General features: G+C 37.9%; 6 protein-coding genes across 8 annotated transcripts; 2 read left to right on the top strand and 4 right to left on the bottom strand.

The window, feature by feature from the left end:
* Positions 1 to 18,866: 18,866 nt before the first annotated feature.
* Positions 18,867 to 22,513, top strand: LOC137747144 (serine acetyltransferase 5). 2 transcript variants are annotated; one of them, XM_068487172.2, is made up of 3 exons: positions 18,867 to 19,288; positions 21,273 to 21,699; positions 21,878 to 22,513. In XM_068487172.2, the coding sequence occupies exons 2-3, from the start codon at positions 21,334 to 21,336 to the stop codon at positions 22,367 to 22,369; spliced, it is 858 nt and encodes a 285-aa protein (XP_068343273.2). In that variant the 5' UTR covers positions 18,867 to 19,288; positions 21,273 to 21,333; the 3' UTR covers positions 22,370 to 22,513. The 2 variants fall into 2 exon arrangements, with proteins under 2 accessions (XP_068343273.2, XP_068343274.2); XM_068487173.2 differs by having other exon boundaries at positions 19,149 to 19,288; positions 21,276 to 21,699.
* A 167-nt stretch (positions 22,514 to 22,680) lies between these two features.
* LOC137747145 (uncharacterized) lies at positions 22,681 to 25,619 on the bottom strand. Its single transcript, XM_068487174.2, has 5 exons — positions 25,418 to 25,619; positions 25,211 to 25,260; positions 24,647 to 24,752; positions 24,503 to 24,561; positions 22,681 to 22,974 (listed from the first exon to the last, which is right to left on the bottom strand). Exons 1-5 carry the CDS (start codon positions 25,529 to 25,531, stop codon positions 22,923 to 22,925), a joined length of 381 nt encoding a protein of 126 aa, XP_068343275.2. The 5' UTR covers positions 25,532 to 25,619; the 3' UTR covers positions 22,681 to 22,922.
* Positions 25,620 to 34,993: 9,374 nt separating this feature from the next.
* On the top strand, positions 34,994 to 38,356 carry LOC137747142 (putative pentatricopeptide repeat-containing protein At5g37570). Its single transcript, XM_068487169.2, has 5 exons — positions 34,994 to 37,159; positions 37,496 to 37,572; positions 37,661 to 37,771; positions 37,866 to 38,004; positions 38,101 to 38,356. The coding sequence occupies exon 1, from the start codon at positions 35,227 to 35,229 to the stop codon at positions 36,904 to 36,906; it is 1,680 nt and encodes a 559-aa protein (XP_068343270.2). The 5' UTR covers positions 34,994 to 35,226; the 3' UTR covers positions 36,907 to 37,159; positions 37,496 to 37,572; positions 37,661 to 37,771; positions 37,866 to 38,004; positions 38,101 to 38,356.
* Positions 38,357 to 42,835: 4,479 nt separating this feature from the next.
* LOC137747143 (putative pectinesterase/pectinesterase inhibitor 51) lies at positions 42,836 to 44,784 on the bottom strand. Its single transcript, XM_068487171.2, has 2 exons — positions 43,688 to 44,784; positions 42,836 to 43,606 (listed from the first exon to the last, which is right to left on the bottom strand). The coding sequence occupies exons 1-2, from the start codon at positions 44,625 to 44,627 to the stop codon at positions 42,927 to 42,929; spliced, it is 1,620 nt and encodes a 539-aa protein (XP_068343272.2). The 5' UTR covers positions 44,628 to 44,784; the 3' UTR covers positions 42,836 to 42,926.
* A 4,847-nt stretch (positions 44,785 to 49,631) lies between these two features.
* On the bottom strand, positions 49,632 to 53,001 carry LOC137747141 (putative pectinesterase/pectinesterase inhibitor 51). Its single transcript, XM_068487168.2, has 2 exons — positions 51,459 to 53,001; positions 49,632 to 50,468 (listed from the first exon to the last, which is right to left on the bottom strand). The coding sequence occupies exons 1-2, from the start codon at positions 52,483 to 52,485 to the stop codon at positions 49,789 to 49,791; spliced, it is 1,707 nt and encodes a 568-aa protein (XP_068343269.2). The 5' UTR covers positions 52,486 to 53,001; the 3' UTR covers positions 49,632 to 49,788.
* A 2,579-nt stretch (positions 53,002 to 55,580) lies between these two features.
* LOC137747140 (signal transducer, putative (DUF3550/UPF0682)) lies at positions 55,581 to 62,698 on the bottom strand. Of its 2 annotated transcripts, none has more exons than XM_068487167.2 (10): positions 62,287 to 62,698; positions 61,808 to 62,201; positions 60,935 to 61,141; positions 60,168 to 60,389; positions 59,224 to 59,290; positions 58,957 to 59,100; positions 58,449 to 58,540; positions 57,718 to 57,897; positions 57,499 to 57,635; positions 55,581 to 56,124 (listed from the first exon to the last, which is right to left on the bottom strand). In XM_068487167.2, the coding sequence occupies exons 1-10, from the start codon at positions 62,400 to 62,402 to the stop codon at positions 55,887 to 55,889; spliced, it is 1,797 nt and encodes a 598-aa protein (XP_068343268.2). In that variant the 5' UTR covers positions 62,403 to 62,698; the 3' UTR covers positions 55,581 to 55,886. The 2 variants fall into 2 exon arrangements, with proteins under 2 accessions (XP_068343268.2, XP_088539433.1); XM_088683307.1 differs by having other exon boundaries at positions 58,957 to 59,103; positions 62,287 to 62,602.
* Between the last annotated feature and the right edge of the window lie 8,612 nt (positions 62,699 to 71,310).

The raw sequence follows: 71,310 nt of genomic DNA, 5'->3' as shown, positions 1-71,310 counted from the left end.
CTTGGCTCAGTCTATGATTTGTATTAGAGCGGCCATGTGAGTTTGAGTAATCAGAATGAGAATGGTGGGAGGGGACATTACTCGATGGGAAGCTAAAATCTTGAATCAGCTCAAGGAAAAGCCTGCAAGGATTGAGTTCATGTGGTTATTTCGGAGGAACATGATTGGGTTTTCGTAGGGACTTATGATGGGTTCAGTGGCCCTGATGCTCCTGATTACTTGTTTTCCAATTACTCTGTTGTGCACAAAGAACTCAAAGGTTGCTTTGGAATGACAAAGTTTGAAATTGAAATCAAACCCGCAAAAATAAATTCTTTTTCTTTTTGTCGTTAATATTAATGTGTATGAATCAAAATCCAACCACTAACCAGACATCCACATTTTCTCCCAGAATAAAACTAAATCTTCACTTAAAAACTTAACCAAAAAAAACAAAGAAAAATTACTATACCAAAATGAATCATTTACTTCATGATTTCCATAGATTGAAATCAAGAGAGGTGATCATAAAATCGACAACTACGACTACTTGAAACACTCGAAATAAGTTTTTCATTCATAGAAACCAAGACTTAGTTAAGCAGAAACCAAACAGACCAGCAGCATATGCAGAGATACGGTGAAGTGGAAATGACTGGTTCAACCCCTGTCCGGGCACTCCCTTGCGAAATTGCCGGACTCAGTGCACTGGTAGAAGAAGCCTCCAGAAGCACCTCTGCCTCCACCACCGTTACAACCACCACCTCCATAGCCGCCTCCGCAGCCATAGCCTCCAGTCCCTCGCCATGTGTCCAGACTCGCCACACTTGAAGAAAGAATGTGAATAGAAAGAAACAATGAGTTAAAATACATTTTTATCCTGCATTTAACTAAAAACTAACTTTTGGACTAAATTTGCTAACGAACTACACGAGGGTTTAAATCTTAATTATTTTACCATGAGGGCTATCTTCCGATTATCTTATCACCACAAGGACCATTTATCCGATCATGCCTAATTTCTTAACTTAAAGTGATATTGGAATAAGATGTGCTTGGTTGTGGTGTACCAAATTTACCCATTATTACATATATCGCTTTATTGCAATTACGGAAATCTATCATGCCTACACACCTTGGTGTGAGTTTAATCCTCATCAATGCTCCACAACAAACTATCCAACTCACTATAGTAAATTGTAGCAATGGTCCCTTAACTTTAACCCAATTAAAGCAACGGTCCCTCAATTAAAAATCCATTACCATTGGTTCCTCAACTCATCAAAACGTGCAGCTATGGTCCTTTTGGTCAACTTTGTTAGAACTTCCGTCAAAATGAGTCAAGTGCCATGCACGTGAGGCTAAATCAATGGACAAATATGAAAAATCAAATAAGAAAAATTGTATCAATGGTCCCTCAACTTTAATTCAATTGGACAAATGATCTCTCAACTTTAACCCAATTGGAGCAATGATCCCTCAATTATAACCCAATTGTAGTAATATATGGTCCTTCCAACATAACTCGTTTTGACAGAATTCTGACAGAGTTGACCAAAATGACCATAGCTACACATTTTGATGATTTGAAAGACTAAGGGTAATGGATTTTTAGTTGAGGGGTTATTGCTCTAATTTGGTTAAAGTTAACCATTGCTACAATTTACTCAACTCACTAACCTATAACTAAAATAAATAAATAAATGAATTTACCAACTACATGTCTTGTTGCTAAGTGTCGCATTGTGATAATTGATGATATACATTAAGATTAGAGTAATGCAAGGTCGACCAATTTTTTAAACCAAATAAACTAAATTATGTGTCACATGTTGATGCACAAAATTAATGAGACTTTGGAACAATGTAAAGTGTCAAGCTTGTGGCTTTCTCAAGGTTCCTCCAATCACTAAATGTAGGTGAGTATGTAGATAGATAAAGATAGGGAAGCAAACGCAAGATGTAAGTGGTTCACCCTAAATTGGGCTTTGTTCCACGAGAGTAGAAGAGTTCTTGTTAATAGTGAAGAATTTACACAATACATAGGTTCAAGCATAATCACCATGAGTGGGTTCTAATGATGAGTTAAAATACAATAATGATATTAGCGATTAATTGTAGGAGAATGATCTCCTTTTATAGTTGACGAGAGTCTCTAGCTTTCGTTCGCGGTCAATGTGGGACTCTAGGAGTTTTATTTTGACGTTGACACGTGTCATGTTGGGATTGGCATCCTGATTGAGAGAAGCCTTGTGCTTCGGCATGGGTGCCTCAACACAAATCCTTCAGTGGTCCCTGAAGTTATCAACTTGACTAATGCTCAATAGTTTTGGGACTGGTGAAGTATGGTATAAACAGTATTCCCCCAAGTTTTCGAGTGAGGAAAACTTCTCGGTTGGGGACTTGAAAAACTCAAGTCATTGAGTAATCACGAAACTTTCGATTACCAAGTCTAGGTTATGGAGCTGGATTTACACATGTTCACACATTTTGGACTGCTCATTATTCTAATCTATTCTAAAAGGTATGGTTCTTGGATAACTATCCATCATCAAGGAAAACGCCCTTTCAAAAGCATAGTTAGAGGCATTTATGGGACCATGAATTTTTTAGGGTTGGAGTAAAGTGGGTCAAAATATTATCGCCTATGTAGTCCGATCACGGACTAACCGACTCTAGCTAGGCTAAGTCGTACAAATGGACCAGTAGTGCCACCACACAATTTGGATCCCATAATGGTAGCCAAGGCTCGCAAATCTTGTCAAGAATGACCATGCTTGCTCCGCAAGACATTGGATATGGTTTGACGACCTAATTTCCTATTATCTTGGAGATTCCTACAATTTAGGGATTGGCTTAAGCCTTAAGTAATCAAAATCCTACAAGGAAGGAATATCTTTCTAGATATCCTTTATGATTTTCCCAGCTTTATGAGGATTCATTATCCTAAAATGATTCATTCACGATCACTATAAATACACTCAATATAGGGTTCATCAAAGGTATTTAGATATCATGCATATCGATTTCGCTCTCTTGCCCACTATTTGAATTCCATAAACCTTGACTAACTAGACCGTTGGAGAACCTTTGGCCGGCACCACACTGGTACCTTGGGGATTTCACAGTTCATTTGTTCTCTTCTTGCAAGTTGCTGTTCAAGCACTCCTCCCTAGATGATGGTGCGCCAATTTGGTTCCAACACATGTTGTATTTGTATACCTTATCATCATGGAAAGGTTACATCAAATAAAAATCTCCACGGCCTATTTATTTCCACATTTGTTTCTTACTTGATAACTGATGCTGCTTGTTGACGCCTAACATGCAGTAACCATAGCCTCTCCAGGATTAGAAGAGGCTAGGCTACAACTTGTTCAATTCTGAACAGAATGACTCCAATTTTGTAATTTGAATATAGAAACCCAAAACTATTCCAAACTTCGTACTCCAAATTTAAACTTAGAGATTTTGCAACCCTACCCATGGTATCTAAAAATGAGGAGAAGAACCCATCTGTCATGCGGCAGAAATACTTGGTGTTTGAATTGAAAGTTGAAAGTAGGACACACACACGAGTTCTTTTTATTTTTGTTTGAAACATTGTCTGAAACAAATTAATAGTTTGATGTGGAGTTTAAGTAGAGATTGTGGGGTGCGAGGGTACTATTAAAAAGTATGTGGGGTGAATTCAACTATATGTGAGTTACTAATAAAACAACTTTTTTTTTTCTCACCACCCTATTTATCACCAATGGATAAGTTTAAATTTTGAAATCTGTATAGTGGATAGACACAAATCTCAAAATTTAAACGCATCCAATGACATTAAGTAAGGTAACAAGCATTACCATCACTTGAAAGTGGTGTGCAAAAATACACCCTTTAATAATAGATTATACGAACATGACATGCATGATTTAATGGTCTAAGAAGTTAAGAATTAAAGACCTCGTTCTAATAGCTCACCTCACGTTCCCAAAATCTCAAAACTGACCCTGCACAAAATAATACTAGCATTTGAGATCATCAACCTTGTATTTTGAGGTTTTTCTTGTTATATTAGAGGGCTGCGAACTCTTGTTGCGAATTAGAGGGTTCAAAATCTAGATGTATCATAATTCTAATCTCATATTCCACTACCGCTCACCACTAGTGTCAACCCCAAGGATTCTCACAGAGTTCATACTTATAATATACGTCAAGAATCTTATACGTCTAATATTATAATGTTGTCATACTATCACACACAAAAAGTTTCATATATATATATATATATATATATATATATATATATATATTGAGGATATTAAGTTCCTTATATTAGTATTTGGTGGGAGACATATTCCTGCTAAGATATGAAAGTGCTTTATCATCTTCAGTGTTTTGCTTCAAGTCCGCTCTAATATATCTTTTCATTTATTGATTTTGCTTGAAATTTTTTGGACTAATTAAAATAGTTTTAAAGATCCCTTTATAAATGATAATTCTTTGTCGTTAATTAAGGAACTGAATATTGAACATACATGTATGAACTAATTAAAATTGTTTTGGAAGAACTTGAAACAATTTTATTAGATACTAAATGGGCAATTGCTGATCTCTTCCTTTCCCCTGAACCCCTAAATAAAATGGTCCACCTTTGTGAAAAACTAAAGTCACTAAACGCAACACATAGTACATGTATGGCCTTACAAGTGCAATGGTTGTGATTCATGATTCTATCTAGCTTGCTTATTTTGTCTGAGTGAAAATAAAAGATGTAGAAGTCATGAAGAAAACTTGTCTGTCTCATTCTTATTATTTTGTGAGAATTAAGGTTGATAAGTTTTCTTCATGACTTCTCCAGTTTTTATCTTCAATCGGACAAAATATACAAGTTAGTGTCCATATTTTCATTCAACATTCATTGAATTAGTGAGTTATCTAACGAAACATACCGAAGCATTAAACGAGACCAAAAAGTTTTCTAGTAAGTAATAAGACAAGTTAGGGTACTTTTAAAACTCAAACCAACGCTTGATATATAGATAATTGAAATTCACTTGTTGACAAGAGATGATAAGAATTAGGGAGTGGACGGCCAAAGATTGGTAGAACCGATAATAAAAAAGGAATAAAAACACATTTGGTATATAATGTAAACACTCAATGTTTACAATATCAGCATCGATGAAAATATCGATATACAAATTTGTGGATATCGATATCGATTTTAATATCGATTGCTTTCGATATAAATGATGAAATTTAAAATGAAACTTTGAGAATGTCAAACACTGGCTTAGACAAAATATAAAACTATTTAACGATATGTCAGAAATATCAGCGAAATCTGTCACTTTTAGCTAAATTTAAGAGGATGACTATTGTTATATCTTTGACTTTCTTCCATATCTTTGTTTGATTTTTTGGATATTTCTATAAAAATATTGACATTTTCGAACAAATTTTAGACATCGTCTACACTTGGTATTTCTAATTAATAAATAAAATTTATTTTGTTTCGAAATAAGGAGGACAATTGTGATAGTGAAAGTCAAGCACTTTTGGGACGTTTTTCACTCTGATTTGAGCCACTCCCCTCGAAACCCCATTTAACTATTGACCGAAACATATCTTCTAGTTTTGGAATTTTTTTTCTGGAAAAAACATACAAAAAATCAACTAGATGTTCTACAAATCTCAATACTCAAACGGTAACATGACATCATCCTAGCACTAGTTAGCAACAGCTAGCTAACGTCAGCCGAAGTCATGTACATAGACGTTGGAATTTGAATTTTTTTTAGACGAAATTAAAAAAAAAATTAAAAATTCTAATTTTTTTTCCCCTATAAATACCTAAGTCATTTCTACACCATTTCTCACACTCTTTTCACTATTCCATACTATTTTACCTCATTTTATTTCAATTCTTCACATTCTATTCTCTTACCTCTTCCAATAATCTTTCCTTTAATTTTTTCAATAATTTTCAAATGGTCACATATTCAACCAAAGAAAGTCTTGGACCCAAAAAGAAGATGATGTTCTTTGCAGGCTAATTGTTGACCCTAAAAACTACCAAGCCTATGTGGCGCATAAGTCGAGTAACTAATGAGCTAACTACGTCCCTTGGTTATGTGTGGGGCGTGCCAACTCGACGGCCAAGCTCGGCTAGGAAGTAAAATGTGTTGATGTTGCGTTGAGTGCGCTGCTCACTTCTTGATCTTGCGACTGTGCCCGAGGAAGGAACACGTCTTGGCGTTCGGGTTCTAGAGCCTGAAGACAAGGCTGCTAGTTTTGCGAAGTTCAATATTAGATTTGACTTTTAATGTGCCAAATGTAGTAACCTGGTAACACCTCACTTCGTCGAGAAGGCTGATGAAATGACCTCTACCAACAAGGACTTGTAAATCCTTGTCGACTGAGACTTGGATAGGTAATCAGTCGACTTCGAAGCAATCCTGTTTATCCAAACTAAAAGTGCTCTGCGATCAGCTGACTCTACGGCAACAGTGTTGTTTATCCAAACTGAAGATGTGTTGGCGAAAAAAAGAAAATAAAGATCTCAAGGTTGTTAAGAGGTTTCACGTAGAGCGAGAGTTTGTGCATAGCAGTTTGTGTGTTGAATTAGAGGGGGTTTGAATGTATGCTCCCTCCTCTATTTATAGTAGTGAAACTCTTCATAGCAGGGCAAAAATCATACTTGGATTAGAACTTCTCAACCTAACCTGATTAGGTTTCGACCAATCCTAACTCCGAAAAGACTTTGAACCAAGCTAATCATCAAACCAAATTTATCTCCTAAGTCTCAATCATGTCAATCTCCCTGCCACGTGGCATCTTCTTGGCACGTTTGTCCTCTAATAATGACTCATGAGGCATGTAGACACTAAAACGCTGTTTTGCCATAAAGTCACCGTCATATGCAATTGGGCAACCTTGATTCGCGAGCTTTTCGGCATCCCTAAGTCATGCGAACATTGAAACGTCCATTCGTCATAAAACTCGATGTCACATATAATCGTGCACCCTCAATTCGTGAGTTTTTCGGCCTCTTCATCTAGATTCTCTGAATATCCATCACGACTACATAATATTGCGATCGACTCTACCCCTTATTCGTTTACAATAAAACTATTGATCTTCTTCCTAAATGCCTATAAATACCCAACTCTCTTTCATTCAGATTTTCACGCTTTCAAATCTCTCGAATCTTTTGCCATTTGCTCCTAAACCTTTAAAAGAAATCATAGGTTTAAAAGAAATCATACTTTGAAACCCAAAAAACCTTCATCTTTATCAATGGATGCCAATACTTTCTTTTCCAAATTCACCGAGGAATGCGATAAGTGTCACAACATCACTGATTGGAATACTATCAAATCCATCCAATTCGAGGATGAGCCAAATGCTTCCCACCAAACCCTTGGCCCACTTTTCAAGGATGGCGTCCCAGAAGCCATCACTAAAATGCTGAAGGTTCACTGCCTGAATCCTTTGTTCTAAAGGTATGATTGGTCAAAATAAGAATCGGCCAAACCCCAAGGTGTCTGGCCTTCGACCACTACGACCTGGGCTGCCTGGATCACTCGAATGAAGCCATATTTTAGTGACGAGTGGAGATTTCTCAACATTTTTTATGCCATTAAACTCTCGACTATCAAGATGAACTTATATCAAAAGCTTGTAATGGTTGCCCTCAACTTCTAGTGCTCGACCACCAACACAATGGTCATTTCCCTCAGCCCCATTGGTCCAACGGTGCTGGACATTACAGCTATACTTGGCATCTCTCCCACCGGCCTCCCAATCGACACTTCGCTATCCGGGTACAAATTCGACCTAGACCTGAAGACAGTCTTCGAGGAACGTGTTGTTGAAACCCTGATGAAGAGAAACCAAATGCTGCTGAAAGAGGACATGCAGAAATTGCACAAGAACTTTTTCAACTACAACACCTTGATTACCCACTTCGCCAGCTCGGAATGGAAAGATCTTAAGAAAGGGGAACATGGGGCTTTCTTATTCTATTGGTATAACAAGTACATTTTTTTGTGCCAAGTCAAATAAGTGCCTAGCCGAGAACATGTCAGTCGTCGAAGCCCTGGCTAGCGGTCATGCCCTGGCCTTTAGCCTGGCCTTCCTTGCCAATCTCACCAGGTGCTTGGCCGAAGCTACCGTAAGGAAAATCGACCCCCACCAAAGCGACCTGCTCTAGGTCTTCCAACTCTGGTTGTAGGTTTATTCCCTTGCTATCAAGGTCTCGGCAATGGTGCCATGAGACTCAACAATCTCATTCATAGGCCTGTCGACTACGGCCCAACCTACCACGTAAGCTGTTGTTGTGGTTAAGCCAGTCATCAATCTGGTTGTCGAAGAGCTTGCAACTCTAGCATCGGCCGCTGCTTATGCTGACGTTGGCCTAGCAGTTGCCATTCTAGAGAAAACGACTCCTACGACCGAGAAGAAACTTCCCCCTAATCCAAAGAAAGCTCCAATGGTCATCCTAGAAGAAAAGGTATAAAATTTTATAATGTTCTTCTATTTTAACCTCTTTAACTAACGATCAATCTTCTTTTGTCTAGGAGGACGAGAGGAAATAATCCTCGCTAGTGAGACATCCTCAACCAGTTGAACTACCAACCATCAATCCTCAATCGGCTGTCGAGACGACTGGCCAAGTCAATGCTCCCACAGCCGAAGCAGGTTTGGGTCTTGAAGCAGCACTCCCTATCGAGCCAAAAGCGACAGCAGAGACACTGATTCATCCCCAAGACCAGAATCTCAACATCCCTCCTCAAGAGGTTACTTCAACCTTTGTAAGAATCATTACCATTTCCTTTCTTAATTCCCAACCTTTGAATTTTGAACACAGAAAAAACATTAACTGTCAGATGCCTAATCGCTTATTTCACTGACAATTTTACATACTGAAGGGCGTTATTTATATTTCTTAGCCACCTCAGTGGCCATCAAATGTGGATAGCCTCTATCGGCCACGTGAATTAAAAAGCACCCTTAAACACTGGGCTCGGCCATTAAGTTCTCTAGGTTCGAGCAACGAACCAGCAGACATGGTCGAAGTCTCCTCTCAACAGGTCTAGAACAAACTTCCTTTTTTGCCATTCCTTTGACTTAACTTCTTCCTAAAATTTTATTTTATTTTATTTTTTTTTGTGGAGCCTTCATGGGAAATTGAGCTCTACGTTATTCTTTCAAGTTCTTCAAGGACGGTTGGGCCTTCTGTAACTACAGTCAGACCTTCTGTATCAGTGGCCGAGTCTAGTGCCCTTGTTAAACTGCAGGAGCTTATGTCTCTCTCGGCCTTTCAGATCCTCCAACACAAAGGCCTCGACTATGTGGGATAGTGTTTGAACGACCTTGCAGTTGACAACCTATTGAGCACCGAAAATGTCGTTTGCCTGTCTTCTGTCCTAAAACGAACCCGAGAATATTTCGGTATCTTCGAGAGAGCTCTTCCTGCAAAGGACAACCTTAAGGCTGCAATGGTCACTCAAGAAACTCTCTGCCCAGAGCTCGAGGCAATAAAGGAAAAGAAGGAAAGCCGATGTTACAATAAAGGCCTAGATCGCTAAACTCCAACATCAGAGGTCGGCCGTTGCTTCTATGCTTGCAAATGATTTTGAGTCGAGCAAATCTCATTTGGCTAAATACGCAGTTGGCACAAAGCGAATCAAGCAACTGAAGATGGAGAAGAGAACACAGCAAGCTGATGTTACAATGGGTGAAGCAAGGTGGTTATAATTGAAAGTTGCCCTTGAAACTTTCCTTCCTTTATCCCCTTAGAACTTTGTCTTTAGTTGTAGGTTGGTCAATCAGTTTTGTTTATACGTCATTTTGCAAAATTAATGAAAAAACCTTTTATTCTTGGATTTCCCAAGTGATTGGATAATATTTCTTTAAGAATTTCCCATTGATTGGTATTTTATGAATTAAACCAGTCCGATCCTTAAGATGGTATGCCATTTTCCAAGAATTTTGTGGACAATGAATGGTCCTTCCCAATATGACGACCATTTTCCAAATTGAGGATCTTTAATTCCTACTGGCAACATGGTTTGCCAAACTAACTCACCTTCATCGAACATCTTTTGCCTGACTCGTCAATTATAAGCTCACTTAGCAATCTTTTTCTACACCATTAATAAATTATAGGCATCAAGCCGAACTTCCTCCAAGTCCTCTAACTCTTGCCATATGGCTTGACTGTACTCGACACTAAACAAACTTCTTTGTTTAATTACTCGCAACGAATTTATGCATAGCTAGACTAGTAGCATTACGTCGTGCCTATAAGTCAACGCATATGAGGTCGTCCTTGTTGCTGATCAGAGTGAAGTTCGAAATGCCCATGATGCCTCGTTTAACTTCAAATGCCATATACCAGGCTTTTCTTTTATCATTTTTTCAAGAATATTGATCAAAACTTTATTACTTACTTCAGCCTGTCCATTCACTTGTGGGTAATATGGCGAAGACCAATCGAGCTGAATTTTCAAACTAGTCGTATATTCCTTGAACCTGTCGAATGTAAAAATTGTACCGTTGTCTATTATGATTGTTTCCAGTACGCTGAATCTGGTCATGATGTTTTCTTCCACAAAATTACAAACTTCTTTAGACGTTAATTCGACGTATGACTTCGCTTCGACCCACTTGGTGAAGTAATCCATCACCACAAGTATCCACGCATACCTTGCTGATCTAGAAGACGGCGTGATTTTGCCGATTACATCCATAGCCCATCCTTTGAACGGTCATGGTTTGGTGACTGAGGGAAGTAATCTGGTCGAGACTTTTTACACAGGGCCATGGACTTGACATTGCACACATCCTCGTGTGTACTCGATGCAATCTTTCAACATACTTCGCCTGAAATATCCATGTCGATGAAGTAACTAGCGTGTTTTCTGTTTAGATTGATGCGCCCCGCATATTCCTTCGTGCACTTCTGTATTGCTTGGGTTGCTTATTCCGGGCAGAGACATATTAACAATAGACCGTCTTCACATTTTCGGTACAACTCATTCTGGTACATTACGCAATTTGTGGCTTGAACCCTTGTCTTGCAGTCATGTTTGCCACTGGGATTATCAAGATGTCGCATGATTGACCTTCTCCAGTCGTCTGGTAATGTTTCGACTGCGCAAACGTCTACATGATCTTTTTATTCCAACAACAAAGGTAAGGACATGACTCGTGTACAATTCACATGATCGTGTTGGAGAACTTGCTGATTAACCAGGGCAAGGTGTGATCATCGTACTACACGTATTACCCGGCCTAGCTCGCCCCCCAACAATTGTGCTCTGGAGGTTATTTGGGCCAATTCTTCCACGTCAGTGTTTCAAACTCGTGAAATATGCGTGAATGTGATACCTTCAAACGATTTGGCCAAATAGCTAGCGACCATAGGGTAGGGTGCCAGAGTACAACTCATGCAACGGAAAGTTCCATTGAGTTGATTAATCACAAGTTCTAAATAGCCAAGGACGAGTATGCAGGCTACCCTCAAGTCGTGAAAAACGTTAAGGCTAATGATAAGGGCTTCATATTAGGCTGGATTATTCGTACAATCGAAATCCAGCTTGAAAGAAAAATACCAGCAGTGGTGATTTGGGGATTGGATGACGATTCCAACACTAGTCGAGGCCGATGTACTAAAACCATCAAAATACATCGTCCAATAATTGTCACGTGTTACCACCATGCCAATTTCGACTTCGTTGCCCCAAAACTGTATAGGGAAGGATGTTGAGCTAAGAAATCGGCTAGTCCTTGTCCTTTGACGGCTTTCTGAGCCACGTATTGCAAACTAAACTCAGACAGTGCCATTGTCCATTTCCCAATTCGGTCTTTTACTATCGGCTAAGTGAGCATGTAACGAATAACATCTGTCTGGGTGACCTGAGTAACCGATGGGAGCATGTAATGCCAGAGTTTTGACGCAATGAAAAGCAAGCCCAGGTAAAGCTTCTCGACGATTAAATAATTTATCTCAGGCGAGTTGAGATTCCAGCTAAGATAAAAAAAATAGCATGTTCACGCCCGGTGTCATTATCTTACGCAAGAAGACAATTGATGGATTCCTCGGCTGTCGAAATATATAACTTGAGAGGTTTACCGCACCGAGGAGGCACAAAGATGGGTGGGGTCGTGAGGGAGACCTTGATTTATGTGAAAGCATCTTAATGCTCATCACGCCATTCGAATTTTTCAAAATCCTTGAGTCACAAGAGCATGGAGAAGGTTTTCATCTTTCTCACCGAATTGGCAATGAAGCAGTGGAGAAAATTGATCTTGCTGAGTAAAGACTCGAGTTGCTTTTTGGTCATCGGGGGTGAAGCGTCGATGATTGCTCGAGCCTTATTTTCGTCCATCTTGATACCACGATGATGTACAAGGAAACCCAAGAAGTTACCGGCTGATACGCCAAAGGCACATTTAGCATGGTTCATTTTAAGGTTATCTTGGCGTATACATAGGAAAGCTTGTCGAAAATCATCTAAATGCGTTTGGCGGTGTTTTGATTTGACTACCACATCATCGATATATACCTCTATGACCGTACCAATCAGATCATGGAAGATAGTAGTCTAGCACGTTAGTATGTGGCACCAGCGTTTTTAAGGCTGAATGGCATGACTACCCATTCGTAGGTCCCAAGTACCCCCGAGCAACAAAAAGTAGTTTTGTGGACATCGACCTCGGCAATGAATATCTGGTTATAGCTAGCATGGCTGTCTATAAAAGATAGTATCTCGTGGGTTGCAGCAACGTCAATTAGCATGTCTGAAATTGGCATTGGGTATTCATCTATAAGGGTTGCCAAATTCAGATTATGAAAATCAATGCAAATACGTAGTGCACCATTTTTCTTTAAAACTGGTATATATTTGCCAACCATTGGACGTATCGAGCAGTCCGAATAAGCCCAGCTTTTAGAAGTCGAACAAGTTCATCTTTTATACCGAGTTATACTTGGTCGAGAATCATCGAGGAGGTTGGCGAAAAGGCTTACAACCAGCCTTGATGCGCAATTCGTGCTCAACAAGCATTCGATCTAGACCAGGCATCTCATGGTAACTCCAAGCAAAACAATCTTTAAATTCATTGAGTAATTTACAAAGTTCGGTTTTCGTGGGTTGGGGTAACAAAGCACTAATAAATAACGGTCGAGGGTCATTGGCCATTCCAACATTTATTTCCTCCAAAGGGTCTTTAACATGGAGCTAATTGTCTTCGAGCTCAGCTAGGGTAGCTTGGACCATGTCGAGTGATAAGGCTAGACCGTTGTCTCCTTCAGCAAAAAATTCTACTAAGTTTACGTCTGAATTTGTTTGTTTAGAAATAGCATACCATTGGGCCAACAGTCGTTCCATGGTAGATGAAACCGCGGCCCAACGTCTGTCTTGTTTGAGATCAAACATCAAGATCGGTGATTAGGTCAGCCAACCTGAGTCTCGCCGAATCCTAGTGAACAATCTCAACGCCAACCTTGATGGCTTTCTGAACTGAGATTCGAGTCAGCCATCATTCGTCGTTGAATCCTTGTAAGGTGATGTGGCCAGCGTGTTCATCGTAATAACGAGCCTGGATCATGTTAGCTTTGAACGGCTGATTGTCAGCTAGATGAACCACGACCGATTTACCGTCCCAAATAATGAGGACTTGATATAACAACGAGGGGATGCGGCTTGTTTGATGGATCCAGTCATGACTGAGTAATGCATTATACTTGGTCTTCGAATCAATTATGAAAAACACGATCATGTGATTACGACCTATGATATTTACTTCTAGCGGAAACACTTCCTTAGTCTGGGATTTGTCACCGACAAAGCTGCTCATGGTGACCCCTGATGGAATAAGTTTGCCATTGGAGTGACGTAATGCCTTCTTGATAACCATGGGCATGATAATGACAGTTGCTTCATAGTCGATGAAAATTTTGGTAACTAGATATCCTTCAATATAAGCCATAACGTACAACGGCTTCAAATGATGGAGATTAACTGATGAAAAGCGAGGAAACAATTCGGCAAAAGCTGCTTTAAGTTTATCTTATTTCGTTGCTAGCTTGATTTCTTCGGCGGCCACAAAATTGACTTGCATAGCTTCCTCGACAATTACGTCGCCGTCCAGGAAATTTGGTTAGGACGCTGTTAGTTAAAAATCAACATATAAGATATAGACTATACTGATTTCCATGTTGTCAAGGACCGAATGACCCATAGGATCGCGATCTTCTTCCTCTGGATTTTCTAACGAAGTGTCATACACGTGGGCAGTTTCCGCTTGATCTTCTTCGATTAGCGTCGGGGTATGTTCCTACAATGTGTCCACTAGAGGCTTCTCATTCTGTACATCGACCTCGAGTTCGTCCAGAGTTAGAATTAGGTCTTGGTCTTGTGACGTTATACGAGTTTTCTCCTGATATGCGATACGAGCATCTCTCGTGTAAAAGTAAGCATCTAATCGTGCTACGAGTTCTTTTTCATCGATCGTAAGTCCAAAGAGGGAGACGATTGAAAAGACTTCAAAATGGTATCGTAAATATTAGAGGTTCTCGAGAGAGAAGGGAAGTTCGGCAACGTCAATATCAGTGTATGGATCAGCATCGGGCCAAGTTAGAATGAGATCAATAGTATCTTAACATGCTTTCGGCAAGCCATATAAGTCATTCACCGAATGCTTCTTTTGAAACTCTCGCATATATGCTAAAGCTTCGTAGAGAAACGGTGGGTGGAGATTCCGTCGGACTTTAATTAATGGCTCTTGTAAGGGTAATGGAGGAATTTTTCTTTCTGCTTCCTTCCTAAAGTGCTCGAAACGAGCTTTCATCTCCCTAGGCTAAATAAGGAGTTTGATTCACTATTCAGATTCTTTAATTGTGGTTTCAAAGTCACGATCGGTCATCTTCTTTCCTTAAAGCAGCTAGGCCATGATGGTCGAAGGTTGTCGGTCATCTTCGCTATCCGCTGTTTCTTTCAGCTGCCATTCTGTAGCTGAGGTAGTTTGGGCTGCTTGTCGGCAAGCCATACAGTCCATTCTTTAGTGCTAACGTTTTTAAGATTTGGATAATGCATTATATATGTCGGTAGGGGAATTGTAAGTATACCAACGCTTGTCGCGTGGTTTAGGTGGCTTGAAGGTTCTCTGGTTCATAAATGAACTTAAACTATTAGAGTTACGTGCGTAATAATCTTCATTATAAAACGGTGCGTTGAAATCAAGTCGCCGTCTAACTGAAGGCAGCCCGTCATTCCATGTTTGAGGGCCAAGCCTATCGAAAACTTTATGGTGTTGACCTATGCTGAGCACCTTTTGAGGTGTCATTGTCATCGTGGCAGTTGAGATATTGGAGCCTAAGGTGGCTTCTCCTTTGGCTCGGTCAGGATAACGTTCACTTTGCACCAACTACACAAAACCATCGGCCCATCAGTTTTCTCTGAGCTGGAGTCCAGTATAGACTCCATGATAGCCGTCCTAAAGAATCTTTGGGTGGCTCGTTTGAAAACAAATCAATCTTTAATAACAAATCAATCTTTAATAGTGGCTGAAAGTTCTATTTTGGGATGAATTGCATTAGAATGAACTCCACCTTTCCTTTTCCTTTGTTTTTAGGTAGATGAGCATCTACCATGCTTACCGTCGCTGTAGGGAAAAGATTGACGTTAACATCCATTTGTTTCTTAGGAAACTTGAGATTACCATTATCGATCCAGCTTTGAATGGCATCGCGAAATACGATGCAGTTGTTTGTCGTATGATTGTTTGAGTTGTGGTATTTGCAATAAGTTTTTCCTTTCATGTCTTCGGCCTTGGAAATATTATGCCTTAGTCGAAGCTTAATGATCTTCGAGAGCAGCAACTGGTCGAAGATGGCATCGACCTTGGTGATGTCGAAAGTATAAACTTCTACTATTTTGAAGGCAACTTCCTCAGAGATAGAGCGAGTTTTAGCATCTTTGAGATCAGCATGGAGAATGCTTTGCATACATATGGTTTACCAATAGGGCTAGTTCGATATGGGATCCCATACCGAAACCCAAAGTCCGAATCCCAAACCAATAATTTTCGGAACGGTATTCTACAACCTAAAACCAAACCAAAATTTTGGGATTCCCAAAAAATTTCGAGATTTTGGGACGGTTTGGGATTTGTATAAACTCAGAAAATTCAGGAATTCATACCAATTGTAGCAAAATCAAAATTCAGAATGGAAAATTTTGACGAAGTTGAATACACAGCAAGCTCAAGAAAAGGGTTTTTTTTTTCAGAAGCAGAAAATTGAGGTAGAAGAACGCATATGTTGACCAAGAAGAAAAGATCAGGTCTAATGCAAACAGAAGCAGAACAAGAAGGCAAATCGAGAGGGATCCGAGAGGTTGCAGGACTTAACTAAATCAAAAACAAAATTAAACCTAATTCCTTTACTCCTTTATTCCTCTTTCTTTATGCATACTTTTCATGTCTTCTCTCATTTTCTTGGAAACCCATCGAAAGCAAAGCTAAACAAAAAACATACTCAAAACAATCAACAAAACTCCAACAGACCTCATTAACACCTCCTACACTTTGCAGCTAACTTCGTATCACCCGATGCTTATCAAACTGCAGAGGATTTGCTGGTGAACCATTTCCTTCATACCACCCGATGCTTTCTTCTTAGTCCTCTTTCTTCCCCGGGACTTTGCCATTCACTCCTACAGTAAGTCTAGAGAGAGTCTGTGACTCACTGGTGTGATGTGGTGTAGCTTGATTTGAAGATGGCAAATAGGGAGGAGAAAGATCCAGTGAAATTGGCTGAGGATGAGAGCAGAGTGTGGTGAGGTTGAGAGAGAGTGTGAAGATTTCATTTGGATTCAATGGTTGAGATTAAATCTCAACCAAATCTAAAGGTTGTTATAATTCTAAATATATATTTAAAAGTAAATAATATATATATTTTTTATTTCGATTCGGTATGGGAATACGAAAAATTTGAGGAGACAATACCGATTCTCGTACCGAAGTTTCGGGATCGGTTCAGTATGTCATCCTGAAAATTTCAGGAATTTTGGTTTGGGATCGGGATTTTTTTTGTTTGGTTTGGGATTTTCAGGAATTTTTTTCCAGCCCTATTTATCGATTACTATTTTGGTCGCGTCAATACTGGCATATTGAGATCTTTTGCCTTCGACCAATGCATAACTGACCATAGGGTTTTTGTAAACCGTTCCTCGAGATGAGGGCTTCAAGATCTTTTCTTCTCTAAGCAAATAATCATATTGCTCGACATGTTGAGCATGTTTGTACATGTCTCGAAAGTTTGCCCCCAAGAATTTCTTTTTGTACTCCATAAGGTCGTTTAGAGCGAGCCTAACGAACTCTACTTCAGGGAGAGGTACTCGGCACCAATTACTGGCCGATTTAAACCTCATAAAGTATTCCATTGGCAATTCGTCAAAGGCTTGAGCCATCCTGGACAAGGAAGACACTGATACGTCAATCCCTTGTCGATAGAACTGCTTGTGAAACTTCTTGACTAATTCCTCCCAACTTTGGATAGAGTTGGGTGTGAGGTTGATATACCAAGCGAAGGCTGAGCCGGTTAGCGAGAAGTTGAACAATCGTAGCTTATGGAAATCGCTGTTAACGTCCCCACATTGAGCAGTAAATCGAGCTACGTGTTTTAATGATGATGGGGATGATTCTCTAGCAAAAACGCAGAAGTCCAGAATTTTGAATCCCTTAGGGTACTCAAATTTCTCCACAAAGGTTGGATATGGATGAATGAATTTTGGGAACTTCGGCCCCTCCTTTATTTATAGTAGTGAAACCCTTCATAGCCAGGCTAAAATCATACTCAAATTATAACTTCTCAACCTAACTTGATTAGGTTTCGGCCAATCTTAACTCCAAAAGGACTTTGAACTGAGCTAATCATCAATCCAGATTCATCTCCTAAGTCTCAGTATCCTTAGCCTCTTAACACTCCTCATTGCACTAGGTCTCAACTACTCCATCCTTATCTAAACCAATTCATCCTACAATAGGATTCGGCCGATCCTGAATGGACAGCCTGCAATGATTGGACAGCCCATGACAATTCTAGAAAAAAATTACTGTGTCGAGAACAACTCCTAACTCGGCCCAAAATAATATTTTGGGCCCAAACACTTATAGATGGATTTCGGAAGATAGTGTCAATGGTATTTCTCAAACAAGTGAAGGCATTAGGACTTGTACGTCCAAAAAGTACTATGAGTTCTACAAAGGCCCCACTCCACTGAGCCCTAGAAACCACAAGAGTTGTTTTCACGATGAAAAAAAATAAAAATAAAAATAAAAACCATCTTCATCCAAGTTTGAATAAATGGCATCAAGTTGTGATAAGGGCCGAAATGAGATATGACAGCGAAGCCAATCTATACAACAAAGTAAGTGTTTTCACAAGTTCTTTTAAATATTTAAATTATATTACATTTAATTTCATAAATTAATTTCCTTTAATTTTTGTAATTATATTTTCTAGGAACGCTAAGCGGAGCAATTGTGTATGGATGACATGAAAAAAACCCTTTACTCATCAAGGTTGTTGGGAAATTTGTAAAAGGTGGGTGTTATTTCAAGATTCACCACAAGAAATATTTGGTCCTATGCCGATGTTCGGTAATGTTTCCTCAAATACAGTTGGGGATGAACAAGTATCTCTTATCATTGAAGAAACAAGGCTATAAAATCCGTCTCCGGGTCTCAATCTTCCATACCTAGGCAAGAAATAAGGGTAGAAAATTGAAGGAAAAGGGCCAGGAAATGAGGAGTTAGCCTTTCAAGAGGAAATAGCCTCCTCATTGCGATTAATGGAGGAGCAAAATGTCATTGATGTGGAAGAAAGGAAGCACACGAAGAACAGGCAAAACAAACATAAGAAGAGCTACTTCTTCTCCCCCCCCCCACTCTTTTTCTCGATAGAAGAGCTACTTATCTTCTTTTATAGCTAAAACGGTCGATCGGTTCGGATTTATGGATCAATAGGCATGCGGATCTATTGTTAAGCTTATTACCTTACACTCGCGAAAAATAGTTTTGGGAAACAGACCCTCACTCTCACTCTCTTGCTTTTCTTTGTTTATCAACATAGACGATAACGTTAGTTTGCCGTCAACTCCGTCAGATAAAAATTAAAAATAAGAAGAAACTTCGGCCCTTACATGCGGTGATTACATTTTATCAATCGTCAATCCCATCAGCCTCCAACCTTCACCGGCAACCGGCGGTCGTCCCCGGCAATCTGATTATCGGCTCCTGTGAGGTAATCTCAATTCACGAACACGGTGAACACAGAATTCAGTTTGAATTTCAATTGTAGTAGAGTTAGTTGATTTATCTTTACTTTTTCTCGTCATTCGTTGAGCTTTTATTTCTACTTGTTTTTCCTTTTGAACCATTTACAACCCGAATTTGATTTTTCTAGCTTGCATAAAGCTTTTGAATTTTGAGAACTGGGTTTTATTTACTTGTAAATTTTATGTAGTTTTTGAAAGAGATGTTCTGTTGGTTGGTGTTTATAGGGGTTAATGATGATTTAAACGCCGATTGTATATTACAAGTTTTGTTTAGTAAATGGGTTTCTTGATCATATTCTACTGACTCAAGAGATTATAAGGGTATTAAAGAATCTGGTTGAAGATAAAACAAATTGACTTTCTCTAACTTTCTGTAATATCTGGCGCTGTTAAGTTAGAAAGTTTAGGTGCTCTTAGTTATGAGATACCCTGGTTGTCTGTTTAATTGACATTTTGAGAAGCTGAGAGAGACGGAGAGATTATGATAGCATAAGTTTTTCTCTGCTCTATAACATATCCTGCTACTGCAATTGCGACGTAAAGATAACATTCTGAAGCTGGCCAACTTTAGTTTGAAGTTCCGTTTGAATACTTTAAACAAGGAATGTCTTCTTGTTCCACATAATTATATTGCTGCCTCGGATCATAAAATTCAGTTAACAATGAAATCTTTTGGCATCATTTCATATGAATCTTTTTTTTTTTTTTGTGTCTTAGCAGACTTTGAGTGCCCTAAGTCACATAATGACCCAATTATGCTATCATTCTACTTCCATTTTTGCTTTTAGAGTTTCCCTATTTAGACATCGTCAAAGAAGCTGTCCTAGTTGGAGCACGGAACCTTATTGTGAATCCTCTGCATTTTTTTTCTCGCTATTTATCTGCATTCTCGGTCTTGACAGGTCTTTGTTTCTGTCCCTTTAAGGGTTTTCCATCTCACCTTCACATCTTGTCATTTCTTGTGGATGAAGTGGGTTTATTTCGATGCTCTAATAGGAAATTTCTGACACAGCCAATTTGGACAACCGGGTGTGGGCAGGAATTGATCGTCCTCATTATCTATTTTGTCTTTTCGTTCGATGTTGTTCAAATGCATAATCCTGCCTAAACAAACTTCTGTCAAGGAAACAGAAATTCTCGAACAAAGTTGATAAAAAACAATTCTAATCAAGTAACTTGTTTAAATTATCAGCAGAATGTGATTCTTAAAGTCTTTGAACTATTTTATGCAGCTCTTCAAGAAAGTGAAAAATAGCAAAGAGATGCAACATACAAAGAAAACATAATATCTTCAGTTAACCATCTAGCGAAGTGTGTATGACATGATAACTGATGCTCTTCTTTTGACGTGGATGCTAATATTGGGTTACCTTTGTCAATTTAAACACCATGGAATTGATGTTCATATATCAATGGGATTTGGTGAGGTTTACTGGGAATAGACTTAACTTTGCATTGTGTTCTTTCATTTATGGGGCTATTTATCTACAATAGGTAATTTTCACCAATTCCATCACTTTTGATTGTTGGTGTATTGGCCTAATTATGTTATGTCGGATGATTAGGTTATTTGATCATTAGGAGGTTCGGTTGTTGATATCATGTGTTTCTTGCAAATCGGTTGCCATCTGTTTTTCAATACATGGGATTCAAACTAATAGTTGCTAATGATTATCTGTTTTCTTCAATATGAGCACGTTTTTTGAAAATGGTCTAGGTATAATTCTGTAAATAATATTCCGGTTGCAGTTTTGGGTTATTTTAGGTTTGCCCCTTGCAAACATGAATTGATAGTAGTCTGTATATGTTTCGAATGGCAAGATTAACTTCCTGAAGTTAAGTTTTTTGTTTAATGTCATGATCATAGGAAAAGTAACAATATAGTGATCTGTGTTTTATTTATGATGGTAAAGTGGACTAACTTAATTTTGTGTGGTCATTTAATGATAGAAGTGGTGTCATATTCTAGCATAAGTTTTACGCCAGTTCCACCCCACCATCTGTGGTCAAGATGCCAGCAGGCGAGCTTTTGCACGAGTCATCAGAAGCCGAGGGCGAGGTGCGGGTGTGGGCCCAGATAAAAACTGAGGTAAAACGTGACGCTGAGTCTGAACCAGCACTTGCAAGCTATTTGTACTCGACAATACTCTCGCATTCATCATTGGAGCGCTCACTGTCATTTCACTTGGGGAATAAGCTGTGCTCGTCCACTCTCCTCTCGACGCTCCTCTATGATCTATTCCTCGATGCGTTTTCCTCTGATCCCTCTCTACGCGCTGCCACGGTAGCTGATCCATGCGCTGTACATGAACGTGATCCTGCTTGCGTCTCATACTCTCACTGTTTACTCAATTACAAGGGCTTCCTGGCCTGTCAGGTAAATAATCAAATTCAAATGTTGAATTCAAAGTAACTACTAGTTTTCAAATTATGAATTAGTTTAATTTTATAATTGCCTTTTGGATTAATTTTATATAATAATCATGAAAATTGCTATAGTTCGGCTCATTTTTCGGAAATTTTAAGAAAAGATAATAGTTTGTGTCATTTGTTAGGCTCAGCGAGTAGCGCATAAGTTGTGGAGTCAGTCACGTAAACCACTAGCACTAGCACTCCAGTCACGAATTGCGGATGTGTTTTCCGTGGACATTCACCCAGCTGCAAGGATCGGTAAAGGTGTTCTGCTCGACCACGCAACGGGCGTTGTGGTTGGGGAGACAGCAGTTATAGGAAACAATGTGTCAATATTGCACCACGTGACACTAGGTGGGACGGGAAAGGTGGGTGGAGACAGGCACCCAAAGATTGGTGATGGTGTACTAATTGGTGCAGGTGCAACAATTCTGGGAAACGTGAAGATCGGTGAGGGTGCAAAGATTGGGGCGGGGTCAGTGGTGCTTATCGATGTGCCACCGTGGACGACGGCAGTGGGGAATCCGGCAAGGTTGGTCGGAGGGAAGGAGCGGCCCTCTAAACATGAGGATGTGCCAGGGGAGTCTATGGACCATACCTCCTTTATGTCTGAATGGTCTGATTACATAATTTGATAAGTTTTTGCTTTGGTTATGTTAATATCATGTGAAGCGAGTCTGAGACCTATAATCTATGACGTTTACCTCTGTAATGCTACAATGCAGTCAACTGCTATTTTGTAATGTATAAATATTACAGAAGTTGTTTTCATGGGAAAAGCTCAAGGGTTTGATTCAAGGACCTGATTACGGGTCGGGCTCAGAACCGTATGTAGCGTGACTGTATACACGTTATAGTCGGAGTAATACGGTATATAAAGTTTTAGAAGCTATGAAGGGGAGAGATGGAAACAGGGGAGTTGGTTGATAAAACGGACTAACAATCATCGAAAGCAAGTTCCAGTTGCTCAGAAATTGTATGCTGTTGTTGTAATGTATTTTTACTCTGGACAGCCTGAACCTGGTGTGCATAGAACATTGCACTACATGCAAGGGGAGACAACCAAGAGATGACTGGGAAATGAAGTACGACTTCTGTGTTACCTGTTTTCTTCTTTTTCCAGTGGAGAAGAAATCCATGGCTTCATATGAACTTATTCTACAAGCATTAACATTGCCACCTGAATATTTAATAATTAAATGTACCCTTGATACCCTCAAGGCTCTCCCCCAAAGATAACCTGCAAGGCAACATGAATCGAGAGTTACAAAACAACCCAAACTAATTCGTCAATTACCATGATGCGGTTATGTATGTATGTAAACTGTCTCTTAAGTCGGTGGGAAATTGCAAGATTAACATGAAGAGGAGAAGCTAGAAACTTTTATGAAAGCACCAAAATGATCAAATGCCGCGATTAACCTGACTAAGCAGGCGGAAACTTAAAGAATAGGGCAGAGGCAAGCAATCAGCCAATAAGGCTTGAAACATCTGCAGAAAACATTCCTATGCTAAGCCTGTTTGCTTACGACGACATGCAGCTCATCCTTTTTTATCGCCAAGCACACAAACAGGCATATAGTTTTTGGATACTATATAATAAATTACACTGATATAAGTAGCCTAAAAATTTACTCGTGTATATTGTTTATTTAAGAGAAAAAAATGTGTGCTCATAATTTTTCAGTTACAAGGGAGAAAAAGAGAAAAGCAAACTACTATCCAGCTCTGGCAACACCAGAACAATTATCAACAGTAGCTTGTACTAAATCAGGAAAGGCTCCGCAAGCTCTTGAAAATCCATCTCACTTGTTAGACCCAACTTGGCTAACCCGTAGGCTGCAAAATTGTGTTCTCTATGAACATGTTGCAGCTTGCAATTCCAGTTCCCTTGAACCAAATTTCTACACTCCGAGACAAACACTGTAAAGAGGATGATTAATGCTAGCAAAACCACGAATGAAGATTGACGACCAAAGAAGAATCCACCTCCAGAATCAGATGAGAAAAGTTTCTTGTTATAGCCATCTTCAAACCATAATACATTGCCCAAAGCTCAGTATGGAGAAACTCCCCAACCCTTTTCTTAGCAATAAAACCAATAATCATTTAACATGCCAATCCCAAATTAATCCTCCGCTACCAATCACCCCGTTGGAACCAAGCCACGAAAAGTCTAAAAGGAGAAGGTTGCCAAGCTAAGAAAGCCTGGACATGGTTGGTTTATTAGAGGTATCAACATTGGCCAACAAGCCTGTTTATACCAGCAAATGTGAAACCCAACCAACACTAATCCCCTAAATTGCCCCGACACTCAACTACAAAATGCACACCAAAAACAAACTTTTCCTTCAATCAACCCTTGTAATGTTGTCTAAAAAGTACTGCAAGAAATTTCGAAGTTTTCTGTATTCATAATTTCATATACTCCTGTACAAGCAGACAACACTATATTCCAACAAAGACTAGGCTTTTCACCTTCACAGTGAACCAGTTGGCAGAAGGAAAAAAAAACAAAATAGATAAAAGCCTTTATGAAGGAATAAGAAACTCGGTGATTTGATGTTCCCGGTAATTTTTTGCATTAACACGTGTTTCCTCTGTTAAAAAATTCTATCTAAAGTATCCACAACTGAACCCTAACAGAAATCCAGCTATGTAAATAGTTTGTAACCGTGGTCTTATGAAATCCTAAAAAAATATAATCTTCACTTTGCGCAAACTGAATTAGCAATAACATTTCATATCCATAAAGACATGGAACTTACTTATGCATACAATACTTGAACTCTTGGCCCCTAATCATATCTTTTTCACCTTCTTCGAGCTACAATGAAAACACACCCCATGTAAAATAAGAAATGTAACATGTCGAATCCAATAACAGAGAATCTGAATATTATCCATCTTACCGGATCACTCTCGTAGATAAGCTCATAGCAAGTCGGAGAAAGGCATCGCAAAGCACAATTCTCTTTTGCTATCAAAGACGACTTGCAATGCCAACCCCACAATCCGCTACTCCGATCATCGAAAACAAAAAGGAGCAGTCAGAGACTACTCTTTTTCAAAAAAAAACCCGCGTCCCAGTCCATCATCACATCTTTTAAAGCATGTTGCATATGCATTGAAAGAATTTCTCTCAAGCAGTTTTAATTCAATACAGTTTGCAGGTAGGCCATATCACTCATACAACTACCAAAAGCAGAAATTCTTGTTCCATTAAGTTAAAACAATTAAAGAATTCTTGTTCCATTAAGTTAAAACAATTAAAGTAGGGAAAAATGATTTCTTTAATAAATATAATTCGAATATTTTGGTGGGGTTAAATCACATCGCACTCTAATCACAGATCCATTGCTTAAAACAGAAATTAAACTCTTTCTAATTTTCTTGTCACAGATTTTCTAATTTCCAAGGAAGAAATAGTAAATTTAAGAAAATGGAAAAAAAAGGAGAGAAGGAGGTGGATGTACCTCTCAATGTCAGCATAACACTGGCTCTTCTTCTGCCTTGTCTCCATATCCTGTCAAATATACCAAAAACAAAACCCACCATAAATTAAGAATTAGTATTCAAAAATAAAAAGGCCCAGAAACATTGAAACAGATAAGAAATTAAAAGAAAATTGACAGAAGAACAAGAAGAACAAGAACAAGAAGAACAAGAGGAATTTGGAATACAGAGATTGGGCGATGAGACTTGGCATTTGTGTTGGTGGGAGAGAAGAGCAAGAATACTAGTAGAAGAATTAGAATTCTGAGCGGGGACGAAGATGAAGAATTCTGATTTGTCATTTGTCTTCTGTTTCTTGTTTCTTCTTCTTCTGCTTCTGTTGGGAGTTTGGTTGAATTTAGGACAACGATGTAAAAACAATTATGTTATATTTGCTTATGTTTAAATAAATTATGGGTTGCCCTATTCTTTAGCGAGTTTTAATGAAAAGAATTTGGGTGAACTTTTTTTTAATAAAAAATCATCCACCACTTTTATTTAATGAAAGTAACTTAATATTTAATAAAACGAATAAAAGTGTTGTAATCTTATAAGTCATTCAATGTGTGGATGGCCAATCCACTACAACTCTACATATTTGTCCATTAATTCACTTGCTGCCTCATCATTCCATATAAAATCACACACAAAAACACAAAGCCTTACAACTGAAAAGAAGGAAGAAAGAAGAGAGGAAGAAGGGAGAAGTCACAAGGCTCATGGTAGAGAGAAGAGAAAAAGATGATAGAATAGAAATAGTTATCTTTGTAATCTTATTACTTCATATTATAAATGAAAGCATGATTGCTGCTTCGATGACGTACTCCAATCACACTGACTGTAGAGAAACCTCGTAAATTTTATGTCTTGTTTTATTTATGCCACTGCACACACCGTCATTTTTACAACACGTTATCAACAAGAGAAGCTCTCGTGTCAGTGGAAAGCACAAAATCACAAATCATGTTCACCTATGTTGCCTGGAATCTCACAGATAAATATATATGTTATTGTATGACTGTACATCATCCTTTGCAGAAACAAAAGAGTACAGACTCAACATTCGTAAAGAATCTGATAGCCATGTAAACAGCCTCGAAACTCCAAATTTCAGACCTCGGATTGAAATACTTTCTTCTTCAAGGTTATTCGTCCGCCCAGTACCTACAACATATCAAATTTTCAGAAAATTCCAACGGTGCAATCATCGCAGATGCCTGAAATACCAAACTAGTTTCCAATTTCCACAGAAAATTGGACATGCACCTTATGAGTACCAAAACTCCATTTCGGTAACTCAGATCAAAATTGTTTCTTCACGAAAGCTGTTCGGTATCCTCTTATCCATATCATACTAAAATTTGAACTAAATATAACGGTTTAATCTTCTCATAAGTTACAGACACTCTTGACTCCAAAACTTATGAGAACCGTTTTGATGTTTTTCGAAACTCACCCGAGGAGGAACACCAATTGGAAATTAGTGTTACTATTATTTCCTGGATAACTAAAATGACTTCGAATTGTGAAATAATAATAATAAAAGTAAAAGGGATGAAGTAAAAGAAAGTGGCAGACCAAGAAAAAGAAAAAAGCAAAAGATGAGGACTTAATCATTGCATTTTCTATTTTGTCATATTTATGTGCATGGTGTTGGTTTAAAACCTATCACAAGTTCTATATATTTATAGTAGGTAGAATTATTACTCTTGGCTTTAAAGCGTTGATATTTATGTGAATGGTGCTGGATCAAAACCCTTGTCACAAACTTTATTTACTTAAAAGTAATGTATTTATCATGACTGGAATTACCGCCTATTGCTTTAATTTATTTATTGTACTTTTTTTTGTTACGATGAATGCATATCGGACCCAAAGTTCCTTGATCAGATCAGAACCTGAAGTTTCTTGATCCTCATCACATAATATGATTGGACCCGAAGTTCCATCATGCAAAAAGATCAAGCATGAAGTCCCTAGATCCTCAAGATCGGACATGGAGTTTCTTGATAAGTACCTTAAGTTTGAAGAGCCAAAGTGCCACAACTTAATTGTAATAAAGGCTATGAGAGTCCCAATTCATAGGCTATTAAATAAGGACCAAAAGTTCCTTGATGTATGATACATTTTGCTGGAGAGTTTACATCTTGAAGTTTTGATGATTATTGCATGTCATTGGGCATCAATGTTGAACACCATGTTCCTCATGTTCATACTCAAAAATGATTGAGTAGAAGCATTTATTAAGCGGATGAAATTGATTACCCACGCTCTACTCATGAAAACGAGATTGCAAGTTTTTCTACATGTGGACATACCATTATACATAATTCACTATTAAGTTTGGTTGAAACCAGTTACCAACCATCAATATTTCTCAGTACAACTCGTGTTTGGACACCAGCCAAACATTACACACGTACGAGTTTTTGATTATGTTAAGACAACTTTTTTGAATGGTGGTCTCAATGAAGAGATATATCAAACAACCAACTGGATTCATTGAAAGGGGGACGGAAAACATGGTTTGTAAACTTAACAAATCAATATATGGACTCAAGCAGGCCTCTAGACAATGGTATAAAAAAGTTTGATCAAGTTGTGACAGACTTTGGTTTTGTAAAGAACAAGATTGACAACTACATTTATTTCAAAATGGTAAAGTTCACCTTTATCTTTATGGTTCTCTATGTGGATGACATTTTATTGGCAAGTTCTAATGGTCATTTGCTTAGAGAAACCAAAAACATGTTTTCCAGTAGCTTTGTCATGAAAGATTTGGGGGAAGCACACTATGTTTTAGGCTTTGAGATTGCTAGAAATCGGTCCAAAAGATGGTTAGGCTTGTCACAGAGAGCCTACATTGATAAGGTTCTCAAAAGGTTTAATATGGAGAATTGCAGTGGTGGAGATTTACCACTCGGCAAAGGTAATAAGTTGTCATTACTCAATGTCCTATTACTGATTATGAAGTGCATACCATGAAGAATAAGCCTTATGCTTCTTTAATTGGTAGTGTGATGTACAAACAAGTTTGTACCAGGTCGGATTTGGCTTTTGTGTTAGGTGTTTTAGGAAGGTTTCAATTGAATCCAAGATTGGCTCACTGTAATGCTAGCAAAAAGGTGTTGAGATAGTTTAAAATGACTCAATTGTATGTGTTGTGTTATCATCATGTTGACGATCTAGAACTAGTATGTTATACTGATGCAGACTAAGGTGGATGTATTGATGACAAAATGTCTACCAAAGGCTATATTTTTTCTGATGTGTGGTGGTGTTGTTTCATAGAGGAGCAGTATCCATTATGGAGTTTGAATACATTGGCTGTTTTGAGGTAATGAAACAATGTAACTAGATGAAAAACTTAATTTATGAGATGAAAATTATGAGAAGCATTGAAAGACCACTTAAGCTCTACTGTGATAATACAGTTGCAGTATTCTTTGCTAAAAACAACAAAAGATCAGAGGCATCAAAACTTATTGATATTAAGTATTTGAAGGTTCAAGATAAAGTAAGAGAGGGTGTGATTCACATTCAACATATCAGCACACATGGCATGGTTGCAGATCCAATGACAAAGGCTTTGAATGTTATAGTCTTCAACAAACATGTACAGAAAATGGGTTTGCAGTCAACATGTGATTTAATGCTAAAGGTTAATGTCTTCAAGATGCTTAACGATTATTCAAGTGTTTAAGGTATCAGCAGTGCCTTGTGACCAAAGAAATATGGGAGTATTTAATTTGCATGCAATTCTCTCCCAAGAATTTCTTTCTCTTGAATACAACATAGATATATTGGAGTTTGATCAATTTGTGGTTTTAGAGTTCTGACATTGTATTCAATGTTGAATAGCTTTAAAACTCAATTGGAAATTTTCAATATATAGTTGTTAAAGTCATTGAGAAAATGCAATCAGTGATCACATTTGTATGTATATTTGCAATTTAGAATAATGAATAGATTTTGCTCATGTGGGAGAATGTAAGAAACCCTAAAATGTAGTGAGCTTCATCAGTTCATATTTAGTGCAATTATATAGAACAAAATGGTTGTATTTCATTTAGGACTTATATGTGCAACTCGTACATGATTAGAGCCACAAATGAGGGAAACTTAAGTTGCAATAATTTGAATTTGGTAGCAGTTAAATAGATAAACTGCTTGTAATTGCATCCTTGATGGGATGATGAGTTGCACTACATATAAATATCACTTTGGTTTCTCTTCTTGGGTGTGTATGATCCTTCACGAAGAAACGGTCCCGTTGAGTGTTCTCGGATCAATTTCGTAACCAAGAGAAGAGAAGACAAGTGATTAATTTGATGTTAATGTCTTCTTCTACAAGTAAGTAAACCCTTACCACTTGTTATAATCAATGCATGCATAATAATGTAATAATTGCAGCAGTTGTCACTTAATGCTATATTTCTAAACTAGGGTTAGGGTTTGATTGTTAACGATCCTTATACATATATTTCCTACAGTAGCTTGATAGAGGATAAAGCCCCCATTGGGGATGCTCTGAGGGCTGAGGTGAGGGGGACAGTGCACGGAAATGGCAGAGAAAGAGATGAGAGATAGTGTAGTATGAAAGATGAGTGAGGGAGAGAATTTGTACAATTTAAAGTATAAAAAGAGAGGGACGGATAGAATCTCGAAAAAGAGAGAGAAGGGTAGGGGACACGGGACAAATATGTGGGCTCTAGTGGCTCACAAAACAAAGTTATTGAATACAAAATGGAAAAATAATTACAAATGTAAAATTACCTAAATACCCTTGACGTTCAAAATTTGTAAAAACTTCATTTTAGCTTCGAATTCAAATCCACTAGTGCCTACACGTTCGTATCGACGAGTGCAACGTGAATATGTTAAAAGAAAAATTCCTACATGTCATTACATGAGAGTCAACGTTTTCACGGGTATCTTCGTAAATTTATCAAATTAAAATGTAATATTTGAGATGGGTTGTTACACATGACCTCTAATAGTGGGTTTGCAGGTTTGAAAGGAATTAGCGATCTTGTACAAAAGATGGTTGAAACAAAGAAATATCATGCTTACCCATTATTGTACTTTCTTTTGACACTAGTACTCATCTTATCGGTTGCAACCATAAGTGTAGAGCAAGTCATTTCTACTATGAACATTGTGAAGAACACCTTACGCAATTGAATGGGTGATTTGTGGATGAATGATTGTTTGGTTGCTTATGTTGAGAATGATATTTTTAATAGTATAGAGGACGAGGCTATCATGCAACAGTTTCAAAATATGAAAACTCATTGAGAATGATTAGTGTGATTATTAGGAATATGTAATATTATCGATGCTATGTTATTTTGAATTTTGGTTACTTTTCACGTATATATTATGATGTTTTGGTTAGTAGTGTTGTAAATACTATCCGTTTAATTTTTATTTTTTTTAAACATTTGTGATAGACTCCTAACTCAAAATCATGGTTCCGCCACTTAGAAACAACAAATTAAAATTGGGTAAAATTATGATTTTGGGTTGGGTGGAGGGTCGTTAGAATTTGGGCTCCATGGGCCGATGCTTCAGAATCTTTTTTGAATTTAATTTGAAGATTGTATTTTATTCAAAATTTATTATAATTTTAATAGGTTGTTTGCCCACATGGCACAAATTTGACATTATATCAGTAAAAATGTACAGTTGACAACCAAATTAACAGATTGACTAGTTGAGTTATGAATGTATAACATTGAAACGAATTCGTAAGTTGATATGTATGATATTGCAATGTTCAAAAGACAATGCTTTGACTAAAACAAAAAAATTTATGAGTTTGTCATGTGACCCGAACTTGAAAATGATAATATAATTTAGCCTTTTTGTTTTTACTAACACTGACGGTATGTACTTTGTGTATGCCTGGCAAACGGGTCGTGTCTGTCGTGTTCGTGTCGTTTTTGTGTAACATCTATTATCTTAACGGGTCGTGTCGTGTCACACTCGTTATCTTAACGGATTTTTAACAGATCGGGTCACTTTACTCGACCCGTTATGACCCGCTATGACACGTTAAGAAAAATGTATTTTTTTTCTTAAATTTTCACTTACCACACATTGCCACATAAATATTACTTCAAAACATTAAAACACATTTGTGTTTAAGTACTACATCTACACTTGAAAATAAGAGTCTAATAAACAAACATCTATACACTACTAGTCTATTACAAAATATTAAATGTGCAAGGATATTGAAAATGAAAGAGTTTTTGTTTTAAAGGTTGTGAAGCCTTTCTCAAAAGTTTAAACCTTGCCAATGGAACTCAAAGTTTGCATATTATTCCTTTTACAAAATCCCCAATTTTCATTGATCATCATGACATAAGATTTTGTGGTATCCACTAGTGTAAATACTTTAAATTGAAGATCGAATTCATTCATTGTATTCATATAGGGTTAAGGAGTGTACCTGTAAAAAATCATCAAAATCAGAGTTAAAATAACCGTTAAATCGTGATTTTTTGTTGATAACCGTTGAAAAGTTTTGTCTTGTTACTTGATCTTTGAATGTTTGTTTTTTGCGATTTTTAGCGTATGTGATCTTGAAGCATATACAAACAAGTTTGATGGTTGGATCGTTGAAATTATTTTTGTATAATGCGTATCCCATCAAAATGATAGATTCACTAACACTTAAAATTTATTTATACTTTCATTAAGTATAACATAAGATTTTGTGGTATCCACTAGGGTAAATATTTTAATTTGAAGATCAAAGTCATTCATTGTATTCATATAAGGTCAAAGAGTGTAGCTATAAAAAAATCATCAAAATTAGAGTTAAAATAACCATTAAATCGTGATTTTTTGTTGATAACCGTCAAAAAGTTTTGTCCCATTACTTGGTCTCTGAATGTTTGTTTTTTACAATTTTTGGCGTATGCGATCTTGAAGTATATACAAACATGTTTGACGGTTGTATCATTGAAACTAGTTTCGTAGAATGTGTATCCCATCAAAACAATAGATTCACTAACACTTTAGAGTTCATTCATACTTTCATTAAGTATAACATAAGATTTTGCAGTATCCACTAGTGTAAATATTTTAATTGAAGATCGAGTTCATTCATTGTATTCATATAGGGTCAAAGAGTGTAGCTGTAAAAAATCATCAAAATCGGAGTTAAAATAACCGTTAAATTGTGATTTTTCATTGATAATCGTTGAAAAGTTTTGTCCTTTTACTTGATCTCTAAATGTTTGTTTTTTGTGATTTTTAGTGTATGCGATCTCGAAGCATATACAAACAATTTTGATGGTTGGATCGTTGAAATTAATTTCGTAGGATGCGTATCCCATCAAAACGATAGATTCACTAACATTTAAGAGTTTATTCATACTTTTATTAAGTATAACATAAGATTTTGTAGTATCCACTAGTGTAAATATTTTAAATTGAAGATCGAGTTCATTCATTGTATTCACATAGGGTCAAGGAGTGTGGTTGTAAAAAATCATCAAAATCGGAGTTAAAATAACCGTTAAATCATGATTTTTCAATGATAACTGTCGAAAACTTTTCTCCCGTTACTTGATCTCTGAATGTTCGTTTTTTGCAATTTTTGGCGTATTCGATGTCGAAGTATATACAAACATGTTTGATGGTTGGATCATTAAAATTAATTTCGTAGAATGCATATCCTATCAAAACGATAGATTCACTAACACTTAGAGTTTATTCATACTTTCATTAAGTATAATATAAGATTTTATAGAATCCACTAGTGTAAATATTTTAAATTGAAGATCAAGTTCATTCATTGTATTCACATAGGGTCAATGAGTGTACCTGTAAAAAATCATCAAAATCGGAGTTAAAATAACCGTTAAATTGTGATTTTTCGTTGATAACCGTCGAAAAGTTTTCTCCTGTTACTTGATCTCAAAATGTTTGTTTTTTGCAATTTTTGGCGTATGCGATCTCGAAGTATATACAACCATGTTTGACGGTTGGATCTTTGAAATTAGTTTCGTCGAATGCGTATCCCATCAAAATAATAGATTTACTAACACTTAAAAGTTTATTCATACTTTCATTAAGTATAACATAAGATTTTGTGGTATCCACTAGTGTAAATATGTTTAATTGAAGATCGAGTTCATTCATTGTATTCATATAGGGTCAAGGAGTGTAGCCGTAAAAAATCATCAAAATCGGAGTTAAAATAACCGTTAAATAGTGATTTTTCATTGATAACCGTCGAAAAGTTTTGTCCCGTTACTTGATCTCTAAATGTTTGTTTTTTGCAATTTGTGGCATATGAGATCTCGAAGTATATACAAACATGTTTGACAGCTGGATCGTTGAAACTAGTTTCGTAGAATGTGTATCCCATCAAAACAATTGATTCACTAACACTTAAGAGTTTGTTTATACTTTCATTAGTATAACATAAGATTTTGTGGTATCCACTAGTGTAAATATGTTAAATTGAAGATCGAATTCATTCATTGTATTCATATAGGGTCAAAGAGTGTAACTGTAAAAAATCATCAAAATCGGAGTTAAAATAACCGTTAAATCGTGATTTTTCTTTTTATAACCGTAAAAAAGTTTTGTCCCGTTACTTGATCTCAGAATATTTGTTTTTTTGCAATTTTTGGTGTATGCGATCTTGAAGTATATACAAACATGTTTGATGGTTGGATTATTGAAACTAATTTCGTAGAATGCGTATCCCATCAAAATAATAGATTCACTAACACTTAAGAGTTTATTTATACTTTCATTACGTATAACATAAGATTTTGTGGTATCCACTAGTGTAAATATTTTAAATTGAAGATCGAATTCAATCACTGTATTCATATAGGATCAAGGAGTGTACCTGTAAAAAATCATTAAAATTGGAGTTAAAATAACCGTTAAATCGTGATTTTTTTTTTATAACCGTCGAAAAGTTTTGTCCCGTTACTTGATCTTAGAAAGTTTTTTTTTTCTTTCAATTTTTGGCGTATGCGATCTCGAAGTATATACAAACATGTTTGACGGTTGGATCATTGAAACTAGTTTCGTAGAATGCGTATCCCATCAAGTTCAATGGTGTGTGTATATATATATATATATATATATATATATTTATTAAGTAGATTTAAATCTATTTATTTTGTACGTATAATTGACCGGTACACGGAATAGTACATCACGTGTCATTATAAAATAGTGGGATATGTGTGATAAAAAGTTAATAACTTTAAAAAAAAAAAAAAAAATTTCTCACCACTTCTATTAAAACACGTGGTGTACTATTTGTGTTTATGTTACAATGAAAAATTTCTCAAGATAAAAAGGAGAGAGAGAGGTAAATGACGTACACATGTCAGGAACACAGCTGTCGGATCTTATCCTAACAATAACAAGTGCACACTTGAAAGATCACGGTGGAAAAACCCACCCTACTAGTAGCAAGCAAAATTGAAAATAGGTCCCATCTTTCTCTCTCTTTTTTATTTTCTTTTCAGCTTTTCTTATAATTTTCATTTTTTCCTCGTTTTTTCTTCAAAGAGCTGCATGATGCATATTAATTATTATAATTTTAGAGGTATAAAATTTAACGAGTTATCAGACCGTGTCAGAAATTGCCAGCGTAACTTTGTGTTATGTAATTTTTAGAACCAAACATTGTGATCGCATCGCGCGCGCCCCCTCCCTCCTCTGCCACGTCACCCCTTCCTTCTCTTTGTAGTTTGTGCACAAACAACGCAGACAGCCCCGCGCGCAGTGAGACTGAGGCTTCCCCAGAAAATATTCTTTGCCTTTGTCACCATTTTCCCGGTGTTTTCTCGGCAACCAAGCAAGTTTTCCCTCCGATTTTTATCTCTCAGCTGTTACATGGCCATTAAATTGTACCATAACATCTTTAGGAAAACTGAGAATGTGTTCCTTGAAGCCGATTCCAAAAGTTGAAAGTTAACGGTGTAATTGGACTTGAAACAGAGAAAGACCCATGCCTACAATCCGCCTCTACTCATCGCTAGCTCCGCCCAACAACCGCCATCCCACTTTTCTGCTGCCGTCAATCGCAACGTTGCTCAAAGCCTGCAAAACCCAATTCCATCTCCAACAAATCCACGCCCACATTGTACACAAAGGTTTGGAGCAAGATTACTTCCTCATAACCCAGTTCATCTGCCTCTCCAACGCCCTCGCTTCCCTCTCTTACTCTGCCGCCGTCTTCGACCGCGTTCTCAGCCCCAACACCTTTCTCTGGAACTGTCTGATCAAAGGGTACTGCGAAAGGTCTGGTTTTTTGGGCATTGTTTCTCTGTTTGTTCGAATGAAGAGGGAGGAAGGCCTTCCGGATAGGTATACGTACCCGTCTCTCTTTAAGGCGTGTGCGAGTGAGGGGAGGGTAAAGGAAGGAAGGGCGATACATGGGTCGGCGGTGCGGTGCGGGGTTGATGGGGATGTGTTTGTAGGCACCAGTTTGATTGATTTGTACGGCAAGTGCAGGGAGATTGTTTGCGCTCGCAAGGTGTTTGATAGAATGTCTGAGAGAAGTGTGGTTTCTTGGACGACTATGGTTGTTGGGTATGCTAGTGTTGGGGATCTGGTGGAGGCCAACAAGCTGTTTGATCAGATGCCCCAGAAAAATGTGGTGTCGTGGAATGCGATTATTAGTGGGTTTGTGAAGATGGGGGATTTGGTTAATGCTAGGAGGATCTTTGATCATATGCCTGACAAGGATGTGGTTTCTTATACTACTATGATTGATGGATATGCCAAGTACGGAGATATGGCGTCTGCGAGATTTTTGTTTGAGCAAGCCCCGAATATAGATATCGTTGCGTGGTCAGCATTGATATCAGGGTATGCTCAAAATGGTCAACCTAACGAGGCTGTAAAGATATTTCAAGAAATGAGTACGAAGAATGTTAAGCCCGATGAGTTTATAATGGTGAGCTTGATGTCAGCTTGTTCCCAAGTGGGCTGCTTGCAGGTGGCTAAATGGGTTGATTCTTACCTGAGCCAGAGCTCCGTTGATGTTTGTCAGGCTCATGTTCTCGCAGCTCTGATCAACATGAATGCAATGTGTGGGAATATGGAAAGAGCAACACGTTTGTTTGAAGAGATGCCTAAGCGGGACTTGATTTCGTATTGTTCTATGATACAAGGGTTGTCAATTAATGGTCAAGGGGGTCAGGCTGTTGACCTCTTCAGACAGATGCTAAATGAAGGTTTGGCTCCGGATAAGGTTGCTTATACAGTCATCCTGACAGTTTGTAGTCGGTCAGGGCTTGTTGAGGAGGGTTGGCACTTCTTTGAATCATTGAGACATAAGTACGGTTTAATACCCTCTCCTGATCATTATGCATGTATCATTAGTCTTCTTAGCCGGTCAGGACGGTTAAAAGCAGCTTATGATCTTCTACAATCAATGCCTGTGGAGCCTCATGCTGGTGCTTGGGGTGCACTACTTTCAGCCTGTAAGCTAAACTGCAATGCTGAGCTAGGAGAGTTAGTTGCTAATCAACTTTTTGAGCTTGAACCTCAAAATCCTGGTAATTATGTGCTCTTGTCCAATATCTATGCAGAAACAGGCCGCTGGTTTGATGTTTCTGCAGTAAGGACCAAAATGGAAGAGCAAGGGATTAAAAAGATACCCGGTATCAGTTATTTAGTTTAAAGTGTGAGCTTCTCGGTAACTCTCTTTATGCAGTGCCTGGAGTGTATACAGATGACACACCATCTTCACTAGCGTCTACATCATGGAGTTGGAATTAATCAAAAAGATTTAGTTCTACTCCTAGCTTATTGGTGCTTGAGAAACCAAGTTGCCAAGGCTGCCTTCTACGACACTCCTTATTGCAAGCTTCAAGTGGGATTGCATCCTGAGAGGATGGTAGAGACAGAGACATAAATGTTTTCGTACAAAAGAGGTATTGCACCACTTGTATTTCAAAACTTCTGAGTTCATCTGTGGAAGTTGACCAAATTGAAGCTTATAACATCAGTTTTGTAGTTAGTCTATTCAAACTCTGATTTCCTATATTGCCAGTGCTGCTAATAAGTAGTCCTGTGTAATTAAGGACTTGTCGATTACTCACTTCCATAAAAATGGCATAATTTGATCCCTTTTATAGACAGTTGTAATAAGGAGACCATAAAGTTTTAAATATCAGCTTCAACAACTTTATTTTATTTTTTAACTGTAAATTAAGTAATTTAATTTGTTAACATGAAAGTGGAAATGTGTGCTCTGCTTTGTTTTTCAGGATCTGGAATACTATTATGGGGACTTTGAAATTTCATTTATGCATTTTAACTCGCACGAAGGCTTCAAATGCAACTGGTGTGTGCTTTCTATCCACTTTGGTTGCTTATAGATTATATTAACTCTATGATTTCCTTTTATATGTTTAACTAATGCATTGATGCAGTTTATTAAGAGAATCTGCTTCCCTTGAGAGCTTATCCGGGACCGGGATCAACTATCAGCCAAGCAACCTGAAGCTTATGAGTGGTTTATCTCTAAGCAAGTTCCGTTGGTGGTAACATCCTCTGCTTTTGAACGCAACCCGTGCTTTACTGCTAAATGGATTTGAGGATTATATAGATTTAATGCTGCATTCAATCTGCTTCCAGGCCTAGGAAGGGAACGCACTTGGGGTCTAGCAACACAAACGAACATCTCTCCTCATGCTTACACTGACTGACTGACATGCAATGCTGCAATTACAAAACTTGGCCAAGCAAAAATTTCTTGCCCTCAATTCTTTGTTAGGTAGACCGTAGACCTGGAATTTTTTGACAGATGATACTTAATTTTGACATTGCTTTGTTGGTTTGGTTGTGGATTTAGTTGTTTCCATATGTGCAGGTTCCTGATTGGGGGCAGCATCTTATACTATCCTCGGCTTTCATCAATAAGCTCTTATTGATTGTATGTAGAGGTAGCATGTAATTTCATAACCATCTTGTGGATAATGCTTTGTGGTTCAAATATGATATCTAAAGATACATAAGTTCCACATGTAGACCGTGAATAGCTGCACTGGCTTCCATTTTATCCAGGCAATTCTGGTAATCCCTTGGGCATCAAAATCAATGGGAAGGACCTCCCAATTGTGAAACAATCCCATAAGTTTTAGAAGTTTGTTTTCAATGGATATAGTCTTATCAAATACGGTGAATGGCTGGAGAGCCCTTCTAATGTTAAGGCAGTGAGATTCTCTTCTCATAGCCGTAGCGCATAATTTTGACAAAGTTCTTTTTATCATCATTTTTTAAGCACAACAAATTAGTGGACATATGGAAGAACGGGGTACATTAAAGCAGGTTAATGACCAAAGTATCTCGTAACTGCTTTTAAATAGTTTCTACTGTAATAGTAGAGCTAGGACCAAAGATTCCATCTCCCCAAGTAGTTTTTTTATCCGATCGGAACACTAATTTTGTCGCCTAATAGTTGGAGATTGTCGTATAGCAGTTGGAGGATTGCACCTTTTAAACTGTGATGCAGGATTGAAGTGATGAAAACTATACCATTAACATTGTGCACTATATTTGACGCATCTTTTGTTTGTTTTCATGGCATTATTTCTGCATATATCAAAGCAATAAAGGATATGTATAATAAAATAAGGACTGTCGTAAGAACTTACGAAGGATAAATCGAAAGCTTTCCCATAATTGTAGGGTTACATCAAGGTTGATCTTTAAGTCCTTACCTTTTTGCATTAGTAATGGATGAGTTAACGAGACATATTCAAGATGATATTCCTTAGCGTATGCTTTTCGCATACGATATAATGTTGATAGATGAAACTCAGGAAGGAGTAAATGCAAATCTTAACCTTTGCAAGTTCAGTGCAAATGGAGGCTCAAATGAGTTAGGGGTGATGATTGAAGATCAGGAAGTGCCAAAGAGTGATCGCTTTCGCTACCTAGGATCTATCTTGCAAAAGAAAGGAGAGTTGGATGAAGACCTCAACCATAGAATACAAGCTGGATGGAAGAAGTGGAAGAATGCATCCGGCATGTTGTGTGATCGTCATATGCCACTAAAGCTCAAGAAATTTTTTTTTATAGGATGACGATAAGGCCGACAATGCTTTATAGTACGGAATGTTGTGTGGTCAAGCATCAACACGTACATAAAATGGGTGTAGCAGAGATGAAAATGCTTAGTTGGATGTGTGGGCACACGAGAAAGGATAAAATTAGGAATAAGGATATTCGAGGTAAATTAGAAGCAGCCGAAATTGAAGAAAAGATAAGAGAAAATTGGTTACGGTGGTTTGGACATGTGAAATGAAGGTATGCTAACACTCCTGTTAGAAGACGCGATTACAGGACAGAGGTTCAGGGTTGAAGGGGTAGAGGAAAACCTATGAAGACTTTGGAAAAGACTCTAAGAAAAGACGTAGTACTTGGATGTAACAAAAGAAGTGACACAGAACCGAGTACAATGACGTTATAGGATTTATATAGCCGACCCCACCTAGTGAGAAAATGCTTGTTGTGTTTCTGCATATAACCTTTTAGATTAATAATTTAATCATGCGTAAATGGTCACATGGGCTCTATATTTCGTTTTAATAATTACCGGCGCAAAAGAAAGCTATTTGTTGCTTTTTTTTCTTTTTTTGTTGGGCAATATAAGGATAGTACGGGGGGTTGAATCAGGACAAGCCCTTGGAAGTGGGTGGATTTGTCACCATAGTGTACAGAAAAGAACAACTAGATTTATTTAAAGGTGCCTTTGCAAATTTGTTTTTTCTGTTGATTTATTGATATTATTAATTAGTTTATGTCGATCTTGGAATTAAAACAAATTTGCATGATGGTAAAGTTAATTGACACAGTAGTTCTGAACCCCATCGTTGCAGTGTCTTACTTTAACTGATAAGCTACATGAACAGGTTCCACATTCCATTGTACTTGTGTGCTTGTCATCCAGGAAAGTAATCGCTCTTGGTCCTCTCCTCACGAGCAGAACAGTTCCTGAAAACAGGGAGAATGAGGGCAACAGGTATGAAGCTTTAGGTCTTGTCCACGCAGGCGACCATTCTGTTAACTTTAAGATTTTAGCGTTCCATGTAACCCAACTCTTTTTTCTTTTTCCTTTTTCCTTTCTCCTTTTTGGTTGGGTTCAATACATTTTGTATGATAAGGATATCTCATTTCAAAAATTTATTTTTAGAGCTGCTCGGAGATTGTGGAGCTCCTTTATGCACCCTCCAACTGCAAAGCGCAACCTTGAGTTGATTGTGGATTGATATGTATTTTCACAATGATATGTACATTATATGCATTTGCTTTTTACCTACCTATTGCACTATCTAATTGCCAAATGTATTAGCGTTTAACTGGAACTCTCGTTATCTAAAAGAAGATTGTGTATGCTGCTGGCTCAAATTTTGATCTTTGTGACTTATTTAACAACGAGGGCATCTTCAAATGAGATATCAAAATGTCCAAATCAACAATAATGCTAACAAAAGACAGCATTAATGTTTTCTAAGCAAGAAGCCAAATCTGATGTGGCATGACATGGAATGACATATCTCTTCCTTGCTGCCAAATTTGACACCTTCAGAATTTTAATTAATTATTAAATGCTTTTTATTAATTTTTTATTGGTTTAAAGCATTATCCTTTTATTTATTTTCATTCCCAATGCAAGGAAACCAAAAAAACCAAAAAAGCATGTGTTGAGATCCTTTGTAACTGAGCTCTTGAATCTCTTATTTACGAGATTGTTCCTTGTTGCTAATTGCTAATTGCCTACTCGATTCAGGAGCACATCTACTTTGTTGTTGGAAATTGGAAATGTGCAATCACTCAAACCAAGTTGCTTGATTAATGTTTGCTTCCTTCATACAGGATAACGAACTTTGATGAGCAGACTGCTTCAAGTGTGAAATTTGAAGACTCAGAATCAAATAAGATATAGCGTTTTGATATTTATGGAATGAGCTGACAGAACTCAAAAGACGGGTGATAAGGAGTGCTGATCAATCAGAAAATGAGGAGGTATATCTCGAAACTCTGTGCAACTTGACGCCATATCTTCTGATACAATAAGAACTTCGACAATAAAAACATTCAGAACGAGTACCAAGCCTTCTTTAACCGTATCCATTTTAGCTGCCACCACCACAAAACCAATTACGGTATAGGATATCTATCAATACATGTGGCCGTCTCCATCATTATTTGTACCTAATGATGAGCAGGATGTTGACTCCTAATTTTTTTAAACAGTTGTTCTAATTTCCTTTTCATTACTTTTCATTTTCTGTTTCTTCGAAAAGTTGATTGGCAGGATGTGTCGCAAGGAACTCAATTACTAACAATTGACGTTGGCGCTGCTATGGGGTCGCTTACAAGGGTCTTGATGGGAGATGAGCTCTCACCGACTTAGCTAGCATTAGCTGTTCCTATTGGTGTTTTAATGCTTCTTACGGTGAGATTTCTGATGTGAATGATTCCGGCCAAAAAAACTTATGAAATGATCGGATTCTCATCTTCATGTTCATCGAGCTGACGTGGTTTATTACTGGAGGAGGTTTCTGGGCGGGAATATAACAAGGTCAAGGCGTGCTCCTGTTACTTTGTTTCTGTTGCATTATTTGCGATAGTGCTTGTCAATAACCTGTATAAACCGTACCTTTGTAAGACGTATGCAATGAGTTATTTGTATGTTTCAACTCTTTATAAATCAAATTTTCGGTTATAGAGATAACAGTCAATGATTTCCCAGTTGCTTGGAAAGGGGGCTACAAGGAATCCAAGGATATCCAAGCCACACAAACCCTCTTGGATACTTGATATTCATATTATCTTCATCTTGATTACACTCACTACTGGCTACTATTGGTTATAAGTTTGATTCTTATAAAATAGAAATCAAAATCAATTTTTCCAACCTACTATGAAATGCATAACTGACACAAAAATGATTTTTACGTTCTTATTCTTTTCACCCACACAATAACCCCTGTTTTTACTTTTAGTTTTTATATTAAACAAATTAAAAAGTAGACAAAAAGTAGTGTATGAGAATCCTTTCTTTTTTTAAAGGGAACTAGATAATGGTTTCGCCATAGAGTACATTCTTTCGGAGGTCACAAAGACTTATAAAGACTTTTCAGCTTTCTTCTTGCCATCATTATGCGATTCTCCAGCGTCAGAAATCAAACACAGGACGTGCCGTGTGAAATACAAGCTTGAAATTTGTCTCTAACTATTGGGCCTCCCCATATTTCTTATTAGTGACACGTAATTTGATCTGCAAATTTGGTTTGAGTAATGCTATTCATACCATGTTTTTGTACCACATTTTCATACCACCTTAGATGTCATTTGATATGGACAACCACATCATTTGAATTAATCAGATTTTTAAATTTAGTTCATTATTTAATAAACTAATAATTAAGAAAAACTAGTTAATTAAATGATGATTATGGTATACGAGGAGTCTCTCTCCTTCCTTTCCTTGGGTTTTGCAAATTTTTCAAATGATGTGGTTGTCCACATCAAATGTCATCTAAGATAATATAGAAATATGGTATAAAAATATAGTACGAATAACATTACTCATTCGATTTAGGTCTACCTGCCTTACCCATTGATATATTCATTATTAAAATGTGGCCTATAATTTTTACCAAAAAAAATGTGGCCTATAATAATTTGTCAAGTTGACATCCACTCATCTCCCTGAATAAAATTCTGCACAGAATACGTATTAACATGTTGAGATGGGATCTTGCTAGTCCAGTTCCATCTCTGGGACAAATCAGAACCCGCCCCAGAATTCCCGAACTCGCCAAAATAAAGGGTGTTGAGAGCGAAATCCCCACTCCAAGGCATCCACCCTTGGGGTGTAATAAGAGCTTCCATACTGCAGTTTATAAAAACCGTCCTCGAATACTCCTTCCACGGCCTCCCCAAGTAGTTCTTGTGCACCTGCGGCTTGCTCCGGTACAACCTCATGTACTCTTCCGTGCCGTTGATCGAGCAGTTTCGAAACACGAAACCCGTTGCCAGCGCAGGGTCTGTTCTTCCGTGGGCTGCGACGACATTGTCTTCGCCTTTCTCGGGTAGGAGTTGCCGCGGACGAACAAGGATGGTGCAGTCTTGGAAGATAGAAGCTGACTTTCCGAAGATGAAATCAACGTTGCCATGGATGGTGCACGACTTGTAGAACTGGCGGTTTCCTTGTGCGTAGAGAGTGTCCTGGTTGCCTATGAATTCGCAGTTTTCGATTACAGAGCGGTCGCTGTCGGATCTGAAAGCAACTGCTTGGCGGGCTTCGGGACCTGCTGTGTTCTGGATTGTGAGTCCTCTGGCCATGAATCCATCACCGAGAACCCCTGTCACATCACATACATCAACAAATTGACGAAAACTTCTGAAAAAACAAATAAAAGTAAAGTCTGAGGAGAAAATCTGACCGACGGTGGCAGTGTTGTAGGTGGAAATTCCGGGCTGGCCGACATTCAACGACCCTGTAATGACTGTTTTGCCGATCCCGTCACCCAAAAACATCACGTACCGCTTCTCTAAGGGCACCCTCACGGTCTCCTCATACACCCCAGCCTTTATCCCAATCACGAACCTCTCGTTTCCCGCGTTATCCGGTGCGACATTCACCGCCTCCTGCACCGTCCTGTAATCACACCATTTCTCCTTGCACACTGTCACGTTCGCCGTTAAACCCGACGGCACCCCGCCCCGAAATCCCGGGTCGGGACCTCCGTGCTCCAGCCGCTCCCAGAACCCGTCTCGCTCCGTCTTCGGCGGGGCCCACATCTTTGTGTCGTTGCCGAAGTTGTCGTACGAGGCCATCATGCCGAGCGCGTTGCTGGATTTTCCGATCAAACTGTCGAGAAATGACATCGTCTCGTTGACCATGCTGGTGTCGTTGACGTTCTTGAGGCCCGACCAGCACCCGTACTGGTAGAGCAATGCGGAGCTCATAGAAGCACGTGCATTTTTTATTTTACCACGTGAGAGACTGTCGGTCGTGAGAGAAATTCGGTACTGGGAGTTAGCGAGGATGTCGAGGCAGTTATTCGCGGCGGTCGTGCGGTTTTGGCTGCCCGGGGACGAGTCCAGGATAGTCTTGATCATTCCCTGCGCCGTCTTGACGCCGTCGCCGGAGAGTTGAACGGCGAATTGGATGGTTTGGAGTGCGGTGGTGTTGGGTTCAGTGACGAGGTTGGTCAAGGAGGTTTGACAGGCGTCGGGGAAGCGCGTGGCTTTGCAGGCTTGTTGGATGTGAGGTTGTGGGGAGGTGAGGAGGTGGTGACGGTGGTCGTGGTGGTGGTTGGCGGAGGAGAGAGAAAGGAAGAGAGTGAGGGAGAGGAGAAAGAGGAAGAGGAGGGAAGCCATGAGGACAATGAGGAGGAAGACAGCATTGCCATGGAGATGGAGGTCTAAATAAGGCGGGCATTGCCATGGACATGGAGGTCTAAATAAGGCGGGGCGGCATTGATGGGTGAAATATAGAATGGGATATGGAAAGTCATGTGATATGTGGGGATTTGATTTGTTGCTGATTTTTGTTGGTTTTATTTATTTTTGGGACGGATAAGAAAAGAATTTTCAGTTGCAGGGATTGCAGCTTCTTTGATTGGAGGGGGTAAGTGATGTATATATTCCAGTGTTAAGTCAAAGGCTTTTGTTATATATGGTAATCTTTATAGCCGACGGTCATATTTGTGAAAAAAAAAGAGAAAGCATGAGTTTATAATTATTCGGGCGAAGATTTTTCTGGAGAAGGGTCCTCGAACCTCAGCACAGCTCCTCAAATGATTGGCACTTTAGATGTGTAGTTGGGTTCTTACTTATTGATGTGCTACAAGAAGAAGATGGAGTTAATTCTGAAAGGTGCCTTTTTGGGGCCTTAGGTGTAGGCCTTCAGGCTCGCAATCAAAATTAACAAAGTGCTAGGCATGCCACTGCTATCTTAGTATAGCAGATGTAGAACAAGTTTATTTTTAGTCGATTACTTGCACCCCAAGTTACTCTCTTGTTATCAAAGGATTGTCGTGGGTGGGTTAAGTCCACATTAAGTTCTTTTTCTTGCCTTGTAAACAAGGATTTTTAGTTCATAATCTTGTATGTTCAAATGAAGGGAGTCCAGAGCCCCTTAAGTCATTTGCTTGGCCCTAGATTGCTTTTAATGAAGACATATTCATTAGACTAACCAAATCCAGATACAAATAAAGACTCTTAAAGTAGGAAAGCAGGTGGATATGACTTAAATACATACTGAAGAATGCATTAAGTAATAGATCTACAAATTTAGAAAACAAACAAAGAGCGTCAGGCAAGATTTCACCTTGTCTGTCAAGGTTGAACCTCTTGCAATCACTTCTCTTTGAATTAACAGAGGTTTATATGCTAAAAAGGGATGTATGGTAAACAAGTTTACACAAGGGAATTGATATTACGCCATTGAGGGAGACATCAGAGCTTTAAACTGAACAAGAGATAGCTTGTCACTAAAAAGGACTGAATCTGAGTTGATTTTAGCTTTTGGATGCAAATATGGCTTGAGAGCAGAGTTTGTATGTTTGTTTATTTGATTGGTTGAGTGTCCTTGTCTCTGGGACCTCTTCCTCCTTTTATAGGCAAATTAGCCCGATTGCTATAACTTTGTTTTTGCCCGAAAGCACTTGAAGGTTAGTGAGTTATCAGTTTTTTACTTGGAATGCCACTAGAAAGTATTCTTTGGTTGGTAGTAGTGTGAAATCCCGTTCTTGGATTTCATTGTTATAATCTACGTATTTATATTATTGAGATTTTATATTATTTCTCGAGAATTTATTTTAAATTGTTTGAATTTAGATTTTAACTAAACTAGTTACAAAGTTTGAAGTTTGAAAATTAATTGTTTAAAATCCGTAGACCTTTGGAGGTCACAATTTATATTTTCAAATAGACCTTGAAACCACGAACGAATAGGCGAAAGCCGTTTGTGAGTCCGAATTATAACTGTATAATTATGAACATTTAAAGTTGTTTTACTAAACTATAGATTTTAAATCGATTAAACTTCCACAAGGAAGAAGCCTTATCAAATTTAAGCAAAAATAAGAGGATCAATCAGCTTAAAGGAGAAGGACTAATCAAATAAAAGAAGGATGAGGAGGGGGAGGGGGAACCTCCCCCAAAAAAGGAAAATGGGGCTGCTGCTAATTCGTTTTGGGGCGAATTAGACCCGTTAACCCACAAACTTGGCCCGCTTGTATCTTCTTCATCCGAGCTCCGTTTTGGGTGATCTTGGTATCCATGGAAAGCTCTTGACGAGCCGTACATCTCTGTAGCGTTAGATTTCCCATTTTCTTTTCCATCTTTGCAGTTCAAAGCAACAAAGCCCACAAGTTTTCCGGCGGTTTTATCATTTTTTCCGGTGATTCTGGCAACCCTTTCCTTCGAGTGAAGTATGAAACTTCATCTATTCTTCATAATCTTCAAGTTGGTATGCTTAATTTGTGCTTTCGTATTCATTTTAGAGTTGGGTGTTTAGAACCCTAGAAATCCGGTTTTCTTCGTTGAATTTGGATGGTTTCCAGTTAGAATTTATCGTCGGCCTAGTTGTGAAAAGTGTTTACTTTGTTGAACTCTAGCTATCACGTAAATTTGAGCTCATTTAGTTAATGTTGGAAAATTCGGGCTTTCTAAACCCTCCACCTTGACTACTACCACGTGTGGCGGTGCGTGGGACCGTCCACGAGTGTTGTCTAGGTACCAAATACCTTCTAGTGACCCTGTGAACCTATGTCTAGCTCGGTTTCCCAAAATTCCATTGTTTGGTGTGGTGATCAAATTGGACCACCACTTGTTTGGGTGATTGACAATAATCCGACCGTTGGATCGTCACCAACCTTAATGCATTATAGAACATAATATTTAGTTAAAATTAGTATTAATGGAAGCCCTGTGAGGCTTTGCGGCTTATCTTTGTGATTGACTTTAACATATGTGATATGGTTATTACCTTGATTTCTTATATTGGTATCATCTGTGAATATGACTTGGTTTTATAATGTGATTTCTATTGAAATGTGATTATATATATATATATATATATATATATATATAGCCATAGACCTATGTTTATTAAACATGACTTGGCTTGTATATTGATGATGATCGTGATATGTGATTTGACGTGCATATTTGAAAGGTGGTTGATTTGCATAGGTGGTATGATATGATGAAATGTGAGTGACTTTAATATATGTAAATATGAAATGGTTTTATAATTATGTTTCCTATAAATTGTTAATTTTTATATTTAGCCATCGATGGGGTTTGTTGCTTCGAAACGTGTTTCACCCCTCGTTTCATTATTTCATTTCTTGTTTCATTGAGCTTGTATAACTTGAGTAACTTGATTATGTGTTATTTCATTGATTGGTTGTTATGCATTGTGCTCCACGATTCCGTTGAGTGATGGTCTGGAATCGTGTCCTGGTTCGGATTTCGTTGAGTGATGGTCCGGAATCGTATCTTGGTTTGGGTTTCGTTGAGTGATGGTCCGGAATCCATCCTACTCTACTCCACGATTCTGTTGAGTGATGATCTGGAATCGTATCCTGGTTTGGATTCCGTTAAGTGATGGTCCAGAATCCTTCTTACTCCACTCCACGATTTTGTTGAGTGATGGTCCGAAATTCCTCTTACTTGATGTTTTGGTTCCATTGAATGGTCTGAGGCCTGATGTTGATGGATTTCGTTGAGTGATCCGAAATCACATCATTTGACTTGTTGGTTCCTTAGATTCAAGTTCAGCTTCAGAGTTGTAGACTTCAGCCGAACTGTGTTGCACTAGGCCTGCATTTTGGTGTATTGTGTTTTATTGATGATGTGAATGTGGAATTATGTTGATTGTGATTGTGGGCACTATGAGTAGATTTGTTGATCCATATGGCTAGAAAATATGATTGTGCTTTATCGTTGTTCTTTGAAATATTGCATGATATGCATTGTAGTATATTGCTGAGATATAACGATTTATGTGATGAATATTCGAGTGTAGTGAAATAATGAACTACGAATGGCTTGATCCCTATTTAGGGTACGTAGGCAGTCTAACGAGGATGTTAGATGCAGCCATAAAGTCTACAAAGAAATATTGCGCAGTTGGATCTAAAGTTGTGTTTTGCCATTACCTGGTGGCGGGGTATGTTAGAGATACGGGTATTTGGTGACGTCACGTGTCGATCCTGGACATATGTCGAGATCGGGGCATGACAAGTAGGAGTCTCCATCACTTGTCTTTTCAATGGTAAGCACGTGGCTTGTATTTTGGTTGGGAAGGCTTCAATTTGCCTTTGGGCTCGATGCTGGGCTTTAGCCAAGTCCCCTTTTAGTTAGCATCCTTGGGCTTTCCTTTATACAAATCCAATGTTCAAATATTAACCCAAACAATAATATTACACTTTTTACGTTAGTCCATGCTTCAAAGCGGTTTTACCAGGAATAAAACAACAAAAATGAATTCATGAGAGTTTGATTACTGAACAACTTACCGATGACAAATTACTTTTAGACTAGTCTTATTTCTCTAAGTTACTCCAATTTGATGTTGAATAGCCTAAATTAGTATTTACATTATTTTTGTTAGTAGGATATTAAGCCCTAGTTTGGTATTGAGGTGATTCTGAAAAAAAGTGGCTATCAAAAAAAGCTGGGAGCTTTTTTATGTTTGGTAAACATTCAACTTCAGCTTTTTTTCACAGTTTTGAGTGAAAAAAAGCCAAAAACACAAAGCTACAAAACCCAGCTTTGAAAAACCAGTTTTTTTTTCACATCTGTTTTTACATAAAAATTTATCAAACACTATAATACTGTTTTTTTTTTTTTTTTTTCAAAAGCATTTTTACAAAAAAGTTTACCAAACACTTTGTTGCTTTATTTCATAGCTGCTTATTCTCACAGCACATTAGAAGCAGTTTTTTTTTTTAAGTACAGTAATACCAAACTAGCCCTAAGATGAAGTCTCTTGAAACTTATCACAAGAGCATCTCAAATGGGAAAACACAAATTTGAGACGTGAAAGTCATATTCACATCCCATTTTATATTCTTGGTAAATGTGAAAGAAAAATTTACTCTAATGGAAGAGATGTAAATTTGAAATCTCATTTACATCCGGATAATTTACATTCCTCTATTAGAAGAATATTGTTGCAATGGTTCAAAGCCTTTGTCAAAACTAAAGTAGGTGTGAAGCAAAATACCCGCACCTTAGCTTAAATGTCTAGATGCTTAACGTTTACTTAACATGATAAGTATCAAGGAAATGGGGAACAAAAGAAAGAGTACCGGATCAACCAGCTCCCTTGTCGATCTGCCACATGATTTTCATGTATTAAATTACGGGTTTTAAAGGAAATTCCACATTCTATATATGTAAGATAACATAGAAAAAGTTGGGGATTGAAACAATATGCTTCCACTGTTTTTGTATTGCGTTCCTACTGCACTCACTAATTAGTATTTTGTTATTAAAAAGGGGAATTTAAAAACCCGCTCATATTTCATGCTTTAATCCACTCATCTCCCTGGATAAAATTCTGCAGAGAATACGTATTAACATGCTCGGGTGGGATCTTGCTGCTCCAGGTCACTCTCTGGGACAAATCAGAACCCGCACCCGAATTCCCGAATTCGCCATAGAAAAGGGTTTTCAAAGCAAAATCTCCACTCCAAGGCATCCACCCTTGTGGTGTTAGAAGAGCTTCCATATTACAGTTTATAAACACCGTCCTCGAGTACTCCTTCCACGGCCTCCCCAAGAAGTTTTTGTGCACTTTGGGCTTGCTCCGATATAACTTCATGTACTCTTCCGTGCCGTTGATCAAGCAGTTTTGAAATACAAAACCCGTTGACTGCGCAGGGTCTGTTCTTCCTTGGGCTGTGACTGCATTGTTTTCGCCTTTCTCGGGTTTGAGTTGTCTAGGACGGACAAGGATGGTGCAGTCTTGGAAGATGGAAGCTGAGTTACCAAAGATGAAATCAACATTGCCTTGGATGGTGCACGACTTGTAGAATTGGCGGTTGCCGTGAGCATAGAGAGTGTCCTGATTGCCGATGAATTCGCAGTTCTCGATTACAGATAGATCACTGTCTGATCTGAAAGCAATTGCTTGGTGAGCATCGGGACCTGCGGTGTTCTGGATTGTGAGACCACTCGCCATGAACCCATCACCGTTAACTCCTGTGATATATGAGATAATCAAACAATCAGCATCTGAGTAAAGATGCAATCAAGGAGTCACAAGAAAACTCGACGAACAAATGATGCTTTCATAATATGTTGTTTCTTGCATTGTCCATTTGTGGAAAGTATAAAAGTAATGGCCGGATTTGTGGAAAATGTCAGCAACGACAGAAAACATATGCAGCTGCGAAGGCTAATTGCAACTTAAACCGGAAGGATTCAGGGCTGTGCACACTAGTGGTCAAGACGATTCCATGAAGATAAAGACGTTCCTCGGCAATACCATCACAACTCCAGGAGTCGTGCACAAAATACGACAAGTACTGCGGTCCTAAGCTAAATTCTGGAAATCTTCGTACCACAGACTATGCCTCTCAAATCATTCTAATTCCCTATGCCTCTCCATCCATCCTGACGAATAACGCTACCCACATCACATTTACTAACAAATAATGTTTACATGTATCACATTTACTAACGACATTGTGACATTGTGTTATGCATCGGGTCTCACATGTGAGAACGACGCAAAAAATATGGTCGCAGTTGGACAACAAGCAACCCACTAGAACTAGGAAAAGCTACCACCTACGCCTACTTCCCTATACTCTACGAATACATTCCAACCGCGTGCAATCATGGACCGCACCAAAATAATGTGCTCCAGCATGTCATCACCCACCCATCCTCTGCCATTACGTGGGTGCGGGGTCACACCATAAGAGTGTGATCCAGCATGCACTGCATTTTCAACTTACCAAATATGACGTCATATTTTAAAAATCTTAAAACTAAAATGACCTAGAATTTTTTTTTTTTTTTTTTTCAGACATACGATACCATGGTTCAAAATTGAACTTAGCGATAATCGAACGTATGACATCTTGTTTACAAATAAAAAGAACTACCACTAGATGACGGCAGACGAAAAAAAATTTAAATCAAATCAAAATACAAAAAGTGATACGTATTGCGTAGTAAACATACCGACGGTGGCAGTGTTGTAGGTGGAAATTCCGGGCTGGCCCACATTTAATGAGCCGGTAATGACGGTTTTGCCTATCCCGTCACCCAAGAACACCACGTTCCGCTTCTCTAAGGGCACCCCTACGGTCTCCTCGTACACCCCCGCCTTTATCCCAATCACGAACCTCTTATCTCCCGCGTTATCCGGCGCCGCATTCACAGCCTCCTGCACCGTCTTGTAATCGCACGATTTCTCCTTGCACACCGTCACGTCCGCCTTTAAACCTGGCGGAATCCCGCCCCGAAATCCCTGGTCGGACCCTCCGCCCGAGACCCGCTCCCAGAACCCGTCCCGCTCCGTTTTCGGCGGGCCCCACGACTTTGTGTCGTTTCCGAAGTTGTCGTATGACGCGATCATGCTGAGCGCGTTGCTGGATTTGCCGATCAGCGAGTCGAGAAACGACATCGTCTCGTTCACCATGTGGGTGTCGTTTGCGTACTTGAGAGCCGACCAGCAGTCGTACTGGTAGAGCAACGCGGCGCTCATGGAGGCACGTGCGTTCTTAACGCGACCACGTGACAATCCATCGGTGGCGAGCGAAATTCGGTAGTGGGAGTTGCCAAGGACGTCCAGGCAGTTTTTCGCGGCGGTGGAGCGGTTTATGTTCCCTGCGGACGAGTCCAGGATGGTGTGGACCATGCCCTGCGCCGTTTTGAGGCCGTCGTCGGCGACCTGGACGGCGAAATGGATGGTCTCGAGAGGGGTGGCATTTGGGTCAGTGAGGACCTTGCCCAGGGAAGCTTGACACGCTTCGGGGAAGCGCGTGGCCTTGCAGGCTAGCTGGATCTGGGGATGAGGGGAGATAGAGTGACCGGGAGGACGGTGGCGGGAAGCGGAGGATATAGAGAGGAAGAGAGTGAGGGAGAGGAGAGAAAGGAAGAGGAGGGAGGCCATGAGGAGAATGAGGATTGGGGATTTGGGTCTGGAGGAGCAGCATGGTGGTGGCTTTATAAATTTGGTGGGTTTTCTGTGGAAATTGAAGGTCATTGAATGATTGGGGTGCGGAATTAATTGGTCATATTTGGAATTCGGAAAGTAATCCGACGTCGCGATTTGATTTTTGTGGATTCTAATTGGTTCGAATTTAGGAAATTAGGAGTCACGAGGGAAAGGGGAAAGTCACGGGCGGGGGAAATTTGGAGGAATTCAGACTGATTGTTTGGGTGCTGTCTGTCTGTGTCTGTCACGGATTCACAGATTGTAGTGGGAGCAAAAACGAGAGCAGCAAAACCGCAGAGGATCCAGTAATTGCTGTGCAGTTATCCAAGTGAGATATGATCTGAGAGGATGTGTTGAGGGTGTCAGTGTAAAACTGTGCGTCCAACTGAAAAGTAAAGGGGGAAAACGACAGACAGACGGACAGACATATCCAGGAATGTAAATGACTTATTCTAATAAATTATGTTATTCAGTAAACACAGATTAACTCTTGATTTTTGGCATCTTTTTTGTTTCGAAGCATAACTAGTTTCTAAGGATTCCTTATTGTACTAGGATTCGGCCACTCACCCTCATCTAAATGAAACCATTTTTAAATAGGACTCAGCCAAATTCCACTGGGCCAGGCCCTTGGTGGGAATATTCATGATATCTCTTATTGGACTGAGGCCAAACATGGCTCACCCCAAAAATGTCATTTTGGGTCCAAACAACAACAAAGACATGTATAAACAATTTAAAAGTATATCAGCCATAGAAGTCTTACGCATATGCAGTCCAATATCCTAATAGAAAGGGTGTTGAGTTCCCCTCCATGCGTCTTAGGTTCGAAACTTCCCCTCTCTCTCCAGCTTGTCAACATCTACAAGTACTTGACAAAAGTAACTAAGTATAATTTGTACCAAAAATAAAAATACAATTGATTATACGTACGTCTCAATAGCATGAACTATGGTTTTTTTACAAACTTACTCCACACTATAAAAGAGAATGAAATACATAACTCTGAAAAAACAAGCATATGCCTAATTCCATCTAATGGATTGTTAATGTTGCCATTTTTTTCTTCAATGTACTACTTATCACCGGCGTTTCGAATGTGTTCTTCTTGCTTTTTCCCGATGTTCTTCTTCTCTCCGGGGTTTCAAATGTGTTCCTGCAACTTTTTCCGATGCAGTACTACCTGTCTCCGGCGTTTTGCATGTGACATTGCTTCTTCCTTCCAACACAGGAATCTCTGTGACGTGGTTGGGATAGAAAGGTCTAACATAATTGTGGTAAATATATGTCGACCAGCTGAAGCGTGGGCAGACCAACCACAAATACATAATCAGCTTAACATATGACTAGATTGGGATGAACTCGATGACTTTGGACAAGGTGAGCTCAAACGTTGTGATCATAGAATACAGAATCCAGTAAGTAAGCCACTGCCGATCGTCGGCAATATTAGACATGATCTCCAGTGCCCTGATTGACGCATACAGTGGATAAACAATAGAAACCACAGGCATTGCAAGAACGTCAAAGTTATGAACAAGCACCTTGATACTGTCTATTACCATCTCCGATTTCTTTCGTCTCTCGCTAGTCACTCCTCTCTTTGTGATGAATCCTGTGCCAGATTAATGAAAGGAAATTCTCCGGTCGGACACTTAATTAGTAGTTTTATGAACGATCTATATTCTAGGGATGAAGAGGCAGCTTTATATATATTGGTGTTACTTGTGTGAGTTTTGGGTGTAAAATAATGGGATTCCTGTAGTCAACTGGAGAATTATAAGGCAATAAGGGAATGTTATGTAGAGAGGTGGGACTTGTGAGCGTTTTCAGCTCCTTTATGCATCTAAGCAAAACCATCAGATTAGCCTTTCAAAAAGATTTCTACGGTCAAAGGGTATGATCCTGGTTTCCTGTTGTTTTAGATCGAATTCCTGTTTGCTTATTTCCACTTTTCCTTTTGGAAAAATTTTTCAGAACTCCACTTCCGTACAACATTTTTTTTAAATACCAAAAGTACCCTTGAGATAAACTCCAAAGTAATTTTGTAAATATGAAAACTATTCTTGAGATAAGCTCCAAGTAATTTTGTTAAAATAGATGGTACAAATCTTTGAAATTCGATGTGGGGTCACACAACTAATTTCCATTTTTTCCCCTTTATATAAATAGTCTGATGATAACTATACTCTCATTCACAATTTTTATTTTGGGAAAGTATTTGAAATGTCATATGAACTTATACATTCTATTTTAATTTGTCATATAAACTAAAAATTTAAGCGTTTTGTCATATCAATTTTCTGAAATTATTAATCTGTCATTTCACTAACTCTGATAAGTTTTACATTCAAAATAAATAATGGGCAATGCACATGACTTATGTTCAAGGTTTATTTCGAACTTTTGAGACATTTTCGCAAGGTTTTTGTTTTTTAATTTATTCTTATACATAGATATATTATGTGGGGGAATACATAGGTTCATGAATTTTAACCTCTTTTTCACAAGTTCTCTACTTTTCCTTAGTACGAACCCAACACATTTTGGTGGTAAAAAAAAATGCGAGTTTCAAAAACTTATTGTCAACAAATATAAAAGACATTTGTTCACTAACATGAATTTAATTGTAAGCTTTGACAATTCAACACAGTCATTCATATCTATTGAAAAAGGAGTTGAAATGTTCGAAATAACTTCAAAATTTTCAGAAAAATCTTGACAGGGAGCAAGGAATTGAAATGTCCAAATTAACCTTAAAAACAAGTCATGGGCAAGTCACATAACTTTTAGCTAGAAAACTTAACATAATTAGAGTAATGTGGCAAATTAATACTTTCAAAAAAATGATAGGACAAATTACTTAAAATTTTAGTTCATATAAGAAATTGAAAATAATGCATAAGTTCATACGACATTCAAAACATCCCTCTTTATTTTCTAGTTTTTGTGATTATGCAAATGGCAGAATGACGATTTTATGCAATGGGAGTCAATATACAAACCCTGTAATTAGTATTTTTATATAAAAGAATAAGAAACTCCAATCTTTCAACCACGTATTCTATGCAGAAGGATAAATGACATGACATCTCGTGGCATGCAAGTTCACGGATACAAATCCTACGTCTAAAATTCGAAGGTTGGTTTGCAAAAACTACGACTCAATTTTACTATTAAAACTGAAAAAGGGTCAACCCGAATCAATTAGGACGGGCTGCTCGGGTTGCCACCGTACATACAAGGAAGAGCTTCTCATTTAAGCAGACATCAAATTTAAAGTCCCAACTTATCTCACAAATATTACAAATTCAGGATGCCAAAAACATTTCTCATACAAAACCCACACAAGGTATCGGGAAAGTCTTGGCACCACGAGTCCAAATCACGAATAGAAATTCACCCACCAATAACTTGTCTAGCTATAATTCGCCTTACCCCTGTATGATTCATGAACATGACATTGACTCTGTATCGCCCTGTCTATTTTCGGGGAGTTCGAGTCCTTCTGAGAAGATGAACTTGCTGGTGGCTCCAAAGATGTTTGCTGTCTGTGAAATTACAGTTTGACAAGCCGTTGACATTGGCGAGACAGAAACTGGAAGACATGGCGTACACTTTGGAATAAATTCCTTCTTATTGAAGGTTGGAGCAAAGAGTGATAGCACAGCCCGACAAAATATGAACCTAAAGGGAGAAACAAAAATTATACACATTACCATGTTTCACACACAGGGAACACAAGGAACCGCTACCTAGAACATAACAATTCTAGAAAATTATTGGCAAATTAAAGGTCAACCCATTTGAGAGCATCTAATAATATTAAGCGCTGACAATTGTTAATTTCACCAAACTTTCAAAGACATGAACACGCAAACGTCTGTGTACGGGTTGAAGAAATAAAACTAAGGGTTTATCACCAATGGTCCCTGAGCTATGTGAAACACATCAAATGGGTACCTGAACTTACAAAATCAATAAATATCATCCCTACACTTTCGTACACATCAATGTGGTACTTCCATGAAATGTTTTTTTCAAATTTATCACGTGCAGCGCACATGACCTCTGTTTAAGGGGTATATTTGGTATAATCAATTCTCTCCTACCACTGTCTGCCACCACCTTATCACTGTGTTTCCCTTCCACCCTATCACTGTGTTTCCCTTCCACACAAGTAAAGGGGCTAAATTTATGAGTTTTGAATGCTTTAGGGACCATTGATAATAACAACCAAAAACAAAAGAATGAAGAATGTCCAGTTGCAAAATGGCAACTGCCCACCAGGACACCTTGCCAGAGAGATACTTGCAGACTTGTAGTTTAGTATCCAATCAGTGGAAAGTCCTTCAAATAAAATGTCCATTAGACCAATGAGTTTTAGGCGTCCCTCGTATGTTGACTAAAACTAGGATCTATGAGCGCTATATTAACCAAAACCCTAAACACTAACATTCAAGATGGAGTCAGATTGGAACTTATGTACCCTCAACTTTTCAAATCTTAAACTCAAATACATTTAAAGAATAGCTTATGCTGAAGTTGAAATTTTGTGCATGACAAACATGTTGCAGTGAGCTCGGAAAAGACCTTTCAGTCCTGCCTGAGCTCGAATAAGTCTACCCAGCCCAATTGAACCTATTTGACACTTCACAGCAATTATTCAAACGCCCAAGGACAATGAAATAACAAATTTAAACCTTCCATGTAAACAGGTTAAGCATTTAAGGCTCAAGTACGCCTCTTTATGGGTGCCTTGACCAACAAAACTTGTGATTGAGATTTTGAACATTAAATCCTCTAGCATTGTGCATATAGCAAGAAAGAACTTGTACCACAAAACATTTCTGTCAAAATTCGTGCCAGTTTCAAGTTTAATCAAAAGTGCATCCTCGTGCAGAAATCATGATGCATTTATTCACACTAAAATATTTCTTGTAAGAGCAGTCGAAGCTGACTATTGATAAAAATAATACTGAAATAAAAGAGAACACTAGAGACTGTAGGCCTACACATTGTAAACTACTCCATAAGAACAAAGGTTAAATAGAGGAGTACCTCAAAAGGAGTCGCCTTAGGAAGGGGTCACTCAAAATCTGTGCCCAAACAGGATCAATAGTGTCCAATGTCACCAAAGTAGACCCCCATTCACTTAACGAACTGGAAAGAAGCTTCTCTGCCTTGTCAAATGTTTCCTGAATTCGTTCCACAAAAGTTAGGAGAAAACTAAATAACCAATCTTATTAAGAAGAGACCAAGTGTCAACATTATACGCACCATGTCAATGTCAGAACCTGAAATACCAAGCAGTAAACAGAAAGCCTGCACTGGAGCTGTGAGGAAAATAGTGAATAGGCTTCCGCTTGACTGACGAGAGGAACCGAGAGTAGTGTGATATGAGGAGCTAGAAGATAGGAGCATTGCAGCGGTCTCTCCTTTTTGTACTCCGTTGATAGCCTGAGTACATTTAATCATTAATGAGATCTGTATTGATGAAATTTAATGGAAAAGAGAAAGAGATGAACGTAGGGCCCACTCATTAAGCTACCATATAAATAATACTGCACAGTGGGGAGACAGATTGGGAGGGGGTTGAGGTTATTAAGTTTTGATAGTGACAACTATATCCTCCATTTTGCTTCAGGATGGAAATCTGATTATGAAGTAGCTACCAAAGACAGAGTACTCAAACTTCAATCATTTCGTGAACTATAAGAACTGGCCACTTCTAGCCTCTAGGGATGATCAGTACGTTCAATGAATCCATATGGAATATTCAAGAAGTAAATAAGGGGATAACTAGGAACTTGCATCAATGCAGTGTGATACGAATTATGATGAGCTAGAAATATTTATATATTTGATAGTACAGATTAAATACATACTTTTTCAAATACCTAAACTTCTTTACAGGCAAAAACGTTATTGGAAATGCATTCCAATTCTCATAACCACATCTAAAAATTTAGGAAAGATATCCCACTACAAAATAGATTTAATATACTTGCCTCAAAAGCTTCACTGCTGTCACAGTCAATAACTAAAACAAGTGGTCTTCGTGTAAATGGAACCAAGTCACTCGGATAAATGTTATTCACTCCTGAAATAGAGATTTTGTATGATATCAGTTTATTATGGAAGTTATGCAAAAACAAAGAAATGAAATACAGAAATATGACCAGATCAAAGGTTTAAATACACCAGTCACATTGATCAAATCATCAAATAATAACCCGGAAATCCATTAATCAATTATACATCAGATAAGCATGGCATGTGAGTAACAACAATTATAGTTGTAGACCTTCTAGGCTTCTACAGTGCATAATTACAAATCCAATTCAAGTGTAAACTTATTAAACTTCTAACTCAACCTGCCCTACACCCCTTGAACCACAGTATACTCGGAATAGATATAACCTTATACTTTATTATTATTTCCGGTACTGGAGATAAAAATCCAAATCTGTGCCCAACACTTATAATTGGGAGTAAACAAACAAGCTAAGAACTTACCTCCATTTCTATGGCTACCAAACTGTAAACAGCCCGCCTGAGAGCTTGAACCATCTCCTTTACCTTGTCCACGAGAAGGGTTTATCCTATCAGACGAATAGGCTAAGGTAGAAGGGGAGGTCGCATCAGAGTACATTCCAGCACCTGCTGGGGACAAAATATTATGTCTTTTAAATGAACCAATTTAATGATGTTAAAGGAATGTTGATTTTACACAACACAAACAAAAAAACCCAAGGGCTAAGATTTAAAACTAAATTTTCACACCTGAAGCTGACAGATATATCAAAACAACTCCATCAGGGGGAAGCTCCTCACAAACTGTGGCCAAAACCTGACAGTCATGCAAACAATATAGGAATTTTATTACAAAGGCAGTTCCTTACAAAAATAATAGTGTTGAAGCAGTCTTGCAGAGAGGATGGCAGGATTCAGATACAAGGAGCATTAACTATCGCAAAAAGGAAAAGATGATGGTAAGATTTCATATTTCATCCAAACCTTCTCTATGTGTTTACCGAACAAAATCATATGCTCAATCGAAATCGCTCATGGTTCTAGAAACTGATATGTGGTAGTAACTGATAACTATACGTGGTAATTATTAGCTTGCTCAACTATAGGTGCTATGATCCATAGAAATATATCCTAGGTGGAGTGTCACAGCACTTGCTAAGTGTTTGAAATAAAAGGGTTAAGAGCTCTGACACAACTTTGACACAATCAAACAAATCTGTGTCCTATACAAGCATGGGTTCATGCAGATGTAACATAATCAAGAAGGAGATGATACATCACAGATGCATAGCAGGATGATAGCTGCTCAAATCTAGGATAAAACAAGCACATACTTTTCTGTAATTTGCACGGGCAAGAAGGTCCAACCTCCCAATGTTTACAAGAGCATGATTGTGTCGGTCACTAGTCTTTGAATTAATTCTAATAGTTTAGGAAAACAAGGATTTTGCTTGGCTTTCCATATAAACTGGTTATCTAAGTTTAAACTTAAAGAGATACTATCTTTAAGCATTTAGGTAGTTGATAATTGAACATAAATGTGCACGACAAAACAATATTTCAACCTCATCATCGATCTATACTTTTGTGATATCAATAAACCCAAAATGTACTACAGCCTAGAAGCCAATATAACAAAACACTGAATAGAGAAACAGGCAACAGATCAGTAAATTATTACCCATTATACTCACTGCTAGAAAATGTGTAACAGACGGACGGTATAAGACAGCCTTTCTTGGATTAGGTGGCAGAGTAGGATCGGTAATATCTTGAGAGTAATTAATGCGGCTGGACGCCGGTGCCCCATTCTGACCATTTTTAGCCCCACTAGACTGGTAAAATGAGCCACTAGGTTCCCACTCCAGACACTGAAGCATCCTAAAAGTGTCAAGAGTAAGCTCTGAAAACTTTACCTGATTGAGATTTAAACATAGAGAAAACAGAAAATATCAGAAATGATTCCATTTATCATATTCATAAAGCATCAAAACAATGTAATTGAGAACCTTGACAACATTTGCGTATTGGAAAATGAACAAAAGTGAGAACCTATTCCAGTAAACATAATTGCAGTTTCAGGAAATCTCAGATTTCACACATTGGAAAGCTGTTCTTATCTGCATTTCATGGTTATTATTTTTTTTCAGAAAAACAATTTTCTTCAAATTTAAGATGAAAGTTACAACACATAAGACAAGGTATCCCTTAGAGATCATTCATCCCAACTACATCTAAAACTGAAACTCAATAAAAATAAATCAAAATAGCTAAAAAAGAACTACATTGTCCACACAAAATGGCCTTTTTTCTTGTTGTTAGCTAGAGCTTTTTGTACACTGGCTATTGTTTATTTAGTGACACAACATGTCTACAAGCATTGTGATTGTTTTGACTTATACACATATGGTTTCATATTCCAAGCGAAAAAAGAAGTGAAGGAAAAACCTCAACACCTAACCTCATTATGATGGTAGCTGCTCAGTATAGCATCTCGCAGTCTCAAGGACCTCTTTGCAACTGCTGTGGAAACATGTGGTAGGGAATCAGGATGACAGTCTAGAACAATACTGTATCTCAAAGGCCTGATATTCATAAAAGCTGTGTCAGCTTTCAAAAATCTAACTATTTCCTGAATCACCAGCTTCCATTCTTTAAAATCAGTTTCCTGGAAACAAAGATCATTGAAATGTCACTATTATTAAACCTATCTGCAAGAACAAAGATGCTTAAACTTCCTACTTCTATGCATGAATTTAAGGAGGAGAAAAAGCAGAGTTATGCATTAATATATTAAATGGAAACGAAACAGAGAGTGACAGACAGTCTTAGACCTCAGTTAACCGCGCAAATCTTCCAAGAGAAATAAAGCATTACCCAAAAAACTCTTATGATTCTACAACCGAAGCTACAGAGCATGGGGACTTCATAAAACCACACCTAGTCAATGTCATTCCATTATACTTAACGACCGCACAGCCTTTTAAAACTTTGCCTTTGTCCATGTTCGTATTCTCAATCACTGCATGGTTGTTATACATATCATATATACATTATACACATATACACACACTAGGTTATTATATATTACATTGTAATTTTTCTTTACTTTCATTTTCGCTCAATTTCTTTCGTTGTGTAAACTTATACTAATTCTCGATAATTTCTAGTCATTTCCACTGCAATTAAAATAAGTATGTAGTATAAACACACACACACTTTCTATTTTCCATTCTAAAAATGAAACGAGAGCACATATGTCAAGTGAATGTTGTTCACAAGTAAATCAAGAAATCAAAGCACCCTAATAACAAAACAATGGAAAATCACAAACCTGGAAGGTCCTCTTGCACTCATCAACCAAGACTCTGAGCTGATTGAGCAGCTGCTGCACCATCTCTCGCCGATTCAAGAGCAAGCACACCATTAAAAACCTCGAAACAAACCGGAGCTGCTTGTTGGCCAAGCTCAGGTCCTGAAACATGCCCTCCTTGAAGTACTCTCTGCTGAGAATCGCCTCGTAGAATATGTACGCTTCGGAGAGGTAGCTTGCCTCGCTGGTCCTCATGTACTGCCCCAAGTAGAGCTGCGCAATTCGCGACGCGATCTCGCCAATCTCCGATCGCCGGAGACCGGACTCCACGAGTTTCTGGCGATTTTCTTGCTGAAATTTCCATAGCTGCGTGTACACCTTGAAGACCTTGTAGAAATACGCGTCGTACTCGTGCCTGAACAGAATTCAAAAAACAAGATTAAGGAATAATTGTTGGGAAATTAGGGTTTAGGATGAAGAAATCGGGGAGATTGAAGGACCTGTTGCGGTGGTAATAGGGGAGCTCTCTGATTTTGGAGAATTTCTTGTCAGCTTTGTGGAGGAGAGACCAGTAGATTTCGCTAACAGGGATGTTAGGGTTTTGCTGTGCTTGCATTGTCGTTTTGGGTTGGGGATGGTGTCGTTTTGGGTTGGCGGTGGTGGACTGCAAGTGTGAGTCGGCTGAGTGGGGCGGGGCAGGGAGGAGGGAGTAATGGAAAGATTTTGTTTGTTGTTTTTGGTCGGAGAGTAGTAGAAAGATTGGAGCTGGGCTTTTATGTTTCTGGACTTGGCTAGTAATTTGGGCCAGGAAACTGTCAGTCACTCTTTTGTTTTTTGTTTTTTATGTATATCATGGAATGGAATGTATGATTGGATTGGACGGAACTAGAAATTTCTTCTACTGGAGGTAATTCTAAAAAATAATTAGCAAAACCTTGTTAAGGTTTGACTTTATACTAATTTGGTAATGGGGATGGTTTCAAATCACAATTTCAATGTTACAAATATCAGTGTCGTTAATACATGAGAGGAAAGAGAGGGATTTTTCTGTTTGAATGATGAAACAAGAGCACATGTGATCATATTATTAAGCAGTAGGAACGATGCTAGTGCAGATATTTTCTTCAAATATAGTAAGTGTATATATACCTACAGTATGTAGCTTAACAACGAATTACTTAAGTGTTGAGTGGGGGACATCAATATCCAGTGGGCCTTTATGGGCTCCATCTATACGGTTGGATATTCATATTTTCTAAATATACTCGACATCTATAATTTATTGGTTGCAGATCAAAGTTCCTTGTGGCTTCTCGACAGAATTTGTGTTGACATACAGTGTTTGGTAATACATTTTTTATCTTTTATGTTTCAGTTTTATTTTTCCAATAACTATTATTGTACTATATATTAAAATAGAAAATGTTGATAATAACCTTGTGTTATTTTGTTGTTTTCCCTTCTTTATTTTGTGAATAATATCTCATCAGGAGATGCTGAAATATTTCTGTGAATCTTCTCGACTTTTGAAATGGGTGGATAACCGTGATTGCCACTCGTTATCTCTCTTTTAAAAGAAAATATGTGATATAATTCAATTTCTTTTGTAGGAATTAGGATGCGTGACTACGATACAAGTGTTTAATTGATTCCTTCTAGTCATCTTTTATTCATTCATGTATACTTTTTGCGTAAGGATTATGGCTTACTAGTCAGACTATCTCATATTTGGGAATCCTTTCTCTCCCGCCCAACCCCATCTGGTGCTAGAGAGAGACAGAGAGAGATGTAAAGAGGCAACCCGGGGAGAGAGAAAAGTCACCGATCTTGATACGACACCAAGAGAGACTGGAAAATAGAGAAAATGGGAGGCTTGGCTAGAGCCTAGAGGTGAAGACTGGTGAAATTTCCGTAGTTTGATTTTTGTCTCCTTTAGTATCGTTGTAATAACAAGAACATGCTATTATCTTGTTAATCCATTATTAGTCTAACGCGACAAGGCCAAAACAGAAACTGATTATACCTTATGACATCTGTTCAGATTTAGAAAGTTGGGATGAAGGCGAGGCTGTCTCCAGTCAAGGGCATTTGGTCAATATTTGCCCCAAAATTAAACAAAACCGTTTCTAACCAAAGATATTTGTAAATTGGTGTGTTTTGGGGGCTCAAATCGGCCCCTAAAAGGGCTAAAAAATGACGGCCCCAGACATTTAAGCATTTCTTTTTTGTGGAGCCCATCATTTGATTGTATAGTAAAGAAATATTTGAGTATACTAAAACGTAATAAAAATATAAAGGGTCTAATATTTAGTCTTCAATGATTGGAGACGGAAAAAATTAACATGATGAATTATATTTTTGATGGCCGAAAATTAACATGATAAATTATATTTTTGATGGCTGACATTGTGGCCAGGACTTTTCCTTCATGGTTGGAGAGGGCCTGAGGCCCCCTAATACTATTCAAATTATTAACTATTTGGAATTTTAAATTAGAGCTGCATTTTAACTTTTTTTTTTTTTTTTTTTTTTTTTTTGGGTCAAGAGCTGCACATTTACTAGCTGGAGGAACCAAAAGATAAAGTTTGGAGCCTATAATTTTTTTTTTTTGGGCCGGGTAAGATTTTAAGCCTATTTAGACGACACAAAATTGGAAAGGCACACCATTGGGTGATGTTGTGTTCATGTGGATTTTTATGCTATTTTGGGGATTGCAGAAGGGAGAGAGAAGGGTAAAGTTCCCATCTCAATGCACGGAAATCTTTATCTTTCGCTTTTCTGTTTTAGGTCAAAATTCAAAAGCAGTTTATATGCAACAACTTCATTCTCACTCTCACGTAACGTCTTTATAGATGAACCCAATGAGGGTTCATTGGGTGCAGATGCCCCCATTCAAGCAATTTGATGTTAGGCTACATATTGCATATATATACTACACTTGTTATATCTAAAGAAAATGTATGTGCTTAATATCAAGCATACATTCATATTACTTTATTTAAAAAATTGTATGATCACAAGTACTCTTGTTCCATCATATAAACAAAAAAGTCTCTCTCCTGCCTCTCATGTATTAACTACACTGAAATTTTGTAACATTGAAAGTGTGATACATCATCATTTGAAGTCATCCCCGTTATCATATTGGTATAAGTCAAACCATAATAAGGTTTGGTTAGTTGTTTTTTAGGGTTGCCCCCTCTAGAAGAAACTTCTAGCTCCATTCCTGGACATTTCAATCTAATAATATAATTGCCACTTAATATCACGTCTGTGGTATTCCTCTTCATTAAGACATCTTAGGTTCGATTCTCGCCAAAGACGAATTTGAGCCGCATTATTGCTAGCCCATTGTGAGTCTCTTCCAAAGTCTTCCTAGGTTTTTCTCTACCCCTTTAGCCCTGAGCCTCTGTCCCGTAGTCCCATCTTCTAACTAGAGTGTCAGTAGGCCTTCGTTTCACATGTCTAAATCACCGTAATCGATTTTCTCTCATCTTTCCTTCAATTTCGGCTACTCCTACTTTACCTCAGATATCCTCATTTCTAATCTTATCCTTTTTCATGTGCCCACACATCCAACGAAGCATTCTCATCTCCACTACACCCATAATTTAAAAAAGTATTTACATATGACATTATATTATCCAATAGAAATATTCAAATAGCCTTGAACTTGCTTCATATCAATCAAATATCTTACTTAGTTCCCTTAAGCCAACAAATTAGATGTAGGCAGTGCATGGGACTCACATGGTTACATGCAGGGATGGGCAACAGTTATCGTGGGTGGATAATTGCAGGTATTTACCCATAACCGTTTAAATCCTTACCAAGGTTCTAAAAAACGCTAGGCTTTAGTTGGGCGGTGGACTGGGGCCTAGGTGGGTGTCTAGGTGGCCTAGGCGGATTTAAGTAAATTTAGTATTTATTATTATAAATATTTACATATTTACTCATAAAAAACTATACTTCCATTTTCATTAGTTTTTAGTTCACAAAGAATGTTCTTTAATTAATAGGTAGTATAATACACAATTAATTGACAACTCATTAATAGATTGAATAGGCTTATTTTGGACTTTACTATTTGGGTGGACAAGCCCATCACAGTGTGTGAAAGCTCATTAAATTCTCACTTAAAAAAAAAAAAAAAACCAATCGACAACGTCGTTTAACCTTAGGTTATTTTAAAAGGTTACTATTCATCATCTTTTTCTCTTCTCGACCCGTGCAACCTTTTTTTACCCAGATGGCAGAAAAGATGAAATGGTGCAGCTCCAAAAATTTAGTTGATCTACTGCCTCCCAACACCGCCTTGTCCTGCCTAGCGCCTTGCCCCGCCTAGTCCCCCGCCTAACGCCAGCTAGTGGGTGATCCGATTTTTCTACCGATTAGGTCGTAATCGGAACGGCAGCCAGCCGTGGAGGGCCTAGGTGCCACCTAGACCCTTTTTTAGAACATTGGTCCTTACCTGCATAACCATTTATCGATTGGGTATTTGCATAAATAGTTATACCCATACTCATAACCGTTTATAAATGGTTAACCATAACTGCATACCATTACCATAACCGCATACCCATCTTTAACCCGTTTACCCTTTTTTTTACTCATCTACATGTTTTTTTAACAACTTGAAAATTAAAAAAAAAAAATTATTGTCATAATTTTTTCTTTCTAACAATTAAACATTGTTATAGGTACATTAACATCCATTTTCGTATTAACCACAATATTATGTATGAATGTTTGTCATGTCTCCCAATTATTTGATGCTCAATCTATTACAAGAATCATGCATGTTATAGGTTAATTAATATTCTTCTATATATATATATATATATATATATATATATAGATACACACACACACACACACACACACACATACGCATTAGTCCACTAATAATCTAACTTGAAAAATATATGGATTTTTATTTAGAAACATATATTCATCAATCCAGGCCATCTAATAGATTTTGTTGCAGTCATATTTAGAATAGGAATGTGATTGTGTAAATTCTAGTGTATCTAGGGACATCTTGGAATATTCTCTTTAGTAGATATTATCCTATTAGAGTTGTAATTCTATTAAGGTAAGGATTTAACCTATCTTACTACAATAAATAAAGGCACAATGGGGTGAAATACTACACACCTATCTCTCTTGCCGACGGCCTCCCTTTTCCCTTAGAATAGTTCAATCAATTAGGCCTATAACATGTTGTCAGCACGTTCTTGCCAGAAGCTAAGGAACTGAAGGATCGTAGGATGAGGCTTTCTTCTACAAAATTCAAAGGCTTTTATTTGTTTTCTGCCAATCAGGTACGCTTAAAATAAAGTAAGATATTTGAGACGCCCACGAAGCATGAAAACATTCCCCATGATGCATAAACCCCCTATATATATATATATACACACGTTTCATGTATTACGCAATTATTATTTCACTATGTGAAATTTGTGAGTCAAAGTATATAAATAAATTAGAAGTAATTTAGGGTTTTTCAAACCTAGTGATGTCGAAAAAAAAAAAAGGAAATATGCAGCATGGTTGTGGCTCGCTGCCGCCTCTAGCACCATTGTCGACCACCACAGCTGGCCTATAGCCCAACCTCATAGAGCACATCGTTAAAACGACGTCGTTGTGACGTCTAGACTATGGCAGCAGCCCTTTGGGCTTTACTGCGCCTACACGGACACCAGGTTTCGGCCTGGTAAGGGTTACCATAGGTATGCAGCCTCTCCAAGCCCAAAACCAGCAACTTTTGAGTTGCTGGGTTTTGTCCTAAGTCCCTGGCCCAAACTTGTAGTAAGCTCGTAGCTTGTTGAGTTTACCCTGTGCCCTAGGCTCACCTGCAGCAAGCCCGTATCGCTTGTTGAGCTTTGCCCAAGTCTCGGCCCATTTGCTCGCAGTTTATGCCGCTGGGCTTGACTTGCCCTGACCCAAAAATCCGGGAACTAGCCTCGGCCAGGCCTTCTCGCACCAACTTGCAAGCTAGCTTGAGGCTGGGCTTGCCCTGTGCCTTGTTTTTGGCCCAAACCAACAACTTTTGTTGCTGGACTTACCCAGACCACACAGCCCGGAAGGCTGAGAGACTTGCAGAGCCCATCCCCACATCGCAGCCAGCCTATTTTTGGTTGGGCCGCATTATTTTTTTTCGACCCAATGGCAATTTTTTGGCATCCCCGTTTATAAATCATGCCTAAATATTTTTTTGTGGTACTTTGATTTACGCTGATTAATTCTAATTTTATTATTACTTGGTTTATCACCAACCAAAGCTAGTATGACTTGTCTGTCATTATTTTGCTTCCACAATCGACCCCTAGGGTTTTTTTTTTGGATTTTTTTTTTCTGTCGTTAATTTGTGAATGGTGTTAGAAGAGATTGGGCATCTACAAAGCCACGAAAAATCCCCAAGTCCAATTCTGATTTTTCACTCTTTTCATTTTCTTTGTTCCTTGCAGATTCGTGAAAAGCATTGGGACTACAAAGTCGACACTAAAAAATTCCGTGGATCACAAAAACAAAGCAGCAGTGTAATTAATCATGGTCTTTTTCCTTCTTCATTTACATGGTTGCATTGCTCGAAAATTTTCTCATTTCTTGCTTGGACTTTTGATCAGCATCTATTTTTTTAAGCATATTTTGTAATGGGTAGTTGGTGGGGGATGTTGGTCTCTCTTTTGTTTATCTGAGTATTACGTTGGATTGTATTGCACTTGGTTTGATGTTGTTTAGGTCAGCAATGTAGGGATAGAAGAAACAAAGAGGTCTAGATACACGGAAGGAAGAAACTGCCATTATTCATCAAATTTGGATCACAAGAAGGGAGCAGCAAAGTAATTGATCATGGTCTTTTTTCTTCATTTACATGGTTGAACTGCTCCAAAATTTTCTCTCATTTGTTGGTTGGACTTTTTATCAGCATCTATTTTTTTATGCATATTTTGTAATGGGTGGTTGGTGGATGGACGTTTTGAGTCTGTGCTTTATTTTATGAGCATGATTGTTATTCAATTTTCTCGTACTATTTTTAATATTTTCCAAAATTCAATTCACACTCTTCTCTTTCTCACTCTTCACTTGTAGAGCCATTGTCAGGTACGACGATGATTTGTGCTTTATTTAATGACCATGATTGTCATTCAATTTCCCATTTTATTTTTAATATTTTTCAATTCACACTCTTCTCTTTCTCACTCTTCACTTGTATAGCCGTCCCATGTGTATAAGTAGTTGAATGCATTAGATGTGAAAAGCTGGCGTTCTGGGAGATGGTACTTCAAAAGTATTTCTCTATCTATTTCTTTTGCGTTTTATTAATTTATTTGGCTATCAAATGACACTCTGTTCTTTTCTGTCTTAGATTTTGTCTGAGAAGACAAATGTTACGCCTGCATGTTTATTAGGCACTCATCGACTCATATTCAAAGGTCGGAGAAGCGAAATGTATGAGATCACTCTATTTGTTACTCATATGTTCCTCAAGCTAGACACGCATCCGTACTTCTTTGTTGTGAATACTCTTCATTTCATGTTATTTATTTTCTTGCCAAAGAGTAAATAGGTAGAAAAAATAAACATTTGTCATTTGTTTTAGCACAATACTATGACATGATTATCTAATCTACCTCATCAAATGACACTGTCTGTTTTGTCCATGCATTTTTATGCCACCCATAAATGAAATAATCCCCCTTTTGTGATCCTTAAAGTCAATTCATTCACCCACCATAAAAATCAAATGAGTAGAAAACATATTATCTGATTACACGAATAGATTTTTTTGTAGCGGATTGTTTCTCCGTTCATTACAAAAATCAAGCTGAATAAAACAAGGGCGTGGAGGTGAAACAGATCGAGAAAGAGTCTTCCTTGGTACAACTTTTCAACTCTCAATCTTAATCTTTTATTCTCAATTCTCATCCTCAATCATTTTGGTCTTGTCAAGCTTAAATAAGGATTACAAACTTTGGACGTGCATATATGTATACTTACCATAATTCATTTTGAGTTTCATTTTGGCAAGCTTAAATAGGGATTACAGACTTGGACTATTAATCGGTAGTGGGTATATATGTGTTTCATTTAGTGGTTTGCATTACTAATATCAATTCCCTATCTACATTCTCCTCATTTCTTTTTGGTTAAATAGGCTTTGGTGCAGTGAATTAGTGGAGCATTCAAACAAAAATACAAACAGCATTACTGCATTACTAAGGTATTTCCCTCATTTCATTACTAAGGTATTTCCCTATCCATTCTTAATTTTGTTAGATGGTAGACAATCACACAACATGTTTAATATGTACTTTGAATGCCGTCAAAGGCATCACTTTTTTATGCCTACTGTCATAATTTTGGTTATGGTGGTAAATGTTTGGCTCCCTCCTATTAGTTTGTGTTTTTCCCTTTTCGAAATTCTCAATGTTATGTGCTTTGTCAATTCGATAGTGTATAATTTCATGAATCTTTTAACTATCATCTAATTTGTGCAAGCATCATTTTCCATTGTTGAATTTCAATGCCATGTTTTCATATTTTTCTTCAATTTTACCTTTATTAAGAATCATCAAATTGAAATTTCAATTTTAAGATTTTTAGAGAACTTCAACATATCAAGTATGGAGGGAATTGATAGAAGCAATATGTCAGAGGTTGTTACCTTATCTGCATTATTCCTCTTCTGTATAGATGATTTATTTTTTCTTCTTTTTCAAAAATAAAATTCATTCTCTTTGGCAATTTCTCAATGTAGGTCGACAATGAAGAAGTTCACTTCGGACAAATAAATGTTCACAATTCTCAACAGTTAGACCAAAGGTATGATAGGAGCAATCAACAAAGCCAAGGACGACAATTTATGAATTCATCACAGAGGGCTCGAATTTCAATGCGACGACATGCCAATTATCAAATCCAATTGAACTCAATAAATATGGTACAAAATCAAACCAAGAAGACATAGGACCAACATCGGCGGGTAAATATCATTTTTTTTTCTCTATTAATTATATATTTGTAAGTCCATACATTGTATGAATATTTTTGTACAAATTATTAAGACACATCTATTAAGATTGAACGAATAGTGATTTTACATTGTCATTGCCTTTTTGTACTATCAATGCAAACATCCATTTAATAATTTTGTTATGTCTATAACAATTTCAACATTTGGATTGTATATATTTACCACAATGACCAACGTTTTAACAAGTACTCCAAACAAAAAAAAATAATAAGGAAAGGAATATGTCTGGAACGGTAGGTGATACAAATTTTATGTAAACTTGGAATAACAGTTCAACTATAATAGTCAAGAGAAAAATATAAAAAGAACATCACATAAAGATATAGTATATCGCTACTAAAAGGCAAATATTGTGAAGGAAAAAAAGCATCATGATAGGACCAACCAACAATTATAATCCACTATTAAAGGGCAAAAATTGAAGGAAAGGAGAATGGATATAGATATAGTATATCGATATAGCAACATAAATTAAAAAATGAAA

The sequence above is a fragment of the Pyrus communis genome, chromosome 2 (assembly GCF_041283825.1).
Source record: "Pyrus communis isolate YQ-2024b chromosome 2, ASM4128382v1, whole genome shotgun sequence".
NCBI classification, from domain to species: Eukaryota; Viridiplantae; Streptophyta; class Magnoliopsida; order Rosales; family Rosaceae; genus Pyrus; species Pyrus communis.
The sequence above is the reverse complement of the archived record's forward strand: the minus strand, read 5'-3'. Positions and strand labels throughout refer to the sequence as shown.

Excerpts from the sequence above, each read along its gene's own strand:
- LOC137747140 (XM_088683307.1), bottom strand. The coding sequence starts at position 62,402 with ATGCAAGCACAGCAAAACCCTAACATCCCTGTTAGCGAAATCTACTGG. Across the intron at positions 61,142-61,807 it reads AGTGCAAGAGGACCTTCCAG|GAAACTGATTTTAAAGAATG; the intron begins GTTTGTGATTTT and ends CTTTGTTTCCAG. Across the intron at positions 56,125-57,498 it reads CTAAGGCGACTCCTTTTGAG|GTTCATATTTTGTCGGGCTG; the intron begins GTACTCCTCTAT and ends TTCTCCCTTTAG.
- LOC137747143 (XM_068487171.2), bottom strand. The coding sequence starts at position 44,627 with ATGGCTTCCCTCCTCTTCCTCTTTCTCCTCTCCCTCACTCTCTTCCTT. Across the intron at positions 43,607-43,687 it reads CTACAACACTGCCACCGTCG|GGGTTCTCGGTGATGGATTC; the intron begins GTCAGATTTTCT and ends GTGATGTGACAG.
- LOC137747145 (XM_068487174.2), bottom strand. The coding sequence starts at position 25,531 with ATGACAAATCAGAATTCTTCATCTTCGTCCCCGCTCAGAATTCTAATT. Across the intron at positions 25,261-25,417 it reads AGTCTCATCGCCCAATCTCT|GATATGGAGACAAGGCAGAA; the intron begins GTATTCCAAATT and ends TATATTTGACAG. Across the intron at positions 24,753-25,210 it reads TGTTATGCTGACATTGAGAG|CGGATTGTGGGGTTGGCATT; the intron begins GTACATCCACCT and ends TGATCGGAGTAG.
- LOC137747141 (XM_068487168.2), bottom strand. The coding sequence starts at position 52,485 with ATGACCTTCAATTTCCACAGAAAACCCACCAAATTTATAAAGCCACCA. Across the intron at positions 50,469-51,458 it reads CTACAACACTGCCACCGTCG|GAGTTAACGGTGATGGGTTC; the intron begins GTATGTTTACTA and ends CATATATCACAG.
- LOC137747142 (XM_068487169.2), top strand. The coding sequence starts at position 35,227 with ATGCCTACAATCCGCCTCTACTCATCGCTAGCTCCGCCCAACAACCGC.
- LOC137747144 (XM_068487172.2), top strand. The coding sequence starts at position 21,334 with ATGCCAGCAGGCGAGCTTTTGCACGAGTCATCAGAAGCCGAGGGCGAG. Across the intron at positions 21,700-21,877 it reads AGGGCTTCCTGGCCTGTCAG|GCTCAGCGAGTAGCGCATAA; the intron begins GTAAATAATCAA and ends GTCATTTGTTAG.